General features: G+C 42.1%; 1 protein-coding gene across 1 annotated transcript; it reads right to left on the minus strand.

Annotated features, from left to right (window-relative positions):
* Window positions 1-3,219: 3,219 nt before the first annotated feature.
* Window positions 3,220-37,734, minus strand: LOC139664883 (uncharacterized). The gene is made up of 17 exons (XM_071543866.1): window positions 37,604-37,734; window positions 35,019-35,254; window positions 33,131-34,928; window positions 31,539-31,712; window positions 31,294-31,340; window positions 30,496-31,058; window positions 26,927-27,178; window positions 25,887-26,147; window positions 25,172-25,333; window positions 13,136-13,282; window positions 12,468-12,551; window positions 11,175-11,271; window positions 11,027-11,091; window positions 8,458-8,658; window positions 8,275-8,337; window positions 6,651-6,833; window positions 3,220-3,435 (listed from the first exon to the last, which is right to left on the minus strand). Exons 1-17 carry the CDS (start codon window positions 37,732-37,734, stop codon window positions 3,220-3,222), a joined length of 4,680 nt encoding a protein of 1,559 aa, XP_071399967.1.
* Window positions 37,735-72,089: the final 34,355 nt, after the last annotated feature.

Below are 72,089 nucleotides of genomic sequence, written 5' to 3' on the forward strand. Positions count from 1 at the left end.
GGCACCTCCACCACAATGCATCTACTTTAAAGGAAAAGTCCACCCTAAAACACTGTAAACACTCAAAAAACAGCTATTTCTAGGACCATTTTGTTTGTGTCGGTGTCTACCTATGGCACTAATGTAAATACATAATGCGACTGCTGTAGATATTTTTTTACAAGTTGATTTCGCATCGCATGTAGGCTTTATTAATAACGCCTCAGTCAGTGTGTAAAGAGATATTATTCCATCTCCGTCTTTTTTTTCCCTCAGCTATCTCCTGTTGTGCGTTTGTACTTTGTTTGAACGTTCTTAATTTATGTCGTCTCGATTGATTTCAAGTTCCGTTTCATATTTTCCCCACAATAATGCTGCACAGAAATTTTAAGCAACGAATGAAGGGATTTTGCTGTTTTTGTTTTTATATGGTTCTGCATAGCTCAGCGAAAAAAATTGTATGCGTTCATTAACATTATTTAAATAGATCTTGTTGCATATTGTTTCACTCAGGGGACAGCGCTCAACCCCATGACCTTACGCATCCTATGCACTGCTACCAAAACATAGGGCAGGACAGTCAGAACCATGCCGTCAAGTGATGTATACAACAACTTTTGGATAATAAATATGTTAAAATATCAATTACACGACTGATGCACAATTTCATTTTGCTGCTACAGCACAAAGCAACTGCATCACTTGTTTCTAAACAGCCACCAGAAAATGCTATGCTTTGCTATGTGGACAATTTTTTTCCCTCGCTGTGTTTACAATACATGACAAAAAAAAGAGTGCATAAACATAGAAAAACAGCTGTGACAATACAATGCAGAAAAGTTACATTCGACAAAAGCTGTTAGGCCTATTCAAAAAATAAGACCAGACCATTTCATTTCATTAGTATTTAGTCTTTATATTATTAGAATGAAGAATATTAGTTGTGTGGTTTTCAGCAATACTTAGGTGGAGGAATATTTTTAATGTGAAAGGACCTCAAGGCAACAATGCTAACATCGAGTGAACAGTAGACATTAAAGTTATATGGTATTTCCTAATTAAACAGGGCCTTATGAAAGACAGATTTTATACTAAAAAGTAAGATTCGCCAACTCAACCACAAAATATACTGAACAAAAATATAAACGCAACACTTTTGTTGAAAGTTGAAATAAAAGTTGAAATAAAAGATCTAAGACTTTTTCTATGCACACAAAAGGCTTATTTCTTTCAAATTTTGTTCACAAATTTGTTTAAATCCGTGTTAGTGAGCACTTCTCCTTTGCCAAGATAATCCATCCACCTGACAGGTGTGGCATATCAAGATGCTGATTAAACAGCATGATTATTGCACAGGTGTGCCTTGGGCTGCTCACAATAAAAGGCCAAACAAAGTTTGAGAGAAATAAGCCTTTTGTGTGCATAGAAAAAGTCTTAGATCTTTTATTTCAACTCATGAAAAATGGGAGCAAAACCAAAAGTGCTACATTTATATTTTTGTTCAGTATAGTTTTATTATTCCCCAGTTCTAGGGTTAGGGTTAGGTTTCTGGGTGGATGAGTGAGGGACCAGGGGGGTACAACACATTGGCAGAAAAATGGAGAGCAGAGGAGCCTCCAGATCTTCTCGGCTTTGCTGGAATCCTCTCCTCTGGCTCTATGAAATGTGTTAGTTGCTCTATATTTGCTGTGGTTGGAGCCTTTGAGGAGCCTCTCAGGGCCATTTTCCCTTCAAGGCTCACAACAGTGAATGGTCCCAGCATGTCACTTTCCATTTTGCCTCCCTTTGGCTGCTGTTCCCTCATGGTCTTTCAGAGAACAAACCCTAACCCTCACTTAATGTTTTTTGTTGGTGTTCCAGTCCCTCAAAAACCATCTCCTACTTTGCCAATGTCTCAACTTTTTCTGTTGAGATCTACAAAAATACTAATGACCATGACTGGCATCTCTAAACCTCAGAAACAATTAGAGCCTCTTTCTGCATATTCCATTGGCTCCTCAGACTGCCTCCCTGCCAAACATCAGAAAATAGAGGCTGTATTTTGTTGTCAGCTGCTTCTTTGTTGGAAGACCAAACATGGCTGGGGCAAGATGTTGGTCCCACTTCTTGGGCTGATCTCTGGCTAGCTTGTTCAGAGACCTGAAATATTCCATACATACATATTACATATAGGTCATTTGATATTGCAAAATGAACTTTCAATAGCATTCATGATATCCAGGTGTAGATTTAGCTGCATATTTGAACAAAGTTGGATGGAGCCATTGCTCCTCTGGATGCCCAGCATATCACAGAGTTGATGGTTCACCTTCCATTTTTTCATTATTGTAAAAAAAAAAAGTTTGTCAAAAAGTCAGCATGGATATGTCATACCCAGATATGATGAATGTTGCTTATTTAAACTCTACCTTATTTTTAAACTCTGTCCCCTGGTCTGTAAGCAGTCTTTGATGTGCACCAAACACACTTTTCAGGCTCGTTTTGAGGCTAGTCTTGATCATTAATGGTTATTGCCTCCACCTGGGGCTGTGCCTATATAACTGTCTCTGCTCTTCATTTCAGTTGCTGAGTCTTGAGCAGTGCTTTACTCAAGCTGTGGTTCAGTGCTTTTTCTAACTTGTTACCTTAGTGTAGTTTGTTGTTTTTGCCTCTTTAAGCTGTGTGACAGGCTAGTTTAGTTGTAGAGCCTCGTCGGTTCTTTTTCCTGTTTATTTCTGCTTGGTCAATAAACCACCAGTCAACTGCAGTACAGCCTGCCTGCTCATCTTCTAACTATCAGTGTTACATTGCCTCTATGATTTAATTTAATTCCCGTTAACTTACCCATTTGTGGATGTCAGGCCAGTAATGCATTTTTTATGATTTATTTTTTATTAGCTTTTTCAGAACAATAACAACCACAACATTCATATTTGACGCCAGTGGTAAAGAAATGTAAGATAATAACAATAAAAACAAATATACATATATATAGACATACACACATATGTACATATACAGACAAACAAACATACAGTATCTGACTATAAATTCAAAAAAGACAAGTGAAAGTGGTGCAGAACCAGTAGACTGTTACATTACAGTTCCAGACAGCAATGGATAGGAGTCACAGTGTTATTGGGTATTTTGTTCTCATGACAGAATACAAAACAAACCTTTTTACACAGGTAAATACAGGTAGAAATTAAGTCCCAAAACAATAACAATCAAAGTCACAAATAATCATGTTCCTGGAGTTCCTCAGGCTGTCCCACAGGAGCAGATAGCTGTGCACACAGTGCCTGCATCTGCACTGATGCCAACAGCTTGCGGTTGATGTAGTCCTGTCCGTGGGGGGCCTGGAGGTGTTTTGATCTGGATGTGGCTCCCGTCTAGCGCTCCCACACAGTTGGATGGCTCCGCAAAGCCCCGAGCCACAGCAGGAACGTCCTCCTCAGCAGGGTAGTGGATGATCTGCTAATGAAAGACCGTGAGCCAACCAGTACAGTGTGATAAGGAGCTCCAGGTGCTGAGCCCAGCCTCTTGTCTTTCCCCTGCTGAGGAGTTGCAAGAAGGTGTTGTGTACAGGTGGTGGTACAGACGGTAGCCCGCTCTGAGGTCCTGCTGCTGATCAAAATAAATCTGGAGCAGGGGCACCTCCTGATTAATTTATGCGCAAATCACATGTCACAAAGTTTAGGTATAAGGTTGTTCTACAGATCACTTGTTGCATACCTTGTACTTTATTTTAAGGTTGTCCCACTTCTTTGCTGCCTGGGCTGGGGTTACTTGCCCACGCAGCCCAATCACATTCAGAATGATACTGCAAAACAAGCAATTTAAAAAAAAAAAACAATTACAATGAATAGCTATTGTAGCCCAATATTGCAATAGCTGGCATCAAACATAAGACACTCACCCCAAGCACCTCTGGCAGCATTTCTCTTCCCCGTGAAGAGATGGTCTCTCTCTGTGCACTGGAGGATCAGCTGGCTCCCCTCTTCTATCCCTATAATCACATCCAGAAGCCTTCATCTTATTTACTGATTTCTGTTTGGATGAAGTCTGACATCCTACAACAGATCTGTCAGAACATGAACATTTAACGTGACACTTCATTAACAAATGTTCAGCTAACGTTTAAAACCTAGGCTATTTATGTTTGGCAAATATACTGTGTGTGTGTGTGTGTATATGTAACAAGTTTGAGCTACTTACAACTGAGTATCCTCTGACCACGCCTTATTGGAGGACGCATTTTGGCCATTGGTCATTATCTACTCATTCTCATGCCAGTATAAACTCGGGTGAGTGTTTTTTCTTCATACAGCTTACCTGGAGTTCTCCAGGCTCGCTGCTGGAGGAGCTTCTTCCAGTGAATGGGGAGCTGGACGTTCTGCTTCAAAAAGGGCAACAAATGTCCATAAAATGAACTCCATAAAGCTTGTTCTCCACTAACAAAGACCACGCCACTATGAGATGTATTTAGATGGTTTATTGAGGGAAAGAGGGGTCGAGAATGGAGGATGGAGGAGGAAGAGGGGGCCAAAGGAGCCAAGGAAGCTGTACTGGCACTGGCTGAAGGAAGGGAAGATGAAAGGAGGCTGGGTTGAAGGGATGCATGTGCAAGGGTGTTTTGCGCCTCTGTCAGCAGATTCACCACAACTCCAGAAACTGGAAACTGACGCTACCACATCTCTTACAGCTTTAGTGTCTCTTTTCACGGTGACTGGCACACATACATATCGTTTTGTTTTTTATCATTGTCAACATAATGCTAACTACCCTACAACAGAAAAACAAAAACCTACTTTGTGTCCAATGGGATTCGAACCCGCTAAGCTCTGTTTGATAAAACAAACTTCTTGTAAGAGTCAAGTCATACTAGGCACACCACACACCAACAACAACATTTTATGTCCTATGTAAGATTTGAATGGTGTTGTAGCATCGGTGTGATGAAGTCAAATTAACTTGTTACCTGTCGACATGTAGCACATTTTCTTCAAGGTACCCGCTATCTGCCTATTGTTTGTGGATATTGCAATTATCATCAATAATGTAATGAAGTAGGCTGTATAGGTCTATGTTGAATGAGGTCATATGAGAAAACGCTATTTTGTAGCCTACTGCCATTCAGCTGATTTCACAGTTTATAGTCGTGGGTTTTCACGTTCTATATTAGTATCATATTTACACAACAGTTGCGTGTGACAACCATTTGTTTTGTGTAAACGTTATAACTTGTCCCAGGTGTCCAGATCGACTAAATTTAACAGATCCCATTAATGATTTTCAAATAAATGAACAGTGTATTGGAGAAGCAAAGAAGAAGCTAAGAATTTATTTTTGGCTGGACTGTCATTTGCAAGAATCAAGTTGCCCAACCAACAGAGAGGCCCCTCTTGGTTAATCATTTTACAATTTTGGGGCATTTGGCAGAAACTCTTGGCCAGAGCAACTTACAAGCAGTGCTACATCAGGGCCAAAAAAACAATGCAATGCATCAACAGTAAAAACATCACATCTTGCAAAAATAATACATCAACCAAAAGGCAGGTGAAAACACAACAGTGTCAGTAAATAGTAAGTGTCATACTATTGTGTGTGTGTGTGTGTGTGTGTGTGTGGAGAGAAGGGGGGGATGAGATGCAAACCCTGGTTAGGGTAAGGGGTTATGGCCGGGGCCTACCTTGCAAACAAGAGCACCACAAGCTGTTGAATCTTGCTGTTGTGGATGTTTTTGTGTCTCATGAAAGCTCTTTAGAATGGAGAAAAAAAGGTTTATCATTTAGCATAAATTCCCCAAGAACTCTTTTGTAATATTGTACTCATTATTTAATATTGTTAAAATTGTTTCCCCATTCTGGAACTTGCCTTGTCACATCCCTGCAGTATAACACCCTTTTCTCCTTTGGATAGATAGCCTTCACAATACATGCAAATAATTTGTCATTTCTCAAATTTAGGTCAAGATTAACCATCGCATACATAGATTATCATGTCACAGACCGGCCCAATCAGGGTGTCGAAATCCATTGGATCAAGCTGAAATAATATTTTAGATTATACAGTGGAACTCATAGCAATCATAATGACATGGTATTGGAATATTATAGCAATTTCACAGTGGTTACCTTTTTCAAGCCCTTAAATGATCCTTTCCATATGGCTGTCATCTGGAAGGAGTCCATGAGAAAGACCCTTTTGTTGGTGGTCTCTCTCAACCTGATTATGCAAGCAATGAATGCATTCAGAACCTAAAATGACAATTTATTTATTAGGTGTCTCATTTCACATTGACACATCTTTTTTGCATTTTAAAAAATACATACTTTAGAGTGTCAATACTACAACACATTAAAGAGAGTATTTTCCTCCCTCTCTACCTCCCTCTCAGGTGCCAAATTCCTCAGGTCCATGGCAAATATTTTATATGGCCCCACCTTGCTCCACAACACACCTTTTTTTCTATCTGCCCAGATGTCAGTTATTACTGAAAAAAACAATACAGATGATTTTTGCTGTGAACAAAATGCACTCAATATGTAAACAGCATGCTACTTACAATTTTCTACTGGGTTGACTGGGCCTTCATTTGAACAGGTGGGGAGTGGACTGCTTGCCTGAGCAGGGCTTGGTGGAGATGGGCGGGCAGGAAGAGGACTTGAGGTTGTATTTGGAAGGGATACTAGCCAGGAGGAGGACTGAGGGTTATGGTTGGTGGAGATGGGAAGCCAGGAGGAGGACTGAGAGTTATGGTTGATGGAGATGGGAAGCCAGGAGGAGGACTGAGAGTTATGGTTGATGGAGATGGGAAGCCAGGAGGAGGACTGAGGGTTATGGTTGGTGGAGATGGGAAGCCAGGAGGAGGACTGAGAGTTATGGTTGATGGAGATAGAGATGGGCAGGCAGGAGGAGTGGAAGGGATCTTTGGTGGTTCTTTGTGGTTGGTTGCTATTTTTTTTCCACCTTGCTGGGATGCACTCTTCTGGGTTTATATACCTTATAAGGTGGTCAATGTTAATTTTCCTCATAGTTTTCCCTTTTTCAGATTGAAGGTCTGCACTTTTCCCCTCAATGTTCAAAATGGTGAATGGACCCAATAAATCTGGCTCCATTTTGCCACCTTTTCTTTGTTCCTGTCGGATATTTTTATAGTATTTTTATAGTGCCCTTGTGACATTGCCTTCTGCCTTGTTGAAGATATCACCCAGGGTTTTGAGGCCCTCCGATATTTCTTCCTTTTTTTTTACCAGATTCTCCACTCTCTCATCACTTATCTATAACGAAGGTTTAGATAAGTGAGCTGATTTATCGGAACTCATACATATCTCCCATCTCAACAAAAACAATTCTGCATGTCTTACCTGACATTCCTTTGGAATCTCTGATGGGTATCGTGCTTCCCTTCCATACATCAGGTAGTATGGGGAGTACTTGGTGGTGATATGTTTTTTGGTTCTTAGTCCAAATACTGTGGACTTAATATATGTATCCCACTCATTTGGGTGTTGAATTACCATCTTGTTCAGAGCTCTGAAATGTTAAAGAAATTATATTGATTTCACACTTGGTTTTGTTATGATCATTGATTTAAAGTAGAGCTGCAATACCAATAACGGTGCCATTAAGCCTCTCCACCAAGCCATTAGTCTGGGGGTGGTAAGGTGCATACAGACTCCTGGTGATACCCAGTTTCTCACACAGGAGAAAGTTGACCTAGGAATTGCAATAGGAGATGTTATAGGAAAAGCATGGAACCAAGTATACTTTTTCTTTATGGCACTATTATGCAGCTATGAACTGATTAAGACTCACTGGTGCACTTCATACCAGATCAAGAGAACAATGAGTTCCAGTTTAATTTGAGGCTAAGATTATTAGACTCTGCAAAGGACCTTTTTAAAAATCATTTGTACAGGATTGTGCTGTAGGTTATTAAGTTGCCATGTTTAAAAAATAACACTATAATTAGGCCTTCTCTGAATTCAACCTACCTTGTTCACAAATTCTTTGCCTCTGTCAGTGAGCAGCCTTTTTAGGGCCCCGTACTTGAAAAAGAAGTCTAAAATGCACTCCGACACCTCTTTAGCTGTTTTTGTTTTCAAGGGATAGACCTCGGGTCATTTGGTGAAATAGTCCACCATGACACACAGGTATCTGTGGCCACTGTTGGTTTCATTTAATTTGCCCACAAGGTCCATCCCCACTAGCTCAAGAGGCTCGGAGACCTGAAATATAAACCAAAGGCTGAATAATAAACACTGACCACTGTGTTAAATTCTGATTAAGTTTTTTTGTGATACAACTTACCACTATGGGGTAGTACTCCTTTTTCTCTTTGATAGAGGCCCCTTTTGTCTGGCACTCTGGGCACTGAGCAATCAAATATGTATAAATCAGATAAGACACACAGTTATCAATATTAAGTAAGCCCAATATACATTTTGGTGTGCTATCAAAAATGTTGGCCTTTAATTTATGTACAGTACTCACCCATTTGCTGATGTCATCTTTCTTTCCAGGCCAGTAGTACCTCTTCATGACTTCATCATGAGTCTTGTCAACCCCACAATGGGCCCCGATCTCACTGGCATGGAACTCGGTGAAGAGAGTACTGGCCTCTTCAGGAGTAAGCACCACCTTTGCCAGATGATGCTGCTGTTCATCCCGCCTTCTTTTACAAAAGTAGTGAAGCTCCTCATCTTGAGTGATTATGTTAAACAGAATAAAATTATAAACCAAGCTTTGGAGGTTACAAACTGACCATGTGCCATTGATTTTGTTACCTTTTATCTTGGAAGTTCTCTGCCCTTCTTTTCAACACATATCTTTCACTTTTAGTGAAGTGGGCAGGGTATACATTATTCATTTTTCAGATGAAGGATTTCTTCCACCTTTTGGGGATCCATAATCGCTCTCGCTCTCGCTCTCGCTCTCTCTCTCTCGCTCTCTCTCTCTCGGATAGTAACAGTGGATAGACACAGGCAGGATTTGAACCTGTGCCACTGCAATTAGGACTTAGCCTAAATGTTACGTGCTGTACTGATTGAGCCTCCCCATATTTTAAATCTTTATTTAAAAGTGTACAGTCCTTAAAAAAAAATATATATATATATATGGAAATCAGCCAAACAATGGTTGGAGAACCATGTCCTTTTATTCATTCATTAGGTATCTAAGGCAGAGACAGGAGAGCCTGGTTCATACATCAAGTGACTCTCTAAAATAAGGCAATATCTATCAAGGTAACTGATATGGCCAAGTAGGCTTTGCTAAACAAACAAACAAACAGGAGTGACATGCTTTAAGACCATGATAAACAAAATAAGATCAGACGGACTGGCATGTAATCACATCACAATACACACATCCAATAGTTGAGCTCTGGCCAGAGAGCAGATGTTAAAGCAGAGGAAGCTGAATGTTTTGAATTTCTAAAGTTGCAGAATTACAGTCACATGACATGGATGTCAATTGATTGGGGCAGGCAAGTTGGCAGTAGCAGCTGTAGATCGTTACAACTTTTCCTGCATGCCACTAAGGCACGAGGAGATGACAATCCGTGTGTCCATCTTGTTGTGACATCATTAAGAAACGCTGTACAATAATAAAACCTTAATGCTTCTAAAACCCTTAAGAACAGAGCTTGTGGTGTTTGTACTTTTATTCCAGGTGTTGGCAAACTAGCGTGTATTGTGGATTATAGATTGACATACAGTGTAGCCTAATGCAAGATAGCTTTAGAGCATATTGTAGCTATACTTGCATCATTCAAACCCACCAAAATCAAACAGTTCAACACAACAGAATAGTCAAGTCAAATTTATTTATACAGCACATTTCATACACAGGGCAACACAATGTGCTTTACATAAAAAGACAATACAGTATGCATATGCAATATGCATCAACAAGTGTTAGTGCAGTTACACAAGAATCAGTGCAGAATATGCCAATGTCAAAATATACAAAACACACACACACAGACTCACACACACACACACACACACACACACACATTAAGAACTTAGCCATAGATTGTTGTGAAAAGAAAGGTTTTTAACCTGGTTTTAAAGGTGGTCAGTGTGGGGGCCTCTCTCAGGTCCTCAGGCAGGGCGTTCCATCTACTTGGGGCATAAATACAAAAGGCAGCATCCCCTGCTTTGGAGTTAGTACGAGGGACGGTTAAAAGACCGCTGCCTGTGGACCTGAGAGTTCTTGCTGGTTTGTATCTAATTAGCATGTCTGTTATATACTGAGGTGCAAGGCCATTTAGAGCTTTGTAAACAAGTAGTAGAATTTTAAAATCGATTCTAGTTTTGACAGGGAGCCAATGCAGGGATCTAAGAACCGGTGTAATGTGTTCAGACTTTTTAGTTCCGGTGAGAACGCGTGCAGCTGCATTTTGAATTAACTGTAGTCGCCGCACAGCTGATTTTGGGAGGCCGGTGAAAAGACCATTACAGTAGTCTAGTCTACTTGTTATAAATGTATGAATTAATTTCTCAGAGAATAGGCAAAACCGCAGCTCTGGTTTAAAGAAAAATAAGTTAAAATGTAAGCTTTGTGTCTTGTTATAATAGCAACTGGGCTTACCCAATAATGTGACATGTTATAAGGAAGGACAACAATAATGATCAGTAAAATATATATTTTTTTATTCAACATGCAGTGCATAAATAGTCTCCCTCTGTGGAGGGACGTCCAACACAGGAGAGGTGATACCACAGTTTGCATGTGGTGCACTCAATCTGAAAGGGAAAAGAAAAAAAACGTAAACTTTCTGAAACCTGTATGCCAATGTGTGTCAGATTCTGAGTTCAAATCCTAGTTGTGGGTCTTTGGAGTCAGGATGTTCTCCTTTATATTCACTGAGTTTCCTTCAGGTGCTCCCGTGTCCTCCAGAAGTGTAAAAACATGCAGGTTAGGTGTGTGAGAATATACTTTTCAATGAAATTTCTGCGTAACTGTGACTTCACCCAGTGATATTGATGTAATCCATCCAAGGTTCTTCCCAGTGTTTCGGACGAAAGTTGGTCTGAAGTGAAATTAATATTCTTACCCGGTCATCAGTGTCAGCCCCTGAGCTGTCCTCCCCACAGGCCCCACACAGCTGGGACAGGTCATCTGTACAGGTAAGATACAGGCATGTAACGAAGTCTGCAGACGTTTTGATTATAGATATATTTTGTTTACCTTGTATAGTATACCTGAGTCTTTTAACGAAGATATTGCTATGGCCAGCCTCAACCTGGCTTCCCCCTCCTGGTGCACAGGGAACTGGACATTTTTCCCCAGCAGGATTTGCTGGGGAAACATGCAAACATTAAAGCTGTTATTTCGCTCACCTTGTTACATCCTTGCACCGATTTATTTGTTCTTGGGCGGCTCCAAATGGGTCCAAGAACAAGGCCCTCCTCTCCTTCAGATACATGATCTTAAAATATGAAATTAAACATTAAAGCCAATACTCTCCTTTACCCGACGGTCTCATGGTTGTCTGAATATGTTAAGATGACTTACAATTAGTGTCCAGTGTCCTTTGTCACACACTGCTCCAGCCGCCACATCATATTTCAATAGGTCCAACTAAAAACAAAAAAACTGAAATTAACACACATACACATCTGAAGGGGAATTTATATGATAGTGTAAAGGTTGAAATCCTACCCACCCTTCTTAGACCTTTGTCAGATCCCTGCCAGACTGACGTCATCAAGTAGGAGTCCAAAATGAGCGCACCCACTTTCCTTCCCACCACCATTAAGTAGGCATTCACAGTCTGTAAGTGCAAGAGTAACTTGTGATCCATTTTTTCCTAACAATCCTAAAGATAAACATCAGGAGAAGTATTTTAGAAAAATGTACCTCACTCCCCAACTCTTTCCCTGGGGCCAAATCCACAATATTCTCCGAATATATTTTATATGGCCCAATCCAGAGTCGTCCGTTTTCTCCCAGCCCATATGTTTCTGATCACTGTAAACATATCAATGTCAGTCATTTGTGAAATGCATCGTTTGAGGTGTAACTTGTGTCAGTTTACTCACAGGTTTCTGCATCGTCACAGGGCTCCGAGGAATGGGAAGGTGTTGGGTGTAATGAGGTGCCTGTCTGTGGAGTCTGTATGTGTTGTGTCAAGGTTTGTGTATGTGGTGGAACTGTCTGTGATGGACCAGCCAGAGGAGAGGGATCCAACATTTTTCTCGATTTAGCAGGGATCCTCTCCTCTGGCTTGATGTGATGTTTGAGGTGATCAATGTTCATCTTGAATGTCTTTTTCCCCTTTTCAGACACCAGGTCAGCACTCTTGCCATCAACAGATATCATTTTGAGGGGTCCCAGCATGTCCGCTTCCATCTTCCCCCCTTTTCTCTGTTCTTGTCTGATGTTCTTATATAGAACAAGATCTCCCACCTGGAAATTGTCCTCGTGGCCTGTCTCCTCTTTTCTCTTGCATACTTTCTCCTGACTTTTTTTTTTTTTTTTATGTTGTCCTTCACTTCCTTGAAGACAGATTGTTGCTCCTCGAGGCCTTCGCAAACCTCCTCCTTGAGCAATAGGTTTGTGACTTTGTCTTCTGTAACCTGCCAAAAAACACAGATTAAAGTGAGGACATTGATGGAATAACTGGAGGTTGATCTGAACATTTTTTATGGTGAGAACATTAGAGCATCTTACTTGGTACTCCTTTGGTGCCTCCCTCCCAAACATCAGGACATTGGGGCTGTGTTTAGTGGTCAGTTGTTTTTTGGTGCGGAGACCAAACATTGTTGATTGTAGAAATCTGTCCCACTTTTTGGGGTGATCAGCCACCAGTTTATTTAGGGACCTTAAATTGCAGAATTCAAGAACAGGCATGAGGAAGCAGATTAAAATTTGACAGTGAAACCTATTTTGAGATTTATTCTATGAGAGCTACAGAATAATTTCATCATGCAAACCTTTGTATTGTCCCGTTCATTTTCTCCACAAGACCATTTGTTTGGGGATTGACCTTTTAAATGTTTTATTGGGCAAGCAAGAAATTGGTTCGCACTGCCACTGTCACATATTGGGGATTCATAATGCATCATTACTGGACCTTATTCCGAAATTCAGAGCCCTGGTCTGTTAGCAGTCTTTTAGGTGCACCAAATTTGTAAAAGAAATCAAGGATACAATTTGTCACCTCATTTGCTGTTTTGCTCTTTAGTGGGTAGGCCTCTGCCCATTTGGTGAAATAATCAACCATGACACATATGTACTGGTTGCCACCATCTGTTAGTGTGAGTTTACCCACCAGGTCCATCCCTACCAGTTCAAGAGGCTCTGTTACCTTGGAGAAAAAACAACACAAAGGACATGACTATTACATCACTGTTGATGTGTTAAAAAAACTGACAGAATATATCATTGTGTTCTTTACCTCAATCGGGTTATATGTCTTCTTTTCTTTAATATTGGCCCTCTTGGATTGGCACTGAGGACACTGAGCAATCTAAATGGAAAAATATTTTCCATTTAATATAATAAGTACAAACATAGTGCAAATTAATCCCGATACTGAAAAATAGTTTGAGCATACAGTATCAGCAAGTATTATTGGCAAATTAATTCACAACAGCTGCAGGAAAACAGTGTTAGAACCACAGACAGGCTTTCTACATATACACCCTAATAATGAACGCATGTGTATTCCAGCTCATTATTTTCAGGATATCAACTCACCTATTTGGGAACGTCATCCTCCATACCAGGCTAGTAATACCGGCTGAGGATTGCACTGTGGGTTTTCTCCACTCCACAGTGTCAGGTGCCAGCTCTCCTCTTGATGATGAACCTTTCCCCGCTGGTCGACCCCACAGGATACTGGTTGTGGAGTTTCAAATCCAGCACTTCTTTCACAATTTTGGGATCCATGGCACCAGTGTGAAACCACCCAACTGTCCCTTTTCTTAGCCTACCTCCACCTGTCAATCTCTATCTCCTGCTATAGGCTATCCTCTACTACTCCTGCACCTCTACCTACCTTCACCAGTTCACAACTCCACAAATACACGCACAAAACAAATGAATAAACACAACTAAGACACACAAGCAAAAATAACAAATACACACAAGACACACTGCTAGAGACACGCAGATACAAGAAATTAGAAATCACAAAATGAGAACACACAATACCAACCTCACAAAGAAATTCACACAAGCACACCTCAGTTACTCACTTTTAAGGCCAATAACTCTATCACAATCAACACTCCATCACGCTATTACTCCATCACTCTATCACTCTATCATGCTATCACTATCACACGCTATCTCTATCTCTCACTATCGCTGTCTAATCGCTGTCCGATCTCCTCACAAACCCAAAAAGCTGTGACAAATTGACCGAACTTTTATAGACCGCTCCACGCCCATATGATCGTTTTCTCCACCTGTACCCGATACAGTCTAATTACTGTCCTCACTGTCCCTACGTAACATTTGACTTTCATGTCTAATATCGATCATTGGGTTTGCTTGATAGTACAGAAAATCGTTGTGATGACAGAGGTACAGTACATAGATTTATACAAATACTGTAAACAAAATTTGATCCATTATTTCACGAAAATCTGAGTCGATCTGCATTAAATTTACTTCCGCATTACCATACAGCCTTTGGTTCAATTTTTTCCCCTCTTCTTTAGTGTGAATAACTGATAGAAAAAATACTGCCACACAGGCTTTTCCTGGGCAGAACCTCCAGTGTGAGTCTAGTCTAGTTTTGCTCACTTCAGGACAAGCGGCAGGTTTGGGGAATTTATTACGTTAGCAGGATTATCACACTAGTAAGTGCATATTGATATGTTAGCAACTAAAAGTTCCCCAGAGAATGTAATAAATTCCCTGACTTCCCCTCTCTGGAATACTCATCTCTAAATTCCATGATATTCCAGGACTCTCAGCAGCTTTTCTCTGTTTGTTCCCTTTTTCCAGTGCATCATGTGACTGTGGGAACTCAGGGCTTGAAGTTCCATTTGTGTGAACTCGTATTTCTCTGACAAGGCTCGATACTCCTCAGCTGAATGCCATTAGCAGATATCACTGTCTTATGCTCACCATGTCTGGATAATCAGTTCAGTGAATTTGATCACCTGCTTTGTTCTCATGTCTGATAAGATGGTGAACTCTGTAGTTTGAATGCTAGTCCAATATCAGTAGATAGTGTTTTCCATTCAGGTGGAATATATTTTGTCCCTTCTGGCTTGCTGTGTGGACAGTGGGCCTCTCCTCTGTTGTATCTATGAAGCTGATGTGTTTCACATCTCTATGTCTCAGACTGCAGGCCTTAGTTCCTTTCAGCAAGACCCAGGGGTTAAAGTGGGCTGGAACGATCCGGAACGGCGTTCTGGCACCTTCGATTAATAAGTAAATAAATCTGATTGGCAGTTTCATACATAATAATGTCAAGCAAGTTCACAGGGCTGCCAACTCTCACGCACTGACCGTGAGACTCACACAATTGACATTTATCACATGCTCTCATGCCACAAGTCGATTTTCTCATGCAGTGAAAAACAAATTCATAAACATCGCGGCACAAAGACAGAGCAGCAGTGAGATTCAGACCATCTGAATAGTGAGAAATATACACAAATGTATTATATTGTAATTTATTCCCATGCATGCTGCTCAGAGTAATCTCAGTCAGCGGCTCTTCTGCATCTCTCCCTCTCCTCTCAGGCAGGAGTGAGAGTGAGTTGCTATGGTTACGGGGACGCTCTGTGTCTGTCTTTCTGAAACTCTCGCGATTCCCAATAATAGGTTTTTTAGGTTAGTATGCCTATGCAAAATCATGACTGTAAGCACCTCAATGCTGAAATCTAGTAATATAACATAATTTTACATTTTTGCTTAACATTATAGAGGGTTGCTGTTTCTTGACTTAATCCAAGAGGTTAGGTGGTGTAGTAAATGCAGGAAATTTGTTTTAAATTACTATTTTTTTCTTCCCCCCTCCCCCCAATTATGTATCTACCCCCCCGTAGAAATGCAGGAAATTTGTTTTAAATTAGTATTTTTTTCTGATTTTTTTTTAATTTTTAATTTTTTTTTATGTTAATAATGGAAAACAGTGGAAATTTAGAAAACATTGGAAATGGCTCAACATGATGGGCTTCTCAAGGTGCCACATGGGAGGAAAAGGTCAAATGTAAAGGTCAAAGTGTTTCCCAATGTTGTCTTCCCTTCACCTGAGTGAGAGTTTGATCAAACTCTGTCACAAACCTGTTAACACCAAGAACAGTATTTTTTTTTCACCACTTCTATTTGAAAATAGATGTATCCTAAATGTGGGTGTGCTTGTTAGTATTATGTACGTTTCATGGGTTGGGTTGGTGACCATTTTGTTACATTTTAACACGCTTTATAATCGATTTTGGATCACTGCAAAAATGTAGAGTCTGGCATGTTGGGTCAGTTGTGTTATTTAAAAGGTAGGCCTACAAGCAAAATAATCCACACAATTCTGTTTAACATCTGTCATCTTCTTGACAGGCACATTGACAGTAATCACAAGCTTGTGAGATGGAGAATGGTGTTCCATGGCTGCGTGGATGGCTACAGTCGCAGCATTGTGTATCTGGAATGTCTTGATAACAAAAGAGCCTCCAGTGTAGTGTGCCTTTTCCAGCAAGGAGTGCAGAACTTTGGCTGAACAGAAGGAGCATCATCACTGGTCGCAGTGTACACAACCAGAGAATTGAAAGGTTGTGGGCAGAACTAAATAGGGTCGTGGCATACTACTACAGTGATTTGTTCAGCTTCATGGAAGAAGAAGGCATACTCAACTCCCTTTGTGAACTTCATTTAGTTTGTTTACATTTACTTACCACGTGTTCAAAGATCAGTCCAAGAATTCAGAAACAGAGGTCATTGAGGGTATACCCTCATTTACAATGATGCCGAGAGTACAGAGTAAAATACACATCAAAAAATAACCAATAAGAAAACAAACAAACAAACGACAGAACACAACCAGTTAAAAACAGTTACATTCACGAGTGGTGAAGTTTGCAATTATGGTTTTAAATTGACCCAAATGTACAATTGTGTCCAGTTTCAATGTGTGTTGCAAAGTGTTCCAGGTGTGTGCAGCACAGAAACTAAAGGCAGTCTTTCCAAATTCAGTGTTTGTACACGGTACTTCGAGCATTAGCCAATCACTTGAACGAGTTGAATAGTGACTATAGGACCAATTTAATAAAGAAGTAATATATGATGGCAAGTTGCCATTAAGGGCTTTATAAATAAAGAGAAACCAATGCCTGTCACGTCTTACTGTTAGGGATGCCCACCCAAGCTTTTCATACGAGAAGCAATGATGTGTGTAATAACTGTCACCGGTAATAAATCTTAGGGCGGAGTGATAAACTGAATCTAGGGGTTTAAGAGTGGAGGGCAGAGGCGTGTCCATAGATAACATCACCATAATCCAAAACAGACAAGAAGACAGCCTCAATTATCTGCTTCCTACTGAACAAAGGAAAATTAGCTTTGTTTCTGTACAAATATCCAATTTTTTGTCGTAGCTTGCTGACAAGTGTGTCAATGTGAAATTCAAAAGTAACTTTTTGATCCAGCCAGATACCGAGACCCTCTCAATATTGTGTCCATTCAGAGTGGTAATATGCAAACTATTGTCCATAATGTTTCTGGCTCTAGAGAATAGTATATATTTTGTCTTGTTTGAATTCAGGACTAATTTCAAATTAAAAAGTGAGTCTTTGTCAAAGGCTTGTTGTAGGATTTCAGTGGCTGAGTGCGCAGTATCAGCAAAGCAATACAGAACTGTATCATCTGCATAAAGATGGGCATTGCAGTTTGTTAGAAAGGATGTAATTTTATTGAACCTTGTGGAACCCCTTTTGACAGTGGTAAAAATACAGAACGATCATTTCCCAAAATCACTCATTGCTGTCTATGAGACAGGTAGTCCTGAAACCATTTACAGGACTTATAATCAAAGCCAATATCACACAGCCTCAGTAGGAGCATAGCATGATCAACTGTGTCAAATGCTTTTGTTAGATCGACAAAGAGGGCAGCACAATATTTCCCTTTGTCAACAGCAGAAACAAAATCAGTAGTAGCAGTGACAGTACTATGCTTAGCTCTGAAACCAGATTGGCGTGGACTTAATGTGACAGGTAGAGAGCACAGGTACCCTTTACATAAAGGGTAATCAGGGAAGTCAATGGGCTAAGTATCAGCCAATGGGTAGCATCAGACACACCTGAGTTTCATGTCCTCCTCATCATAGGGAGTATATAAGGCTGGAGATCAGTGTAGAGCATGCTGGTCTGTGGTTGTGCCCTTGTGCTGGGTTCTCCTGTGCTTGTAGCTGAAGGTATGCCTAGTATTTTAGATGAGTGATATTAATGATAGCAGGTTCCAAACTATCTCACTGACTGGTTCACCTTATTATAGGTTTGATTAGCCTGGACCCTTATGGCTCTCCATTAGATTGGGACTGAATGGGGACCAAGGTAACATGTGTTTTCTTCTTGGTTATTAATGGTTTTATGTTGGTTGACTAATAGCTATCCTCCAATAGGGATGATGCAGCAAAGTCTTCCCCTGTCAGCGGTCTCCTCCCTCAATTGCCACTTCCTTTGGGTATGCAAATCCTCATTATATAAGAAATTCTCTATTTTTGTACTGTACCCATTTTAATATAACAATCTTAAGATATTTTTATATTGTTACATATAAAGTTGTTAAACTTTTTTTTCCAGCGTCCCTCATTCCCAGGCTAACTTTAATAAACCATGTCTCTGAAACCATGCTTGAAACCATGTCTCTGTTTCATTACAAGTTTACCTGTGTGCATTTCATAGAAAAGGAGTATTGTATAGAACATTATTTCCTGGGGTGCAATTCCCTAGGTGGCGTAGTCAAGGTATCAAAGCCCCTAGTAAGCCTGGTCACATTCGCACACCTCCATTTTTAGGAAAGCAACTGACCGAAACACCATACTGCATGCGGACAGTTTTCACCCCCCATGGCTTATTAAGAATATCCCTTATGGACAAATCCAGAGACTAAGATGCATATGTGACTCTGATCAGGATTTCCACACTCAATCTATGGATATGCAGCGTTTCAGACAGAAGGTATCAACCCCAGATTCTCACTCAGGCTCACAACAGAGCTCTGTCACTTGAGAGGAGGACATTGCTCAGCTCTAAACCAAAACAAGAGCAAAGCTACAAACCTTACTTTGTTACACGCTATAGCAAAGAAGCTGTCCAGATCGAACATATTACAAAAATTGGGACATTGAGAGCGATAGTTCTTTACGGGAGGTGTTCACTGAACCCCCGGGGATCAGCTTCAGAAGAGCCTACACCCTGAAGAAGGCGCAAGCCGACATGCGTTGGTGTATTTTTAATGATTCTAGCCCATTGAATTAAAGGCCCTTTTCAAACCATGAGTGCCTGGACCTGGATTTCTTATGCCATTTTGTTTTTGGTCATCAGTCTTCCTCTCTCTCTGAAGTATTCCCTTCCATGAGCACCGGTGGTTTGAGGGACACCAGAAGCGCTTCTGCTACACCTCTCTCTGAATAATAAAAATGTAATGAGTTGCTCTGAATATTGACATGCAGGACAATTCAACATATGGCATAATCTACATTATTATTTTTGAGAAATCCAAACTCATAGTGGTCATGGACCAAAATACCATCATCATGTACATTTAAATCAACATTTTCAAGCTCAACTTACTTGGATATCTGATTCCTTCTTGTACTTGTATTTTAGGCCTCCAACATCCTCATAACTGGACCAAGAAAAAAGATCCAGCCATTTGAGAAACAATGTGGTTTGTGCAAGATCCAGTTTCTGCTGGCTCCAAAGTCTGCGATATACAGTTTATTGCTGATATCTGTAGAAAAGTAAAAATGCTCCTTATCATATACCAATTAAAACAACATTCACAAAATTACAACATAACATTATCAAAATCTATGCATCAAAATGCATATTACAGGATGGTTCATCCATAAAGTTTCTTTTACCAAACAAAATATTTTCAGGCTTCAGGTCTCTGTGCAAAATTCCATATGAGTGGAGTTCCTGAAGTCCCAGCAATAATTCAATTCAATTCAAGGTGCTTTATTGGCATGACAGTTCACAAACAAACAATATTGCCAAAGCATGTAACAAGAGATAATAAGCAATATGCAATAACGCCTGGCAGATCCCCCAGTCTGCGATGCTCGGTCAGGCTTTGTCTCTCAGGAAAATCTTTGTTTTCAGTCAGTTCGATCAGACTGTTTTCACAGAGAGGGGAGACAAAATAGGCAAAGTAAGTGTCTTCCAACACGGCAACGGGTTGCAAAAGATGTTCCGCTTGTAAACTTTCTGAACACAGGAAATAAGCCGTTTCCAATTTGTTTTTGGAAATATGTTTGGCAACTCGTTTCACTGTGAAAGAGTCCTGGGAAAATCTCAGCAGCATTGCATCCTTTGCAATCTTCATTTTTGTGTTGAAAACAAGGTCATCAATTTTCATCACACCGGGCTTGGAGTCAAGATTTTCAAGTGAATTCTTCCATCGAGATTCCTTGGAAATGGAAAAAAAAACTCAATGAGATTATGCAAACACAAAATAAAACATACAAAACATAATACAGTGTATACAAAACATAACTGGAAGAATGACTATAGTGAGATCCCAGAGTTTCTTCAGTGAATACAGATGAAGAAAGAAACCTCCATATATCTTTACCCTCTTTTCCGTGTGCTCATCGCAGGAGGAAGCAATGGTTTTCCAAAACAAATGACATTTACAGCATGAAATCAATCATTTTAAGTATGCAAGTTTTTTTTATCATTGACAGTATTTGAAAATAAAGTTCCCTTGACATGTAATATATTAATCCTAACTACAGCAAGTGTAAACCTTGACTGATAAGATTGGTTAGATTAGTCATCTCACAACATACCTAACATACCCTCGCTCTGTTTTTTTTATTGCTCACAACTACCATGCCTTCCAATTCTTCTTCTTCAAGGATGGAGTTTAGTCACCAACATTCTCTCTGCCTACTTTCCTCCACACCCTTATTTTATGCTGCACCATATAAGGGCCACTCTACATTTTGGGTTTCAACAATACGCTTAAAAGGAATTTATGCCAGTTTGCAAAGCGTATTTACAATATTGGTAAGGATGAGAGAAGTCCTCACCACTTAGTTAAATGATGAAATCCCTGAGATAAGTGGCGTGTAACAAAACCTGTAAATACAAATATAAATATAAATACATGTCACCATTGACAGTTAGGGTCTCCGTAGTCATACACAATTTCTTCTCCTGCGTTTATTTTTGTGATTTGCAAATGCACACAGATGTGCTTTTCTGTTCATCCAGTATCTGTTGGTCACATAAGCACAGACAGACAGAATGACAGAATTTTCATTTTTGGGTGAACTATTCCTTAAGGGTTTGGATTAAGAAAAGGCTTGCTTTGAAAACAATCTACATCTATATTACACATCGTAACTCTGTACACTGTGTATAATGGCAGTGAGTATTCATCATTTAAAATTTCCCCTGCTTAACATGACTTTCTTGCTGAGAGTTATATGAAAAGATAAATATCATTCTCATATCTATACACAAATCTTAAATTAGAGACAGCAGCCAGTAAACTTAGCTTAACATAAAGACTGGAAGCAGGGGGAAACAGCTAATCTGGCTCTGCTGGAGCTACAGGATATCAAACTGAATGAAAATTCCCTTGATGTTTAGCCACACAAGCTCTACTGATTGACACAAGTGTTCTGCATTAAGGCTAATCAAGTGATGTTTTCTCAGCCCTTTATACTGCTGCATTCACTTGCTATCTGGTCATGCCTTGAAGAAGGTCTCTGACCGAAAGCTTGCATATTATAAAGATTCTTGCACAGATTTGAGTGTGCGGATGCTTTTTTCAACATATAATAGTTCTACATATAATACTATGTACAGACTGTAACAATACACCATTTCCTGCCTTATAAGACATTAGCAACTCGACTGAGTTTCTTTAATTAAATTTTGTACCTACATACAGTATTGAACAGAGAATCTTATATTCTAATCTAATAACATACCTTTCTCCTCGTTGATGAATTTTTTCTGAAATGTGTCTTTATCTTTCCCAGAAGCAATGAAGTGCAAGGCTTCCTTTTCAGGACAAACCCTTCTGGGTCCCATGTTTTTTTTTTTTTTTTTTTCTGGGTCTCAGGTCGGTTTTCATCCTCCAAAAAATTGCAAACTGGTCAACACTTCCAAAAGGATCAAAGACTGCCATGAACCTTCTGTGAGGAGCCCAGAATATATACACAATCCTGCCCAGCTATCTGGACAGTGATTGGTTCTTAGGATAAGACATCAATTGCTAACTATTGCTGGCACAGTAATGCAAATGTTCACTGGCAATGAAATCGAAAAGCTTCCTCCATAATGTGGGGAAATGGGATTGATTTACTTATTTGTTTACAGTGGTAAGGACTACAGTTGTATTGGGTGCTATTGAGACACAAATGTGCAGTTCATTTCAACAGCCAAGGTAAATCTGGCTTTACATATGCTTTCATCTGTCTTCTTCAACATGAATGGTGAATCAGTGCAGGAAGACCACACTTAGATGCTGCAGATGTTTCAATTCTCTGAGAAGGTTTACAAGCAGTGGAAAAGTCACAGAGACATAATTTAAATACTTAATCAGGTGAATAAAGTGTCTTAGTTTAAGATATTGTCTGGCCACTGTGGACAAAGAATTGGAATGAAAATTAATGATTTAAGATGTTAGGCTTGCAGGAAATGTCATCCAAGCCTGCATGGCCATGCAAATTCAAGTAGACCACAAGCATCTCACTAATGTCCAAATATTAATCTGAAAAACGTATGTCACTCTCTTTGATGAAATGAAACTCTTATGATAGAAATGACACTGACTTACTGCAATTACTTCTGAAATGTTCTTTTTGTCTTACAATGTATCTAATACAATGGATGGGAAAATATTGTTGTAATATTGTTTGATCAGTTTTGTAAAGATGTTTCCTGCTCTGTGTCTCTGCAGAGGGAAATAAATATTTTGTCACAGAGCCTTTAGAGGATCTTCCATTGTCTGCAAGTAGAAATGCTGCCTGGTAAAAACAATTTAACATGGTATGAGAAATTAAGATTCATCAGATTGTCAGGGATACAAGGGATAAATCAGCTAGAGGATGGATTAACCCGAAAAAGCCCACTGTTAAACTACTGCAACACAACTGTCTACAGTCCATAAGGTATTGGTTATACTGAAGTTTTTTACTCCCTGTCTCCATTTTTGTCATGGCCACAAACACATCTTTACAAATACTTGACACAAAAAGGAACAACCTAATATTAGCTGATTCACAGTATTTTTTTGTGGATTATGAACTAATTTGACTGTTTGTGTTCAGAATATGGCACAAGATGTTAATTAACTTATTTTGAAAATGATCAGCAGGATAGCAATCTGATTTAATAATTGATTTGTTACAGTTTGGTTGCTTCCTGATGATGATTTTTGATGTTTTGGTACCCAGCTATACACAATACATCTAAGCATGTAGATTCTTTATTATCTATGTACATTTCATACAATAACCTTGTGCATGCTGTAGTAAGCAATGTGGCTTTTTAACATTCACACACAGCTTTTTAGGAAGAGTTCCACATTTTTTAATGGGTCTTCAGTTCATGATGTGGACATAAAAACTGGCCTCTACATTGAAGTAGTGAAGTGAGCAGCACCCATGTGCTTCACAGATCCTAACTTTTAAGGTTGAATTGCCTCTGAGAAGTGAGTGACTTGGAGCGGGTGAGGGGTGTGAATCTGTCCCAGTCAATCTGTGACGATCTGTCAGTCCCGGATTGTCTGCAGTGTGGGGGATGGGTTCCTGTAGCTGACGATGGTCATTAGGCCTTTCCACACTGGACTTCAGGGTAACTTCTCACAGCCAAGATGTTACATGTGCCACACACCGCTGGCCTCTGGTGACGCAACTTCTCTGAGTTGCCCCCACCGTTGACCCCCTCCAGGTCAACAAGAAAATCCACCATCTGGCCTTTAAGAAGCAGCTCTGCCACCTTGAATAAAGGTTGGTGTCATTTCATTACTCCTTGAACAGAGAGATGATTGACTGACAAACTTTACAGACCAGCACCCCACATGATGTGGTGTCCTGCTGGTGGGGATTAGCCAAGGTGGCACATGTCCATCTGGACACATTCATATTTTTCCTCCTCATGAAGACCTTACACCGTGAACACAGAGGAAACAATTAGAGCCTCTTTCTGCATACTGCATTGGCTCCTCAGACTGCCTCCCTGCCAAACATCAGAAAATAGAGGCTGTATTTTTTTTGTCAGCTGCTTCTTTGTTGGAAGACCAAACATGGTTGGGGCAAGATGTTGGTCCCACTTCTTGGGCTGATCTCTGGCTAGCTTGTTCAGACACCTGAAATATTCCATACAGAAATATTACATATAGGTCATTTGATATTGCAAAATGAACTGTCATTAGCATTCATGATATCCATGTGTAGATTTAGCTGCATATTTGAACAACGTTGGATGGAGCCATTGCTCCTCTGGGTGCCCAGCCAGCATATCACAGAGTTGATGGTTCACCTTCCATTTTTTCATTATTGTAAAAAAAAAAAAAAAAAAAGTCAGCATGGATATGTCATACCCAGATATGATGAATGTTGTTTATTTAAACTCTACCTTATTTTTAAACTCTGTCCCCTGGTCTGTCAGCAGTCACTTTTCATGCTGGTTTTGAGGCTAGTCTTGATCATTAATGGTTATTGCCTCCACCTGGGGCTGTGCCTATATAACTGTCTCTGCTCTTCATTTCAGTGGCTGAGTCTTGAGCAGTGCTTTACTCAAGCTGTGGTTCAGTTCTTTTTCTAACTTGTTACCTTAGTGTAGTTTGTTGTTTTTGCCTCTTTAAGCTGTGTGACAGGCTAGTTTAGTTGCAGAGCCTTGTTGCTTCTTTTTCCTCTGTTTATTTCTGCTTGGTCAATAAACGACCAGTCAACTGCAGTTCAGCCTGCCTGCTCATCTTCTCTGCAATTGAGTCCTAACTTAGAATGTAATAACATTGCCTCTATTATGATTTAATTTAATTCCTGTTAAATTACCGGCTGCCGGTCCTCCACACATGGGTCTATTAAGATAGGAGACACCACTGGTGGCCTGCCACTGATAGCTTCATGCATGAGGGAGAACCAGAACCAGGGCCAGGTCTCAGCTGTTTGCTCCCCATCCTCAGTCCCAGTCCCCGTCTCTGGTGACTTGAGCTCCTAGAAGAAAGAGACACAATAACCACATGTCACAGAGTTTAGGTATCAGGTTGTTCTACAGATCACTTGTTGCATACCTTGTACACACACAGCTGCTCTTGGGTGTATCCAGTGTATCCATCAGCTGGGACAACACCTCCTCTCCCTTTTCTCCTCTCCCAGCTTTCCATCACCCTGTGCCCCCCCCTTTTTTCTCCTCCCCACTACTGCCGCTGTCCCCTTCTCCTCCTTCTCACTTTACTCATCCATTATGTCCCCCCATGTCTTTTTCACTTTGTCCTTTTCTTTGTCTTTATCCTTTTCTTCCTCCTGTCTAGGCTCCGCTCTCCCCTCCCTACTCTTCTGCTTTGCCCTCCTCCCTCGCTCCACTGCCACCACTGCTGCTCCCACAGCCGCTGATGCTCCCTCTCTCTCTCCCCCCAGGCTCGTGTGGCCCCCCTGCCCTCTCCCCACCCCTCTCCAGTCTTCCCCCTCTCCTGTCCCTCCCTACTCTTACCCTCTTGCCCCATCCTCACACCTCCTCTCCTCCACATCTGCTCCCTGCCCTCTCTACCCCCACCGCTGCCCTCCATCCTCCCCTGCCCCCTGCCTCCATGATTGACTCCACATCTCCCATGGCACTCTTGATCGCCACCTTCTTGATCCTATATTTCCTCCTCAGCCACAGGAGCGCCACCGCCCAGGCCTCCCTCCACCTCTCCACCTGCAGCTGCTTAATAATGCCACAGATCCTCTCTATCTGGGTCACATAGTGCTCCTCCAGTCCACAATTCAGCGGTCTGGACCGGTCTGCCCCGGACGGTCTGGTTGGGCTCTGCCGGCCAGACCGTCGATCTCAGGAACCCCTGGATCTTGACGAATCCAGGTGATGGCTGGCAAACCTTGGGGGAAGGAGTGCTTATAAGCAGGCTGGAGCAGGTGTGGCATATTGGCAATCAGTCCAGTGGCATCGGCATAAGTTTCCTCCAACCGGATTTCGGTATTACACTTCTCTTTCTTTATGTTTATTAAACTGAAAGGTTTAATAAACATAAAGAAAGAGATTCATGTAAAAACAATTCAGCAACATGACTAGTTTTTTTGTATCTATATATTGTCAGAATCTACTTTGTTGGTGTTCATTTATGTGCTAGAAGTGTGATTTTGAGACCTGTTCCTCCATACAATGGCAGTGAATGTAGAAAGGAAAAAAAACACAATTGTCCAGTCTCCTCCACTGGAGCAACAGATAACAGAGAATGAAGTTGAACATCACTTTAAAGTCTCAAAGGGCTTCACAAGGCCACATTAAACAGCCATCATCCTCAATCAGGCAAAAGCTTCATGAAGCAAACATGAAGCCAAAAAAAATAATTGACAAATATATATATTCCATCGAGGCTTCTGTTAAAGATATGTCAGTTGAATTTACAGTCCAGTCAGTTGTTAAATTAAGCTAATAAATCATCTCATACCTACCTGAATCATTAATTCATGTATGTTAACTCTAACCCTCACTTAATGTTTTTTGTTGGTGTTCCAGTCCATCTGTCTTTCTTTTTTGAGTTGTTTCTCTTGTTTTCTGTAAAGCACTTTGTAAACCCGGCAACCCACAAACACGCTGACAAACTTGCCATGGCTGTCACACAGTGCCTGCATCTGCACTGATGAAAACAGCTTGTGGTTGATATAGTCCTGTCCGTGGGGGGCCTGGAGGAGATTTGATCTGGATGTGGCTCCCAGATAGCTCCACGAAGCCCCGAGCCACAGCAGGAACGTCCTCCTCAGCAGGGTAGTGGATGATCTGTCCACGAATGGCCACCCGTGCCCCAAAAACCTGGTGGACCCCTCAGTGGTCTTTGGCACCTGGAAGGCCCTGCACCCCACACTGTATGAAAGACCGTGAGCCAACCAGTAGTCTGCCGTGTGATAAGAAGCTCCAGGTGCTGAGCCCAGACTCTTGCTTGATTGCTCTTTCTTTAATGCCACTTTGTATTTTGCTTTCTTACATTGTTGCATGTTGTTTGTAACCTGTATGTTTGTCATGATGCTGCTTTCTTGACCAGGTCTCCCTCAAAAAAGACATTCTTCATCTCACTGGGAATCAACTGGAAAATAAACACATGAACCATATACATAGAAATGCATTACCCGAGTTTATAGAAAGTCATGTTCTTGCACCAAAATCAATCATTTTGTGTGTTTTATTTTTTCATAATTCTAGATTCTTACCATGAATTGGTAAATCAGAGTGTCAGTGACAACTTCAACCAAATTGGCAATGTAAATCAATAGGTTACATTTTCATGAGTCACAACTTATTTAACAACAGAGGTTTATTTAAAAGGCAACAATAATTACATATTAAAGTCAACAATTTCTGTTTAAAACTATGCAAATTTATATAGATATATACCTTTATTCCTGTAGAAAACAAGATGGATGTTTAGCTTGGAGGAGTGAGATTGATCAAATAAAACAAAGATTCAAAGGAAAAATATTTTAACCTGTCAATCACCAGAAACTGATGAAAAACAATAATTTGATTCTGTCTAGTTAAATTTCTCATTCATTTCATTTTCAAAATAAAATGTCTGTTCTTGTACATGTGATGTTAAAACTCTGATCAGTTACCGTTCACATACAATTGTAGTAACTGCACCCACACCGTCATTGTCATTATACATCTGGAAGGGCCTTGCTGCCTGTGTGAGCCTCTTCCCTGATAACGGATCAGGAAAGTGGTTGGATCGTAAAGGAGGCCACTGACCTCTTGGTAAATCGCTCTATTTTCACTCTTCATGGATGGTACCAAGAATCAGACTCGGTAAACAACCATAAAACACCAACACACAGCCTGTCTCTGATGAGCCCCTAGGCGCCAGAGAGTCTGAAGTGACACCCATTGGAATGTTGCCAAAATCAGAAGAAATCTTTGATGAAACCTTTGATGAGACTCATGAAACCTTGGGTATGACATTGTGATGGACTCTAATGTATATGTCTAATTTTATGTGTAACTAATGTTTTATATAATAGTTATTTGCATTATTCAATTTCTTTATCCTTACATGGGGCTTAGCTAGCCATGTTTGATGTTAAAGTGTTCAGGAATTTGTGCTGAGTTTAATAATGTTAATGTTACGACGGTCAATTATACTGGATAGATCTGGGAACCAAAATGAGGGTTTCATGCAAATGTAATGAGCCGTAACACTTGACATACCAGCCTACACACACACCCCTCAACTGATCACAACAAAACCAAACACACACATTTCCAAGGCGAATTTCATGCACTTTATGTGGCCACGACACGTGTGCTAACGGAGTCTGACAACAATTTTGTTCCAAAGTTTGTCTCCAAAGACAGACTCAACTGCATCATCATCACAAGCCAAGTTTATTACGGCTGCTTATAGTTATAGTAACCAGTCAGTTATTCAAGGATTCATTTAAGTCAGTTTTCCAGATAGTTATACTGTCGCCCCTGTTATAGTTATACTGTGCTGTCATTGCTGACTCATGTCTTCCACTGCTCATCTTCCATGATTGTGTCTGCTGAAATGTTGGTCTAATTATCAGTATTGCATATTCACATGGTCATCTATTCCTATTGCCATTGATTCATCACAATTCATAGGTATACCTCTTGTATATACTGTACCATATTCACTTGTATTTACCTGATTATTGAGTGTGCTTTAGTTTAGTAATAAATATATTATTTTGTTATAAAGTCACCTCATGTGCTCATTGTGTGGGTTTAAATTCAAACATGCCAAGAATTCACTCCTTCAGATGAGACTGTTGATTCTGTCTGTTATCTGGTGCCCCGTTCTTAATTCTCATTGAAGCTTATATTGATATCAGACACCACCTACCACCACTACACAATCCACTCTGTTCACACTGACTGATGGATCCTGTTTGTTCATAATGACATGAGCAGTAAACCTAATAATAATAATAATAATAAACTTTATTTGTATAGAACCTTTCATACAAGAAATGCAGCTTAAAGTGTTTTACAACAAAGAAATTACATGCACCAAGTGCTTCACATAAAACTTGATAATAATAGTGAAAATAAGAAAGATGAGAATGGAATACATAGAATGTATCTTCACATGAAAATAGACATAGAGTGAGCATAAAAACAGGGATAGAATGCCATAATTCAGGGGTGTCAAACTCAATCCATGAATGGGCCATATTGAAAACTCATGACAAATTCGCGGGCCAGACAGGAGCCATATCTATTTAACACTTCTTAAACTACATGAATAATTGCATCAAAATATGCCTGGCCATTTCAAATCTCAAGCAATAACCACATATGGGATGGCTGCACTTGAAGCTTAACACACAATACAGTTTCAGTTATTGTTTTTTTGTAAAGCCTCGTTTTTATTTTTATTTCAGTTAACGAAAATGTTTTTTCGCACCTAGTTTTTGTTATTTCGTTAGTTTTTGTTAACGATAATAACCTTGAACCGGGAGTTGCCATGCTGCATTTGATTAAAAAAAAGAAAAGAAAAAAAGGTGTCAGTAGGAGGAGGGGGCATGTAACTGTATTGCAACACGCTGCAGTGCATGTTGGGGATTGGAATGTAGCGTTTGAATTACAGAAACGGGCCAATATTAATAGAAAATCAAAATCATCTCCCGGGCCGAATAGCATTGTGCCACGGGCCTGATCTGGCCTGCGGGCCTTGAGTTTGACATATGTGCCATAATTAATGTAAAATAAGATGGAGAATAGAACCCACTTGATAATAATAGTAAAAATAAAGTTAAAAAATTGTGTACATAGAATGCATAAAATCAAGTAAAATACAACATTTTAAAAGAAGTACAGCAGTGCATAAGTGTGAAGCAAAGTGCAAAAAAGAGTTTCAGGCCTGTATCAGGAAAGTCATAGCTAGCTAAAGGCTAAAGTGAAGAGATAAGTTTTTAGCTTTCTTTTAAAAATATTTAGCGAGCTGGCTTCACTAATATCTATAGGCAGTGTGTTCCAGAGCTTTGGGGTGTAATCGACAAAGGCTGCATCCCCGATTTTCTTTCGGCTGTTGCTGGGAACCTCCAATAAACCAGCGGCTGATGATCGCAGTGGTCTTGCAGGCAAGTAGTGAAAAGGGGAGTTAGCAATGTATATGAAGATGCAAACGTTATATTCTCACTTGCTGTCTTTGGTCAGTGTGAGTGTTTCTCTCTCCCTCCTCTATCTGACACAGAGACACTGAGGAACCAGACCTGAACCTAAACCCAGGGTAGAGGGGTTCAGTGAATGTGGAGTGGAAGGTGTGGATGTGGATCAGAGTGTCAGAGGAAACTGTGTAGAAGGACAGAGAGCCAGCAGGCCAGTCCAGATACACTGCTACTCTGTTAGAGTCAGAGGAGGAAAGTATGACTGTGAATCTGTCCTTGTGCCAGGCAGAGTAACTTTTATCAGAGCAGGACAGACTCCAGGACTTGTTATTCCATCCAAGCCTGCACTCACCCCATCCTTTCCTTTTGATTCCTCTGTAAGTCACTCCTATATCAACCTCTCCTTTCCTCTCCACCTCCCAGTAACAGCGACCAGTCAGACCGTTACTACACAGCAGCTGTTCAAAGTAGTCAAATCTCTCTGGGTGATCAGGATATGGCTGCTCCTCTGTCACCTTTGTCACCTTTCTGTTGTCTTCAGACAGGAGGAGCTGTCTGTGTACTGTGTCTGGGTCCAGTGTGAGTTCACAGGCATCTGATGGAGAGAACAAGACTCAATACAGCAGCAGCTTCTCATCTAATAAACCTGTTGTGGTTGTTTGTTGATTTATTGACAGTTCATTTCTTAGCAGTTTCATGATGGCACATGATGTCAGCCATCATCCTGATTCACAGTAGGATCTGAATGAATGGAGTTAGATGGACTTCCCATCTCAATAGTTGAATGTGTGTTGCTTTGTTTTCATGAATCAAACTAAATATACACTTACACTTCCTCAGACCTGGTTTCAGCCACTGCACTCCACCATGTTCCACACTGGACGAATAAACAGGGAATAAGTCAGATCAGCAGATTCTCTTTGATGATGGAAACATGGACATTTAATAACCTTCAATATGAAGGACTTCCGCTCATATCCACCATTAAACATGAAACAGTATTCCTCATCTTCTCAGTGTGACAGAGAAAATGTGTGTGACTCTCAGCCTTCTAGCAGACGTTGCCTTTCCATACCTGAGAGTGTGCAGTCTCCAGTGTGGATCCTCCAGTCCAGCAGAGAGCAGCTTCACTCCTGAGGCTCCTGGATGATTGTAGCTCAGGTCCAGCTCTCTCAGATGGGAGGGGTTGGAGCTCAGAGCTGAGGCCAGAGAACCACAGCCTTCCTCTGTGAGCAGACAGCCTGACAGCCTGCACACACACACACACACACACACAAGCAGCAAACAGCTACATATTGTTGCATTTTCTTGCAATGATGTAATGTGAAAAAACGACACTGATTATTATATTGGTTAAATTTTCCTCAACTTCAAAATAAAAGTAGCTTGATGGCTTTCAATAATGACCAGCAGAGTTCCTCTCTTAAAGCATAATTCTGGTTATGTTCAACCTGGGCTTTATTTTCCTAGTTTTTCCATCATGATGATTGATTGTTCACTTCCTTCACTGTAGAACTTGACATAACTTCAGTTATACAGCAGCGCTGCTGTCCAACACACACACATACACTGAGATTGAGAATGAATGCAAATATAGATACAGAGTTCAGTATGGCATCTAGGCTCTGATCTTGTCACTATCTGCAGCAGACACCTAGCTAGCCAAAGAGAGCAGGGAGTGACGACAGACACCAGGTAGTAAGTTCCACCATGTGGCCTCGCTGATATCCCAAATACAAGCTAGTATCTTAGGATCAAGCAAGGTCATTCTAACATTATGTGGAACCTCAATGTCTGGTAAAACAACACAGGATCAACATGACACTCCTGTAGATTAAAACAACAACATTACATATCATGTAATACTAACTGTAATGTAGACACTATCCACTGGAAAATACTGCTGTCTGTTGTGATAAAATGTAAGTTGTCAAGACTTTTTCACCACAGCCTCATTGCCTGGTTTGTATTAAGCCTTCAGCCCAAAGAAGATAACTATAAAAACAACACTTAACTGTAAAGTCATAGCAATCATTACAGCTAAACAGAATAACTGTGTTCACTAGAGCTAACATGATAGCTATAAACAGCAAGAACAAATTTCTGACTTTACTTACTTGCCTTACTTTACTACATTACAGGAAAAAGTAATGATTACAGTAACACATCACTATGTAATGTGTTACGCCCAACACTGTGTACCACTGCTATGTAGAACAACTCTTTTATAGTGTGTATGTTTGAGGAACTATATATCTTTATTGTAATTGTTATGGCGTCAGGTGTGAAGGTCGCTCTACACTGTAGTTCAATGGTTCTCAACGTGGGGTCCAGGGACCACCAGGGCTCCTTGAGGGGTTTCCAGGGGGTCCCCAGCAAATTGATGAATTGTTAAACTTCACCATTATTTAATTTTAAAGAAGTTAAGACAATTAGAGAATGAAGAATATTTATTTTGATCATAGCTTCACTGTTATGTCTCTACCTAAAGTACAGATAGTCATGGGATTCTGGAAAAACAAAAACATACAAATATTCTCAGATTTGGGTCAAATCTCATCAAATGGGGGTTTGTGGCTCTAATGTGGACTAAATTAGGGGTCCTTGATATGAAAAAGGTTGAGAATCACTGCTGTAGATAATGTTAATATTCAGATCACTACTAACCGAACCTCCCTGCAGTTCCTCATAGCAGGGAGCAGTCTCCTTCGTCCCTCATCTGATGTGTTGTACGCCATCAGGTCGAACACATCCAGAACCTCCTCTGACATCTGCAGCATGTAGGCCAGAGCTGAGCAGTGGATCACCGAGAGTTTCTTATTTGATCTGTTCTTTGACTTCAGGAACTTTTGGATCTGCTGATGTACTGAGTAGTCGTTCATCTCCGTCAAACAGTGGAAGACGTTGATGCTTCTGTCAGGAGAAGCATTGGAAGTGTTCATCTTCTTCAGGTTGCTGATGGCTTTCTGGATGCTGTCTGGACTGCTCTCTGTCTGACCCAGCAGGCCTCCTAAGAGACTCTGGCTGGAATTCAGTGAGAGACCATGAAGGAAACGGACAAAGAGGTCCAGGTGGCCATTTTTACTGTTCAGGGCTTTGAGCATGGCTTTCTTCAGGAAGACATCCAGGGATTGAGCACATCTACTTAAGTCTTTTCCCAGGAATGTCTTCAGTACCTTCCTATCCTTGTTTGTGTAACAGTGGAACATGTAGACAGCAGCGAGAAACTCCTGAATGCTCAGAAGAACAAAACAGTAGACCGTCTTCTGGAAGAGCACACACTCCCGTTTGAAGATCTCTGTGCACACTCCTGAGAACACCAAGGCCTCTCTGACATCAAGACCACACTCCTCCAGGTCTTCTTGGTAGAACATGAGGTTGCCTTTCTCCAGATGTTCAAACGCCAGCCTCCCCAGCTTCAGAAGAACTTCCCTGTCAGTCTCCATCAGCTGCTGTGGACTCATCTCATGTCTCTCGTCATACTTCTGCTTCTTCCTCTTTGTCTGAACCAGCAGGAAGTGTGAGTACATCTCAGCCAGGGTCTTGGGCAGCTCTCCTCTCTGGTCTGTAGTCAACATGTGCTCCAGAACTGTAGCAGTGATCCGACAGAAGACTGGGATGCAGCACATGATGTGGAGGCTCCTTGATGCCTTGATGTGTGAGATGATTCTTCTGGACAGCTCCTCATCACTGGATCTCCTCCTGAAGTACTCCTCCTTCTGGGGGTCAGTGAACCCTCGTAGTTCTGTTACCCTGTCAACACATGTAGGAGGGATCTGATTGGCTGCTGCAGGTCGGGAAGTAATCCAGAGGAGAGCCGAGGGAAGCAGATTCCCCTTGATGAGGTTTGTCAACAGCACATCTACTGATGATACCTGCGTGACATCAGACACAACCTCACTGTTGTGGAAATCCAATAAAAGTCTGCTTTCATCCAGGCCGTCAAAGATGAAAACAACTTTACAGAGAGTGAGCTTCTCTGCTGTGACCGTCTGTAATGTTGGATGGAAAACACGGGGCAGCATGAGAAGACTGTGCCGCTCATCTTTGATCAAGTTCAGCTCCCGGAACGAAAGCAGAATCACAAGACTGACATCTTGATTTTCCAAGCCCTCTGCCCAGTCCAGAGTGAACTTCTGCACTGAGAAGGTTTTTCCAATGCCAGCAACGCCCCTCGTCAAAACTACTCTGATGTGTGTCTCTTGGCCAGGTAAGGGTTCAAAGATGTCGTGGCACTTGATTGGAGTCTCATGGAGGGTCTCCATCTTGGATGCTGCCTCAAGCTGCCACACCTCATGTTGGGTATAAACCTCATCACTCTGTCCCTCTGTGATGTAGAGTTCAGTGTAGATCCTATTGGGGGGTGTTCCAGTTCCTGCTTCAGCAGTTCCTTCTATCACAAATTCACATCTGTTTCTCAGACTGATCTTATGCTCGTCTAAAACCTCCTGCAAACCGCTGTCCACTGGAAGAGAAGAAAGAATAAGCGTTTAACAAATATGCTATTGTTTCCTGGTTTTAGAAATGGTGACAAGTTACTGACCCCCAGTCTTACATTGTGTAATGCTGGTTTGACTAGGTGTCTGCAGTCCAGGTCTTGTTCTGGACCTTTTTCCACACTGGGGACAGGTGGAGTCTTCTGATGAACCGGACTGGTCCCAGTATGAGGTGATGCACTGTGTGCAGAACCAGTGTCCACAGCTGGTAGAGACTGGATCCCTCAGGACCTCCTGACACAATGCACAGCAGGACAGCTGCTGCTTCACAACACCATGACTCCTCTTCCTCTCTCTGTAGGGATGAAGGCAAATTATTATGACTGATCAGAAAACATGAAGATTTAACTGAAAAAAGAATTTAAACAAAAGTTTGAACTATCTTTTGTTGAAATTGTAAGATTCAAGATTGCCCATACTATCTACATAGATGCTCAGATAGCATCATGCTACCACAACATGTAAAGTTTATTTTCACATTTTCATCTCTCATCATAGCTGTAGTTTAATCAGGCAACACTGCACACCCATCCGGCCACCCATCATGGATAAATGGGCAGCGGTGGCCTAAAGGTTAGAGAAGCGAGCTTGTGAGCAGAAGGTCGTCGGTTCAATCCCCCCGGAGTAACGTGATTCCTCTACTGACTCGGTTTACATGGATTCAGTGAATAATCTGCCTATCGCTCTTCACTCCACTGCACTGCTCCATGTTGTTTGCTTTGTAAATACAACATCCAGGTTACTGTGTCTGGTGACCTTTGACCTGTTCTGTTTGAAAAGCCCAAAGAAATCTAAGGTGTTTACTTGCCTCAATAGATGGAAAGATTGAGCAAAAATCTAGCTGTGTTAACCAGGTTCTGCTTACTCTGATGATGAACTTAGTCTTATTAAGAGAATCAGATGAAGGAACGAAAAACAATAAATTGAGGGAACAAAATATTTTCTGTGCGCATGAATTCAGCCAAACAGGCAGGTATGAACCAAACCCAGGGAATGAAATGTATCTCATGCACACGTTGTTCTATATCTTCGCCTCTGTAAAAGTTTTTTTCTCTCCCTATGGCCACTCCTGGGCTCCGTAGTTTTCAGTACAATAGTGTAGGTCACCGGTTCCCAACCTGGGGGTCCCGACCCCCACTAGGGGTCGCCAAAGCTTCACAGGGGGGTTGCAAGGCCTTCTTGGTTTTAAGGGGTGTAAGAAAACTTAAAGAAATATATATACAGTATATCTCAGCATTTCATTAATTACTGTGAAGAAAAGAACTAATTGTAGTTGTTATTTTTAGTTAGTAGTTTAGATGTTTTTAAAGATATAAACGAGGATAAGGGCGAGGTGAAGACATGAACACAAGCTATAGTCACTCTCTGCTAAACAGCCTCGTCCTGCATTAGCATTCTGCACTGAATTTGTCCGAAATAAGCATAATAAGTGGGTATGATAGTTAAAAATAAATAATACAGAGAATTGTATAAAACCTTTCTAAAAATATCAGGAAAACTAATCTCTGATGCAATATTCACATAATCGGCTCAATATTCATCCAAATTGCTCGTTTTACACAAACTTCCTGCAGTTATTGCGTTCACTATTTGGGTTAATTGTACAGTTATCAATTGTTTTGTGCTGTTATTGTTATGCATTGAATATAATATGAAATATCCATAAAATACATGACTTGGTCAGAGGTCGTCTGTTTACTCAGTGATAGAATAGGGGTCCCGTAAGGAAAAAGGTTGGGAATCAAATAACATTTCCTCAGTCACATTCTAAAGGTGTTCTCAGACTGCATTGAAGCACTTGAGGCCAAATCATTTAGCGTAACCTTTGTGTTTAAGATAATGACTGAACTGAAAAGGAAACTTGATAGAAGGCTAAAGGACACATTTTTTGGCTTTGCTGTGAACAATGTGAGGCTGGTTTTATTGTTTTTATGAAAGAGGCGAGAAATACGTGAGTGAAAGGTATGACTTCTAAGAGAACAGCTTTGATCGCAAAGTGTCAAAGCCTGGCCTCTTATGAAGAATACAGTGATGCAGTCCAGGCCTGCAGTCTGAAAGACATTGATATGGATGGACTCTATGAGGAATATGGCATGGTGGAAGCTATTCTCAGCTCTTCAGAAGTGGAAAGTTGCAGTGAGGAGCGGTGTCTGAAACGGTTTCCCAAAGCAGATGTCCCACTTGTGAATCTGAGGAAGGTCAGCGCCTACATCTTCTCCATCCCATGCTAGCAATGCACATACAGAACTTTTCAGCATTGACCTCAGCATGGAGAAAATGAGAGAAATCGTCTGGATGTGGACAGTGTCCAGGCAGAGCTGCAAATTTGTGTCAATTTCACATTTGAGTGCACAGGCATGTACTGGAAATTCCTTGCAAACAAAAAACTCGCAAATATCTATCACAAATAGACATTCAACTATGTGGTGAGTACACTAGAGTCTTATTATGTGTTATAGCTTTGGGATTATTTTTCAGTTTTTGTCCTCCTTTATGGTGTTATGGAAATGCCCCCCCCCCTATCTTGGCCTCCATAAAACTTTTTTTCTCCCCCTATGGCCACTCCTGGGCTCCGTAGTTTTCAGCACAATAGTGTAGGTTATCAAATAACATTTCCACATTACAGTATAACCAGTCCTCTTACTTTGTGTCTGAGGGTCCAGGTTCATTACTGAAGTCTGGAGGTCTGTCTTTAGACCGGTCTCTCTTCATAGACAGACAACTGGGTACTGGAGACTCTGCTCTGCCCTCCTCTTCCTCCACACAAACACTCATCTTCTGGACTTCAGTCAGTCTGCGACACACACACACACACACACACACAGTTAGTATCGCCTTGTCCACAGGGTGACAACTGACTCCGACACAATCTTTCAAAACTTAAAAACACATTCTTTTGCGTCTATGATTAGCACAAGTGCTTTCAATGCATATTATTATATCATTTAAAATTATATAGTTATGTTTACAATGATATATTGAGGGGAAAAACAAACAGTCTTCTCATGTACTTGGATCAGCTGATCAGTGTTGCTCCTCCCCGCTGCATTTCCCGCAAATGTGTTGTGATCAGGCTGAAGTCACATGTGCACATCTGTGTGTGTGTGTGTGTGTGTGTGTGTGTGGAAGATTTGTGGAAAATGCGGAGGAGGAGGCCGGGCCACAGGACTGGCTGTTGGGAAATTTTTACTAGATACTTAATTTCTGAGATGAAGTATGTTGTTTTCAATACAAGAGTATGTTTTTCAAGTTATTATAGTGGTAGTATAGTGGCCCTTTTTATGACCCTGTGCTATGCTTTGTGATACTTTGGGACACTTTGGTGTTCATTTTATGATAATTTGGTGCTTTGGTGTATTCTGGGGTACTTTAGGGCATTTAGCAATAGTTTTTAATCTGCTTTGTGGTACAGTGTGGTACATTATGATACTTTGTGGTACGTTGGAGTACTTTTGGGGTACATTATTTTTTGGGCCTTTACAAAGCACCATACATAATTTAAGATGGAGCAAGGAGACAATTCATTCATCGTTCATAATTGATTGATTGATCGATCCATTCATATTCATTCATTCTAAATTCATTCATCTTTACAAGATTTTATGATTCTACAATTAAACTTAAAGGGGGTGAATATTTTTCCTTTATATATTTTTTACGCAAATTTACCGTAGTTACAGTTGCAGTTACAACTTCATTCAATTCCTCTATGTCAGATAATGACAGACCTCAAAGGTGAATTACCTCAGGCATTATTACCTCAAAGGTAATTACATTTACTTTTCTGAGTATTTTTCAAGTCAGTCAATTTACTCAAGTAGGTATTTTACTTTCTTTTGTTTTGTTTTATGTATTGTTGTCCTTGTTTTAAAGTATATTATATGTTCTTATGAAGTGTGCTCTGCTATATGTACAGTATTGCTGTTCCTGATTTAATGTATTTGGTTTAAAAAGTGCAGAACAACAATCAACTGCAATTAAAATCAAATAACTTAGATAAACAATACCTCCTTCAGTAAAGTTTTCTTCTTATATAAAAAATAAATGCAAATGTAAAAAATAGACAATATTAAATAAATTAAATAAATACTTATGATATAAAATGAGCAGAGGAACCTGTAACAAGATAACGTGATCCTGCCTGAAACAAATCATGATATTTTTGCCATTTCGCCCAAACATACCTGTTTTTTCTCATCTTCTGTTTTCTTCTTATTTCAAAAGCAACACAGTTGCAGCAATTGTGTGAATGCGTAAGTTAAAAGCCTTATAATATCACTGCCCCATCAATAGGGCACGAGTAGATCTGACTATAATTACATCTGTGTATTCCATTAAATTAATGTGTTGCTTAGATGTATTCTTCTGGCGTGTATGACATATCAGCGTTATTCTTTCAGCTGCAACCCCGGCGGGGTCAAACGTACTTGGGAGCAAATAAAAAACAAATATAAAAACATAATCCAAAGTGGTAAGTAGGCTTACTTTAATATCTTATAAGTACAACAAGTACAAAGCTTCAGTGCTCCAATCAGTCTCTGTCTCAGGATGATATCAGTATAGAAAAGCACAATGAAATGGCTTTGACATTGCTTGCAGCCAACAGGAAAAAAAATGAGATGAAGAAGACAGGAGGTTGATGGGGAGACATCGGTTTTGCTGCCACCACCCACTTACACACTGTCCCAGACAGAGGTAACAGCGAAAGCAACCTGTCATATACACTGGCATGTCATCTGTGGTTGCTGATCATGGATCAAACAGACCATTTACATGTCTTTCCCAGGTGGAGGTCCTAGATGACGAGACAGTGTCCGTATGCTCAGAGAGAGCTTTAGAGCTACACTAGTCCTTTGTTACCAGGAGGTTAGGAGCAAGTGTTCAACTTGCCCATCTCAACACAGATGATGAGAGTGTGGACACTTGGCTGTAATTAATTTATCTCCAATTGCTTGCTATTGGTGGTGGTCTGCACATGGGACTAATAACTGCTTCAAGTGCTCTCTGTCCTAAAATGAATCAATTGCTTCCATTGCTATGATGTTAATCTTGCAGGAAGAGAGAAATCTTCCTCCCCCTCAGCCTGTGGCCTCCACTTCTAGGCCAAGAGGATCACAAGTGGTAATGAATGAACCTTCATTTAAACAGGGTAGTCAATGTGACATTTGCACCTTTAAATGTTAAAGCAACTGTATTGTGTGCTGTACATGTGTCAGGTTGGAGCAGACAATAATGTGAGGTCCCTGTACAAGAGGACCTTGGAACTAGATATCGAGAACAAAAAACTAGATATAGAGTACAAGAAACAAAGTGGAACTCGAGGTGGAGAAACTGGAGTATGAAAAGAAGGCACTTGAGCAACGGAAGTTAGTTCCAGTCATGGGAAACAATTGAACTAAAATTTATTTCCATCTGTTCCCAGGAACCTTCCGGATGGTGGCTATGTTGCCATAGGGAATATTGCCATGATCAGTATCACAAATTGCAGTTTAAGGAACATAACACAAAATGATATGCAATGTACAGTTGTCCTACCCTGCTCAAATCTGTGGCGCAGTGCGGACTCCCTGAAGATCCGGGAGTCATGGACTGACCCAGGCCACTTTGCCTCAATGCTGGTGACCGTGCATTGATGGTCACAGGTCATCTGCAAAAGCATTTGGGGTTAACAATACTTCCACATGATAACAGCATTAAGGTCAATGTGCATTTGAAAGGACCCCATGGTGGAGTGAAAGATAGTCCAACTGTGACACCTGTGCTGTGTGAATATTTCCATATGTGCTAAGAGGGAATGACCTTAATTATCCAGGCTACTGCGTTACTTACTAAAACACACACAATGAGGTGTGTGTGTGAATCACCAAACATATATATATCATAATCATAATCACTTTATTGCCAAGTAGGTAATCAGATTACATATGAGGAATTTGAATATACAACATGCAAATACGTGGGCAGGATATTGCTAATGATGTGCAAATTGAATGTAAAATGTGCATCGTAAATTATCATTGCAAGATTTACCTGAACGTTGAGGCTGTGGAATGACTTGCGATGGGGGAACCCTATGACAGGAGTAGGCTGCATTTAATATGAAACAGTATACGTCATAGGGCCTACATTATGTATAGATAAAGTAGTCAAATAGGTTAATGTGTACCTGCTGTGTCATGGAAGCCCTCTTTTCATATAAGAAATCATCAGGGAAAGCTAAGGGTTTTGCCTGTCTCTAAACACTCTTTCTCTCCTGAGAACCCCTCTCACGATCCGCGCACCGAGGTCCACGGGATCTTCGATGAACGGTGACGCCGTTTGGAGAAAAATGATTGGTCAGTGGGCGGTGCTTTCATGCCTGTTGATCTGTTATCTAGAACATAACCTGCTCCGGTTAGCCGTGCAGCATAAGTTGCCATGGTGATCTACCCCGGTAAGAAGTGAACCACCTTCGTGAGACTGAAACCCCAGGGTTAAACCTGAAGTTACTTTTCGGACTGAAATACCGTATTACCATAGCAACTACTAAACTACGTTAGCGGACACATCTCTCCAGACAAGGCAGCTGATTTAACAACAAAGCACCATAGACTGTATTAAAACATAAGCAAATGGAACATAACTTTATACACATTAGCAAACCTTGACATGTTGTCAAGCCCAGCTGTCTGTACCCAACTGTAAATATCATCACAAAGTGGCGACACTTACCGATTGCACATTTGCTATTGGGCCACAGCCAATTGGGATAAATCCATCTTCCATCTTCCAGGAGCAGTGTTGATGTAAATCCTGCTTTGTATTGACACTGGACTAAGTTTACTGTAGTCAGAACGTTATTGTAAAAAAAAATCTTGCGATGCTGGGAGGCAGTGTAGAGCTTTGTGTTCAGCCTTGAAGCCAACAACGCAACATTTAGCATGTTTTGCTCTTGCTTTTGACATCTTCTAAGCTGTAGTAGTGAAGTAAAACAATGGCGGCCGACAGCCACAGAGAGCAGAGAGGAGTGGGAGTGGTTATCCACCTTGGAGGTCGGCGTATGCAAATCACTCCCCTTGGGACGTTACAAGGGGAGCCAAATGAAAACGGCTTGTAGAAGCACATGTGTTCCCAGGGAGGAGGCTAGGGCAACAATGCAGAGGCATTCACTTCTCACATTCTGGGGGTTGTTAGGTTGAGGGATGACTAAAGTATATGTGTATGGGCAAGGAAAAACGTGTTTTTCATAATATGGGAACTTTAATTGTTTTTAAATTGTATTTCACACATTCTGGAAATCATCTCGCGATCCCCCATCGGTGTCTCAACCCCCACTTTGGGAACCGCTGCTCTACACAAACGACTGCACCTCAGGAGAGCCATCTGTCAAACTCCTGAAGTTCGCAGACGACACAGGTCATCGGCCTCATCCGAGACGGTGACGAGTCTGCTTACAGACGGGAGGTTGATCAGCTGGCCCTCTGGTGTGGTCTTAACAACCTGGAGCTGAACAAGCTCCAGGTTGTATAAAAACAGCACACCAAATTTGAATGAAAGACTTCATCTATCATCTGTGGTTGAAGCATTTAGAATTGCATGACTGTATTTAGATGCTATGCCTAGTGCTTATTATTTAAATATAGAGGCTCTATATGGTTATGTTATGTTCTCAATTGTCAAATAATGAACAATGTTACAACAATATCTTCTACATCTTTGCATTAACAGTAGATTGGACATGTACCATGTTGTACATGTGTTGTGTTTTAGAAAAGTAAACCAAACAATGAAATATGAAAACATACTTTAATAATAATATTTTGATTTGTTTAATCATAATTTAAATATGTCTGTACTAATCTGTAATTGAGCAATAATAACAATTATATGTAAACTCTGCTTGAAGTATTAGACAGTATACGGTAAACCAGTTAATACTTCCTGCTTAATTTAGCTCAAAGTGGTCAGCAGGCTCAGGCAGTGTGACTGTGCGTCTCCCCATCCCAGCTAGTATGAGTGTCAACTCCTCAGATGCTTTAGGTGTCCTTTCCATATTTTTGTTGAGGAGGTAGAACTGCGGGGATAAAGTCGTCCCGCTGGTGTTGACCACCTTAGGGGAGGGGGAGTAAAACCTTCTTCTTCCCCTTGGAGGGGCTTTTGTAAATAAGCCTGGAAATGACCTGTGGAGACGGCTTTATTTTAATTTGATCTATTCAGTTAAGATTGCACTCCTACACTACCTAATCGCTTAATTGAAATGTTTGAATGGTCTGGACCATAAGAGGTGGCATAAATCCAACTAAAACCGTTGTATAAGCTTTGGCTTGTATATATTGTATAGATTCATCCGCATATATTGCAGACATTAACATTAGATGTTAACTGTGAACTTCAAAGTAAGTAAGTAGTAAGTGTGTCTCTCCCTTATGTAGAAGCAGCAGTGTTTATGCCAGCTCTCTAAATCTATGCCCTTGAAGAGCAAAGGATGTCGTTGTCTTTTCAAAGGCAACTGTGCAATCATGAAATGACAATGGTAGAATACCTAAAATAAAGTTAATATAAAGAAAGATATATACTATGCCAACATAAAGAAAGATATACATTATTCCAATATTTTTTCAAAATGTAGGGAACCTGGTCATTTCTTGTTGGACTCTGGCCTGTGGTACTATCTGCTGCTGTGTTGCTGTCTGCTGCTGTGTTGCTGTTGCTGTCTGCTGCTGTATTGCTGTCTGCTGTGTTGCTGTTGCTGTCTGCTGTGTTGCTCTCTGTAGCTGACCGTTTGTTGCTTCTATGTGACTTGTCAACAAAGAAATGAGATTTCTTGTTGCCTCGTTGATGGAGCCTGCCTGTAGGTGGAGGAATGTGATTTGTTAATATGTCTCTCAAACGTATAGTTATCAAAATTGAAAGAATAAGAGTAACTGGCCTAGTAGTCTATATAGCGCATCTGCTTTTAGTGCTGGTTAACAGTTTGAGCCCCAGCGAGGGAGAGGGAAAGATAGCACTTGCTAGCAACTGCAATTTAGTTAACTTAGGCTAAGAGCTATAGACACAACGCAGATCGCCACCCGCACATGTACATCGTGTCCCAATGTAACTAACTTAAGCTAAATTGTTTTACGCTAACGTTGGCTAAATTATTTCATTAACGTTAGTTAACGTTTTTCAATTCAATAAAATAGCTAGCAAGCCCACCTACCTTGGTATAAAGTAGATTCACTTTGCATTCTTGGATTAATTTAAATAATCAATGATCTGGCCTATAAAGCTGTATAGCAATTTTTGGAGATATGTTACAGGTACCGGCTGGTTCCAAATAGACAGATAATAATTTCTGCAAACAGGAGAAATAAATGAGACAGGGCTAATGCACTTCTGTTCGTTAAGCCTCGCTCAGCAGAAAGAGATTTATTCACCATATCATATAAAGCTTTTTCCTTTACTACATTGTTTCAATATGTTCATTTATGCATTGTCATACTGTATCTCCCATATGAAAAAGACATATTCTCCAAAATAAAATACAGCCACACACGTTGTGTCTTTACACATTTCAACATTCAGTCTATTTACTGAGTTATAAGTTCTGTTGGTTTAGCCAACCAAAATAAAATAATAACAATAACTGTTACACTTCTAGGTTGTCTTATGTAACCTTAAAATAAAACCTAGCATACTGCTACTATTTGTATATGGCCATTAGTATATGAGCTTACAGCTTTTTACTTTACTTTCAACCTTTTCAAACTTACCTAAACATTTTACCATTTTAACAATCTTACACATTAGAAAAATATAATGACGTCAACCCAAATGTTCGTGGAGCCAAAAATAAAACTCTGATTGGCGTGACTCGAATATCAAGAACAAAGCTACCGTAGCGCCATCTTATAATGAACACGGCACACCGGAAAATCCAACTACTCAATTACTCACAATCAACTCAATGCATCCTTACAAGAATCAATTTCCTGGTTACCCAGTTATAAAGCAACATGTTTATATAGCAACACTTAGTTAGTTAACTTGGATTACTACACCACAAACCTGCAAACAGGAGAAATAAATGAGACAGGGCTAATGCACTTCTGTTCGTTAAGCCTCGCTCAGCAGAAAGAGGGAGACCGCAAAGCGCCAATCCCGTCGTAAAGACCGCCCTGGAGCGAAGTAAAGCGCCACTCCCGTCGTAAAGACCGTCATGGAGCGAAGTAAAGCGCCACACTGCCCTCTGCCGGCTACAAACTAGAGTGTACATAACGTACATAGTAGAAGCATGTTAATTATTCATGATATAAAGGCTAGAACGTATATAATGTACATACTGTGAAAACGTTGGCTACATATGGAAACAAAATACATTAACACAAATGTGACACATTGGTGGGTGTCACACACTCCCTGACAAAATAAAAAATGGCTCCTGACATTTACCAAAACCCTAAACTCTTAAAGTCTTAACACTCTCAACTAGTACACCGGTGTAATGTATGGAATGTATGCTGGTGGTACGTGTGATGCGGGACATGTTTGCGGCATGTATGTGGGTGATGTGAAAGGTGCAGCGTGTGTATATGGCAGGTACGGGAGTGGTGTATAACGTACAGCTGGGTATAGTGGCTGGATGGGTATACCGTAACCAGTCAGGTGTGGTGTAGTGTATGCCCCAACCGTATTAACTGTGTTTTGTAGCTGTCTTGATGGCTGGCCAAGCGTCTCATAAGTGAACATTTGTCGCGGCCTTCTGTCACGAGTGGACCTCCTAACCTCAGTGTGAGTATGAACTACCGGGGGGGTCAACGGTCTCTTCTCTTGTTCAGGTTCTGAAGGCTCGTGCTCACTCTCCAGTCCAGTTGAAACAGGTAAGTGTTCCTGTCTGACTTGTCTCTCCCTTTGTTTCCTCCTTGGAGATGCCTGGATGGGACTGGATACGAATTCCCTTACAGCTTCACCTTCATTACCCACACTCATTCCAACTGGACAGTACTCCGGTACACCTTGTTGCTCTTCCCTTTCAGGTACATGAACTGGTTCCCTCTGGGTTAAAGTTGGTTGTCCACGGTAGGTATTTTGTTCTGTTTTGTCTACTGGTATTCTTAACCAGTAACTTCCTCTGCTGAATTCCTCCTCAGAGTCGTCTCCAAAATTGTCACTGTCCTCAGTCTGTCTTTGTGTGTTAGACACTCTTCGTTGTCTGTTACCTTGTCTTGATCTTTCCTTAGGTGTTGGCTCGGTGGGTTGGGGAGGGGCCTCAAGAGGTAGGTCATTAACCAGAAGTAGCAGATTACGGTGCAGTGTTCTGGTCTTCTGCTTGTCTCCAGATTCAGGATAGACTACGTACACTGGATTCTCAGCTACCTGCTTTTTCACCATGTAAATGGCCTTTTCCCAGTATGACCTCAACTTACCAGGCCCTCCTCGCTCACCAAGGTTCCTCACCAGAACCCTATCGCCAGGCTGCAACACCACTCCTTTCACTTTCTGGTCGTAGTATGACTTCCCTCTTGCACTGGACTGTTTGCTGTTCTCATTGGCTATTCGATATGCTTCAGCCATTCTCCCAGCCCACTTGTCAGCATACCCTTTAGTCGAAACTGGTTCTGGTTCTGTGTCTTCGGTTAACCCAAACAGCAGGTCGACAGGCAGGCGAGGGTGACGGCCATAAAGAAGATAGAAAGGCGAGTACCCAGTTGATTCATGTCGTGTGCAATTGTATGCATGTACAACATGGGGGAGATGGTCTTTCCAGCGCTCTTTCTCTTTGTTAGTCAGTGTTCTCAGCATCTGGAGTAACGTGCGGTTAAACCTTTCAGCTGGGTTCCCTTGCGGGTGGTATGGCGATGTTCTTGAATGGCCAACCCCTGACAGCTGCTGGAGAGTCTGGAAGAGTCTGTTCTCAAATTCACGACCCTGGTCATGATGCAACTTGGAGGGGTACCCAAAGCGGGGTATGAAATCATTAAAGATACGCTCTGCAGCTGTCCGCCCGCTCTTGTTCTTAGTAGAGTACGCTTGCGCATATCTTGTAAAATGATCAACCACCACCAGGATATACTCATACCCTCCTCGACTGCTCTCTAGGTGTAGGTAGTCAATACAGACGAGCTCAAGGGGAGAACTAGATGTGATACTGCCCATGGGAGCTCGGACATGTATTACTGGCTTCTTTGATTTGATGCAAGGACATTTCCGGGTCACATATTCATCTATTTCTTTTGCCATATAGGGCCAGTAGAATCTCTCCCTAGCGAGGTGTAGTACCCTCTCTCTCCCAACATGTCCCATCTCATTGTGAAGATGTCTCAGGGCTAGGCTCCTATACTTTGTAGGAAGGACTAGCTGTTTCCTCTCACTTGTCCGCCTGTAAAGGAGTCCCCCGTCCAAATGCAGCTTGCTCCACTCGTGTAATATCTTCTGGGTGACACCACCAACTGCCTTTCGTATGTCATCTGTCAGCGTTGTATTTGACTCTTTCAATTTTATCACCTCACTGATAGCTTGGTCCTCTTGCTGTGCTTTCACAAGCTCATCATGACTGATAGTGGGTAAGCTTGTGCAAGGTTGTGGGTGGGCATTTTGAGAGGAAATCTGCAGTGCGGCAATCCAAGCCACATCTTTCCGGTTAGCTGCTCGACATCCATCCCATGTGGCATTTACCACATCTTGCGATAGCTCCTCCGTACACGCTTCCACGTATCTGTCTATGTCCAACGGGATCCGGGACAGAGTGTCCGCGTCGATGTTCAACTTCCCAGGTCTGTACTTTATGTCAAACTGGAAATCTGACAGTTCTCCAACCCATCGATGACCCGTTGCGTTGAGTTTTGCCGTACTCATGACATAAGTCAGTGGGTTGTTGTCAGTGAAGATGGTAAAGTGTGGGGCGTAGTAAAGGTAGTCCCTAAACTTTTCACACACGGCCCATTTTAACGCAAGAAACTCCAGTTTTCCACTGTGCAGATGATAGTTTCGTTCGGCTGGCGTCAACGTCCTCGAACCGTACCCAATGACCCTTAACTTGCCATCCTGATGTTGATAAAGAACAGCCCCGAGACCCTGGTCTGATGCGTCTGTGTGCAGCGTTAGAGGTAGGTTGAAGTCAGGATATGCCAACACCGGTGGATTAGTGAGGAGGTTGACAAGCTTCTCAAGTGCTTTCTGCTGTTCGTTTGTCCAGTCCACTGGCATCCTGGAAGGCAGCTGTGGGCCCCTGCCCTTTCCTGCATGTGTCTGGGCTTGTGGCATGCCCGGTTTAGTTTGAAGGAGTTCATAGATGGGTCTGGCTATCCTTGAGAAATCCTGGACATAGGAGCGATAATAGCCAAGGAAGCCAGTGAGTCTCCTGACATCACCAACTGTTTGTGGTGTTTTCCTGGTAAGGGAGTGTACCGCTTCCAGGTCCTTCGGATCAATTTTGACTCCTTCAGCGGAGACGAGGCGTCCCACATATCTGACTTCTTGCTGGAAGAGTTCACATTTCTCTGGCCTCAGCTTGACTCCATGGCGTTGGAGGGCCTTGAGGACATTGCGGACTCCTTCCAGGTGCTCGTCGAATGACCTTGCATAGCAGAGAACATCGTCAAGGTAAGGGATACAGCATTCGTCCCTGAGGGAGCCAAGCATCTCCTCCATGCTCCTTTGAAATGCTGCGGGAGCGTTAGAAAGGCCAAATGGGATTCTAACCCACTCATAGAGTCCCCACGGAGTTATGAAGGCAGTGACATGTCTGGAACCCTCTGCGATGAAACCCTGATGGTACGCTTTGCCCTGGTCCAAGATACTGAACCAGGAGTATCCACCGAGGGTGTCTATCAGGTCCTGTATCCTGGGTAAGGGGTGCCGATCCGGGACAGTTTTCTGGTTCAAGAGGCGATAGTCAACACACAAGCGAAGTGTCCCATCTTTCTTTCGAACGCATACCACTGGGGCAGCGTATGGAGATTTTGACTTCACTATCCAGCCTTTTACCATAAGTTCTTGAATGTACTCCTTTACTTCTTTGAACAATGGTCTTGGTACTGATGAATATGTTCTCTGTACTGGAACATTGTCTTTGAGGCTGATCGACATCTGCAAACTTGGGATACATCCAATGTCGTTGTTGTCTTGAGCAAAGGCTGCTGATTCCTCAGATAGCATTCTCTTAACTTTTTCTTGTTGCATCTCATCTAGGTGGCTGACATCGACGGGAGGCTGCCACAGTGTCTGCTTGGTGTCCTTGGGAGGGGGAGCAACACTGTTGACTTTGACCGTGGTCTTATTTTTGTCAGTTGAGTCTGTCTCTATCACTCTTTCGATGGGATGTATGCTGCCAAGGGCGGTTTTTCTTGGCAGAGTGATAGCGTGTTTTGTATTATTTCCCACAGGCACGGCTACATACGGTTTCCTCTGGTTCTGAACTTCCAACAGGCCCTCTCCTACATCCAGTTGCGCTAGTCGTGAATCGTCCCCCTTTGGCTCAAACAACACCCGAGGATCAGACAGGTCCATGTTCGGTGGGACTTTGCACTTCAACCAAGCTACTTGGCCTGCTGGGATGACCATGTCTTGTCTGCCAGTCCGTAAATGTCCCTGTTGCACTTTGGGCCTGCCCGTCTGAATGAGGTTCACAAGAGTCTTTGCTTTTTCAGCAGGTATTGAGATTGCTCCACAGAGAAGAGTGATGAGGAGTGGGATCAGTTTCTCTGGTTGCCCCTGTATCACTTCCTCAAGCACGTTGAACCCTAGCAGTGGGCGTTCAAGGGTGAAGTTACTCACAAGGAAAGGAACACTGATAGACAGGTTGGGGTCCTCGTTTCCAGGTAAGTTTACGGTGATAGTGACCCAGCCATCAAATGGAAGGGGGTCTCCGTTTACAGCATACACTGCAAGCTCTTCCTCTTCTTCAATGATTTCAGCGAGTGGTCTAATATCAGTCTCAGGTAAGTACTTATCTTTCCACTCCCTGTCTATCATGCTGACTTGAGCTCCAGTATCCAGCAGAGCACTCACGGCTAGACCATTTAGATAACACTGGGTGAGCGCTTTTTTTCCTACAAGCCTTGCAACCTGCTCATTTTTAGTCACTGGTAGGTCAGGAGAGGATGGGAGTGACATTTTTCCCGGCCCATGTTTATTTTTCCCTCCAGCTGTTTTGTTGTCCGTTGACCCAGTGTTTCTAGCGTTAGGGCCCTCTAGACTGGGATTGTTTCTGTTGGTACTGTCAGGTTGGGACAGCGGTTGGAGCCCGGTCACTGGGTGTCCCTTGGCAGAGACCGGCTCCCGTTTCCCTGACGCGTTGGTTTCTTGAGACAGCCAACCGCTCTGTGGCCTTCTTCACCACAGTAGAAACAATGGTGGCAGTTCGGAATGTTTTTTTCAATACAATTTGGACAGCCATGGAGTCTGTCTTTTCTGGGTGGCATTCTACCTGGATACCCCTGAAACATATGTTCTTGCCGTCGTGTCTGGAATGGCTCTGTCATTGATTCAATTATGCTGGAAAGCTTCTCTACTTTTTCTGTGAGCTGTTGGATTATGTCTGACGCGGGCTTCTGCTCAGACCTATCTCTCCTGGTACCTGAGCCATGTGTAGCGTTGACCTCAAGCTCAGCGTTGTGTACATTTGCCTGTCTTTGACGCGGGCCCTGGCCTAGCCTACGCAGCCTCTCATTCTCGTCACTTGTTATCTTCATCACATGCCTCAGTATTATCTCATCAGATACTTTGCAGTCTGAGAGTAGTGGTTTGAGTTCTCGACGGATGTCATCATGTTTGTGCCCTAGGCCTTGGTAAACGGTGTGAAGGAAGACATCTTGAATTGTGTCTGCATTGTACTTCACGTCGGTACCAGCATGTTTTGAGGTGAGTAGGATCTTTTGTTTTAGTCCTATCACACGGTACAGGAACTGTTGCGGGGTCTCCCTATCATTTTGTTTGGTGCACATTAGTTCTTGGAAAAGTTCCATGCTACTTTGGCCCCCTAAGTGGGACTGGAGAAACCCCTTGAGCTCCTCTACTGTCAAGTCATCTTTGTTCATTAGCATCTCCTTGAAATTTCCTGGCTTAACTGCCTTCAACACACTTCTGATTATTTCTGCTTCGCTGAACTGTTCTTTTAAACCCTCATCAATTTGTCTGCAGGCACTGTTATAGCTTATGTCTGACCCTTGGTCACCAATCTGACCCCCTTGAATCTTAAATTCTCTGCGGTGGAGGTATGAAAGATCTCTTAGGGAGACTACCTTCTCGTGTTTTTCATGTGTGGCCTGTACAGACTGACTGCTGGTGTGTGGTGTGCTGCTGTGATTGAGTGACGTTGTCAGTGGAGATGTTGGTAGCACAGGCTGTGGGGTCGGAATAGCCATGTACTGACTGAGTTTGTTACTAAGCTCCTCGTAGCTTGCAAGCATACTCTTCAACTCAGTGTCTGGTATAGGCTGGGCGACATTAGTTATGGCTGGAGAAATCAAATCAACAGTTGGGGTGGGGCTAGATTTACTAACCATGACCATTGGGGAGGTGTTAGCAGTGGAAGCAATATTAGATGTACCCTTAAAAACTGTGCTCTCTGTGATGTCTTCATCAATAGGTTGAGGGTTATGAAATGTGTGTTGTGACTCAACATTATCAACTGCACCGACATGTGAGGTGTTAGCATGACTCTGTATCACAAAATCAATATTATCTTTCAACATTAACAACTCAACCATCCCCATATCTTCCGACTCAAGTAAAGACTTACTGTACATGAAACCCTGAATATACTCAAAGCAGCCTTCTTCATCTCCCACTTCCAGTGTCGACCGGTCCTTGTCTGGCACTGGACCCACACTCTTGGCAATCTGGAAAAGTTCATCAGATGAAAGAGAGAGAAGGCTCTTCCTGATGGTCCACACCAGGCTTTTCCTCTCACCGTCTGACATGACTACTTCTTCCCTATTCCTCACGTATGGTCACACAGTCCAAAACCCACAGTCACAGTCTCTGTTCTCAATGGATGGCTCGTATCATGTATTACAGTTCAGTCTCTGTCTTTAGTCATTAGTAGGTGGTGGATACAACCCTCGCTCGGTTCTTCATCAGTCGTGCAAGTTGTTGCAACAGTAGCTGCTCCTGTTGCATGTGTCACTGACTGAAGCATCAGCTCCTTATCGGTCCAAGGTTTCAGCAATCACTGGATCAGCTCCCATGCAGCAGGTGGTGCCGATCCCGGACGAGCCCCCAAAAATCTGTTACAGGTACCGGCTGGTTCCAAATAGACAGATAATAATTTCTGCAAACAGGAGAAATAAATGAGACAGGGCTAATGCACTTCTGTTCGTTAAGCCTCGCTCAGCAGAAAGAGATTTATTCACCATATCATATAAAGCTTTTTCCTTTACTACATTGTTTCAATATGTTCATTTATGCATTGTCATACTGTATCTCCCATATGAAAAAGACATATTCTCCAAAATAAAATACAGCCACACACGTTGTGTCTTTACACATTTCAACATTCAGTCTATTTACTGAGTTATAAGTTCTGTTGGTTTAGCCAACCAAAATAAAATAATAACAATAACTGTTACACTTCTAGGTTGTCTTATGTAACCTTAAAATAAAACCTAGCATACTGCTACTATTTGTATATGGCCATTAGTATATGAGCTTACAGCTTTTTACTTTACTTTCAACCTTTTCAAACTTACCTAAACATTTTACCATTTTAACAATCTTACACATTAGAAAAATATAATGACGTCAACCCAAATGTTCGTGGAGCCAAAAATAAAACTCTGATTGGCGTGACTCGAATATCAAGAACAAAGCTACCGTAGCGCCATCTTATAATGAACACGGCACACCGGAAAATCCAACTACTCAATTACTCACAATCAACTCAATGCATCCTTACAAGAATCAATTTCCTGGTTACCCAGTTATAAAGCAACATGTTTATATAGCAACACTTAGTTAGTTAACTTGGATTACTACACCACAAACCTGCAAACAGGAGAAATAAATGAGACAGGGCTAATGCACTTCTGTTCGTTAAGCCTCGCTCAGCAGAAAGAGGGAGACCGCAAAGCGCCAATCCCGTCGTAAAGACCGCCCTGGAGCGAAGTAAAGCGCCACTCCCGTCGTAAAGACCGTCATGGAGCGAAGTAAAGCGCCACACTGCCCTCTGCCGGCTACAAACTAGAGTGTACATAACGTACATAGTAGAAGCATGTTAATTATTCATGATATAAAGGCTAGAACGTATATAATGTACATACTGTGAAAACGTTGGCTACATATGGAAACAAAATACATTAACACAAATGTGACACATTGGTGGGTGTCACAGATATATAGCCGTAACAACATTACAAATTACTTACCTGAGGACGGTGACTTTGACGATCCATCACGCTTCTGCTGCTCCCGCTTCGCTGGGTCTTGTTATCTCCCCCAACCAATGAGAATGAGAATGGGGAAGCTGTGATAATTCCATTGGTCAAACCATAACCCATTCTTACTGGTGGGGTTCCAGGCAGGTGCTGTATGTTACACAGAAAATCCAAGCACGAGAACAGAAATCTGAGAAACTGGATAAAAAAAAAATAGTGAGCGAACAAGATTAATTTGAATGCAAGAATGGGAGGTTTCGCTGCCGCAAAGGACATTTTGTGTGCGATCAAGAGTATGTTTGAGTGCGAGCGCAGGATTTTGAGTGCTCTCGAATTAAAAGACCGTGCTCTCGATATATGGCAGGATAATAACCCCATAAATTCTAAAAAGACGTCCCTCTACGTCTAAATTTGGTTGCAAAGTGAAAGGCTTTTTCGACGACTTCAATTCAACCCTGAATTAATGATTATATATTATATTCATTATATTATTATATCATCCTATTACATTCATAATTACTCTCAAAATAAGACAGTTGACAAAAAAAGTACGAATAAAACATTTATAGACATGTCAGATACATCCGCCAGACCGTCCGGGGGCATGTTATATTGTATGTACAATTAAAAAAACACTTTAAAAAAAAAACCCACAATTTTCTCTGAGCACATCTTGAGAAGTAAAAGCCAGATAACGTCAACAGACTGACACGCCACTACCAGAATGTATCTCTCCGCCTCAGATCCACGAGGAACTTCAGTCTGTGGAAACAAAAAGAGGGAATTTCATACTAAACTTTGGAATATAACAACTCCATTTAACTAACTGAGACTGCTGAAGCATCAGATTAGCATCTTATAAGACAACATAATAAATTTCAAATAGACAAAAAAACTGTTAATTGTATAAATATTGTATGGTGTTCCACACCGGGCGTGCCCGGTCTGAACGGTCACACCGAAAGGAAACTGGCTGCGCTTTGCGGCGCTTACGCTTGCGGTCTGAACCCGGCGTAAGACTGTTAACGCTAGGAAAAGGCCCGGAGTGGGGAGCAGAGAGATCAAATATGAGTCTTTTCTTTCTGGAGTATTTTCTTATTGCTATTCCTATAGGACTAGTGTGAAACACGGGGAATGGCGAAGAATTGTACGGCCCAATTAAATAACCCTTATCGAGCTCCTTTTGAAGAAGCTGAGAGCGGACTGGAGGTTTTTTGACACGAAAGAAGAGGCTAGGGACGAGACAACCCCTACCCGAAACCCTTGGGAAAGACCAGTGAGCAAATGATCAACAAATATACAGTCAGGATGAGAAGACAATTCTGATGCAAGAGCTGGGACATTTATTGGAGTAGAAGGGTGGATTTTCAAGTCTTTGCACCACGCCGATTCTGCAGAGGGCGAAACCTGCGTGGGCACACTGATCTCGGATGAGCGTCTTTGCAGTTGCTGCAGTTGTTAAGGAAAACGCAATTGTGGCATGCATGAGAGATGTGAATGGCAGTATGGAATGAGAAGTAAGACTACAGCATAAGCATGCAAAAGATAGTCTTCCTGACAGAACCTTTGCTAAAGCTCCATATCAGTATATACCGGTCAAGATGGTGTAGAGCGCCGCTGGCTGAAATGCCCTTTTAGAGCCATGGCCCTTAATGTTGAACTATGACATGAGGCTGTTGGTCATCAGCCTGAAAGATGAGCACATGAGGTTATCTTACAAGGTGTTTACAGTTTCTGGTGTCTACGCAACGTAGTGCGCTGCATAAAACGCCCGTTGAACCTGTCTGTCAGCCTTATGCAGCAGCCTCAGATGAGCCTTCGACATATTTTCGAACAATCTTTCAACATGAATGTCTTTCTGCTCATACAAGGCAAAGTTCCTCCTTATCCAAGCTGCATGCCTGGAGAAAGCCAACACAGCATTAATCAACAAATTGTTTGTCTTCTGACCCTCCTGAGCCCAAACAGAAAAGTCCAGTCCCACTCAGGCCCCGCAAGTCCGTCCAGTCCATAGTGCCTCATCATGAGGGCCTTGACCCTTCCTCTGAGGCTCGCCAGCGACGCACACCTGAGGAACAGGTGCTCCAAGTCTTCGGCCTCCGTCCCACACACAGCACAATCTCTGCGGTACAAATCTTTTGTGTATCGCACTCTTGCGCGCTCTTCCAACCGAAAACTCTCTCGCTCTCTGGCGTCCATCCAATACTGCGCACCGGTCAGAGTGCTGTGGAGAAACTCTATGGAAGGAGTCTCCCTGAAAGAGAATGGTGGGATGGCGGACGCCCCGGAAGCAAACACCAGCACATCCTCCAAGGACACAGACAAATTCTCCCCACCCTCTTCCTCGCCCTCAATTGCAGCATTTCCACCTGTAACATACAACCAAAATAACAATGTAATTCAAATATAATTAACACTTGTCAGTTAATTCAAATATATGCACACACAAAGACAGATGTTTACTGTTTTTGTTGTTGTTGTAGTAAATACAAGCAAATAGGTCAATTTCTATCACTTGAATATTGTATTTCCCTCCTATTTTTAAAGGCTGAAAGTCAGTGGGTGCAGGTTTGTTACTAGTAGGTTCCCAAATGACAAATTAGAACAAGGTTTTAACAGGCCTGAGTTTCAATTTTCAAGTTTCATAATCCCTGCTCTAAACCAGATTACCTTCTTTGTGCATTTTATAAGAGTTGCTGTCTTGGGGCACCCCGGTGGCTCACCAAGTAGAGCGCGTACCACAAGGCTCAGTCCTTCCCGCAGCGACGCGGGTTCGAATCCAGCCCACGGTCCTTTGCAGCATGTCCTCTCCTCGCTCTATCTCCCATACCTTCCTGTCTCTCTCACTATAAAACAATTCCATTACGATTTCCATGGCAAAGTTTTCATTGTCCGAATATCAATATGTTGCACTATTTCTGTTATTGTGTAAATAACTTGCAGTGGAAATGAAGAAGCAGATTTTGAAGAGGCTATTTCACAGCTTGTTCCAGCTAGCTAGAACTCTTGTTATCGGGTTTATCAAGCTTTCAAGTTAACTCGATCTATTACTGAACTTGACTGGAATAAAGAGAAGTTGAAACATAAATTCTAAACATCTTCAAAAGGAAACATCTTTTTTTTTTTTATAACCTAACATAAACTCACCTTCCACATCAATGAGCGAGTCGGGCCACTGGCCAACTGCCGCCTCCTCCAAAGCCCTCCTGCTGCTTCCTCTTGTTGAGGACCGGACCCTGAAGAGTTCCAGTAAGGAAGCAGCAGACAAGGTGGGGGGCTCCAGCGCAAAACAGGTCCTCCAGCAGACCAAAGAGAGCCTCTAGGGCATTTTTTACTCCCAATGCCTCCAATCCGTCCTTCAGCCTTTCAATAACTTCTATTTCTAATATATGTTATCATCAGTAGGATAACATACATTTTTGACATGCAAAAGAAATGTAGATATGCAGTTTAATATGCTTTGGAGTGGAGTGGATGATCAAGTTGTCATATTGAAAGGTCTTACTGTTTGAGCACTGCCTCCAACCGTCCTTCCACATAAAATTGCAATGCTGACTGGACAAGTTCATCTCTGCCCTCTAGGCTTGATGCTGCAGGGCACCAAGCATGTTCAGGCTGTCGCACGCCTCCAAAACTGCTGTGCGGGCCTCGGTCAATGACTCTGCCTTTAGAATCTAAAAGTTGATGTTGACAAAAGAAAAGAGTTTCTGTTGAAGTTTAAGCTCAATTGTGCTCCATTCTATCCTAAATAACAACATGTCAGAGATTGGTACCAATCTGTACCAATCTCTGTCCAAGAGACCCCAAACTGCTAAACATTTTCAAATTGATTAAGTCACAAGTCTGCTTTAAATGGTTCACAAATTTTAAGTTGTCACATACGGGGCATATGGTTTACAAAAAAGGGATTTTCAATCTTTTTTTTTTTTGAGTTGGACATCTGTTTGGCTTGGGCCAGGTAATTTAAATATTACCTACACATATTACATACATATCTTTTATTATATATGTCAAACTGAAATAATGTTCTAAAATAGGTCCATATTTGTGGAGATATAAAGACAGTGGAGTAGTGCACTCCACTCCATTGAACTCCCACAACCCACAACTCATTAATCCAAACCTGGTCATTTATGTTTATGACTTTGTTATATCGTCCCTTATATTTTATGTCTACAGTTCTATTGTATTTAGTTAGAAGTCATGTATGGATATATAGGTGGTTTGTAATCTGTAAATTGGTCATTCATTTGGTCTTTGACTGCAACATGCCAACAAAGTACTGCTATTACTCTTACGAACGCTACAAACTGTAATGTTATGGTTATGCTAATGCTGCTGTTAGTTATTATATTTAAAAAGAAGACAACAATGTGTCTTCTTAGCTATTGTGATGTTACATGTAGGTAAAGTGCATTTTTGCATCTCCTAGTGCAGAGGTTCTCAATTTTTCAGCCAAGGACCCCTTACAAGATAGAAAATATACCGTGGACCCCCTCATTCTGATTTGTGATTTTGGGCTATATAAATAAAAATTTACTTGACTCGACATGTATGTCCCTCGGAATAATCTGACATAGCCTATTTTTTACACTTCTATAGTCTTAGTTATGTGAAAGAACAACACAAGAGAAATGTATTAGAAAGATATTAGATATGTATTAAAAATATTTGCACCATCTCAACACAGAATACAGAATCAATCAGAAAGAAAACAATCAATCAATTAGCTGCAAGTAACACTGTACCTAAACAAAATATGGGGAAATCAAGAGAAAAGTGCTAATTTGAAGTGCATTTCAGAACACACACACACACACACACACATCAAAGTGTTTCACTCTTAGTTCAAATGAAATGATTTATAAAAGTCTAATCACAAAATAAATGCAGGCTATAACAAATTGAACACATGCCTGCATTGCAACATATGTATCAAGTAAATTGCAAAACAACTGCAACATTGCTACAATCCCAAACCAGCACTGGACACTATTGGAGTGATGCAAGGCAGTCCATGAAGCTGATTGCTTCTCTCTGCAAGTGAAGACACACATATCAAACTAAATCAATAAATGCAACATATCTGACATCTCTGTTGCTCACACACATAGCCACACACACACACACACACACACACACACACACACACACACACAGGGGTTAAAGAGGGCCGGAACGATCCGGAACGGCGTTCCGGCACCTTCGATTAATAAGTAAATAAATCTGATTGGCAGTTTCATACATAATAATGTCAAGCGAGTTCACAGGGCTGCCAACTCTCACGCAATTGACATTTTTCACACACTCTCAGGCCACAAGTCCATTTTCTCGCGTAGTGAAAAACAAATTCATAACTGATAATGTCGCGGCACGAAAAGAGGACACTGCTGCACATTGCACAACAGCAGCACTGTGCAGCAGTGAGTTATTCAGACCATCTGAATAGCTAGAAATATACACAAATCTATTATATTGTAATTTATTCCCATGCATGCTGCTCAGAGTAATCTCAGTCAGCGGCTCTTCTGTCTCTCCCTCTCCTCTCGCGCATGCAGGCAGGAGTGAGTGAGTTACTATGGTTACGGGGACGCTCTGTGCCTCTGTGCTCTGAAACTTCTCGCGATTCCCAATAATACGTTTTTAGTAACATAACATAATTTTACAGTTTTGGTCAACATTATACAGGGTTGCTGTTTCTTGACTAAATCCAAAGAGGTTAGGCTAGGTGGTGTAGAAATGTAGGAAATTACTAAATTACTATTTTTTTCACACACACACACAGAGAGAGAGAGAGCGAGAGAGAGAAAGAGAGACAGACAGAGAGAAAGACAGACAGACAGAGAGAAAGAGACAGAGAGAGAGATAGCGCGCTCTTACCATTAATGTGAGATATGGGCCCGTCTCTCGCTGCACAACTTCTCCATCCTTGGAGAAGTAGATGAGAGGCAGACACGTAGGTCGTTCTCCACTTCCATCCGAGCCCTGTACTTGGTCTTCATGGAGGTCAGCGCTGAGAATGATGACTCGCACAGGTATGTGGTTGGAAAGGGGAGCAACACCTGCATGGCAACAGCAGCGAGTTCCGGATACTCCTGTTCAACTGAAAAGTCCACATGCCCTCCTTGGCCGAACCGGATTCTCAGCGTCCCGTCGCATGCCAGGTCCAGCAGCTCCTCCTCTGCTTTTCCACTGAGACCCCGCGCCGATGTATGGGCAACGAAGGGGTCGCGCACCCAGTCCCAGGCATCGGTGTCAACGTCAGTGAAATAGTCATTGAAATAGTCACCAAGGGAGGCAAGGTGCGAACCGATTGTATTTTTCACAATCCCAGCTGGTATTTGGTTTGTGTCCAAAAACTCTGTGAGTTGGGGGAACATGTCTGTAATGCCATTTTGCACCCGCCTTCTCCAGATCGCCGTTTTGGCACGGAATGCCTTGATTTTGTCGCTTACCTCCAGGATAGAGGCATATCTGCCTTGAACGGACAAACTGAGATCGTTCAATAAGTTGAACACATCTGCGAGGTAGGCGAGCTGTGCGATCCATTCGGGGTCCGAGAAGAGCGCTGCAGTGGTTGGCTTGTCATTCTGGATGAATTCACACAGCTCTGAGCGCAGTTCGTACACCCGCTGTAGCACTTTTCCACGGGAGAGCCAACGCACCTCTGAATGGAACAGCAGGGTGTCCTGTCCTGCGCCCATCTCCCTGCAGAGCTGGCCGAATAAACGGGACTGCAGTGGCTTACATTTGATGTGGTTGACCACAGATACCAGACGCCAGAGCCTGCCTGTGCAGCATGCAGTGGGTAGCTATCATCATTGGATTGCGCTCCTTGGCACGAGCAACCACCCCACTCTTGCGTCCAGTCATGGCAGCTGCCCCATCCGTGCAAATTGCAATGCAATTCTCCCAACTCACATTGCCAGTCTCCATGAACATATCTATAACACTGAAAATCTCCTCACCTGTTGCTCGCCCCGTCAACTCTTGACAAAATAAAAAATCTTCCTGAATCCTTTGTAGCGATACCAGTGAGACCTTTGGAGAAAGCCCCAACCTCTCTGTTGCTTTCTCGAATCAACACAACATGGCCTATCACAACAAATGGCCATAAAGGTGTCTGGTTGATACAAACCACAACTTCAAAAGTGGTATCTGCCAGCAGGAGATGTCACCCTAAAAGCTTTTGGGGAATTAACGACAGGATACTGCGAGGAGGTTTGCAACTTTCTCACACATTCCAGAGTTAACGACCTTTATCTTCCAGCCATCGGGAGAAGAAGGACCCAAGGACTCAGGAGCCCTAATGAACAATACATTCACACATTCATACCTTCCACACCTATGAATATAGGGGATCATCCTCCCTTTCTTTATTGGAGCACCAGACGGTCTGATTAATCGAAAGGGACAGTCACCATTGGGTGAGAACGGGTATACATACCAATGTGTCAATACGAAGGAACAATAGACTGTTGTTGACACGTACCAGAGTCTCATCACTTCCCTCTCTCTAGAACAGGACTGTCATAAATCTTTTTCCTCTCTCTGCTCTCTCCTCTGAACTTACTCTCAACCCTATACTTCTTAAAATGTTTTTCTATAAGTGTATCATGTATCTTGAAGTATAGGCTAAATGTGCCAACTATATATGTTGAAGCTGTTTAATTCGTGGTGAATTGTATGCACCCACAATGTTAACTATTGTAGTTAAGGAAATGATTACAATTATTTTACTCTCCCTTTCTTTTTGCATGGTACCACACTGCCACCTTGTGGTCATTTATAACTAGGACAGGTCAATATAATGTTGAACAAGCTTAATGGTATTAAATGGTTAAATTGTTTTTCACATTAGTTACATAGTTAGAAACACAAGTTACATATATGAGTTAACTTGGTAAAGACTGTCTAGTTATAGATTAGGCCATGAAGGTTTATTTGAGGTCCTTATATTCATATGCTAGCCATATAAATTTGAATGTAAGTTCCCAGGTTTTTATTATTTTGATCAATTGACAACAGTAATTGGTGGAGATGTAAAATACCTGCGTATTACTTTAGGAGGAAATCTTAATTAAGATCACTTTGTAAGGGATCTCAAAATAAAATAGACTAGAGGAAAAATTCCTCTTACATCCATTTCCCCCCTCTCCCTATTCGGGGTGGAACCTTCTCAAACAAAGAAATTAATTAGTAAACAAGGCGTAACAGAAAAAGAGCGCGAAGCGTGATTTGCATGGCGAACCATGCCTGGAAATTCAAAGATCTATAAAACTCTCTTATCTGGCCTTGTTCGCAGTTCAACGTTCGTTCAAGATTCCGCCCTCACCAAGAAACCTGCTGAAACCAAGATCAACAATTTTAGCTGCAATTCGCCTTTAGTGAAACTTAGAGTTTGAGCCTGGAGTTAGAGACGTCTTCTCCAGATGAACTTAAGAATCGCTTGCAAGAAGTTTGAACCTCGCGCCTAATAGTCAAGAAGTTATCAACGCCCGGCCAAGCGAAGATTGCTTTCGAAGCTATTTAGGAACGAGATTATTTAGACTTTACAACAGTTAGAAGAGTTAGAAACTTCAACTCCATCCAGCAGCCAACACTGGTGCAACATCGCCACAGTGTTCTACATCCACGGGCCTGACGACTACAGCTTTGACGAGCCGGTAGCGCTGCTTGCCCTGACGTGACGATAGTACCAGAGACCAGCTGTTCCATCCAGCGTCTGCCGTTGCCAGGTAACAGGCCTCGCCGAGTCCGTCTCTCCGAGCTCAGCGGGACCAGACAACCCCGCCCGGCAAGACCTCCCAACTGAACAAAGTAGGCTCTGACTATCCACGTCTTTACTGCTGAGAGTTGATGCAAAGTTTAGATTCAAATTAAATAGATCAAGAAAGTTAGGCTTTATAGTTTAGGTGCCCCGTAGCTTTCCGCCTCGTTCCTCTGCTTAATTGATCCATACATATCTCCATTTACTGCTGCCAATTCTTATTCCTACATTTCATTATCATTTTCCTTTCATCCTTATTTTGTTTCATTACATTCCATGCCTATTTTAGTCTATAGTTTCCGTATTTCTTTCTGGTGATCAATATCAGTGACTTATATCACTTATTTCATTGAATATGGTTATACTTGGATCGTTAAATAAATATTCCCATCTATTGCAGAGAAGTTGTCATGTGTTTCCTTACCTGCAGAGAAAAGCAATCCCTGAACTGGAAAGATCTCGTGATTTTTAGATTGATGACTGATTAGTATGAGTAAAGGTCCTTCATTTACGAAGGTGGTGCCCCTACGAGTGTAATTTGATCTCTTGATCAGAATATTAATATTTATATGCCTTTACCAAATTATAAGTTCGATATTTTCGACTCAACACGCTACACCTTCCTTCCCACGGGTAGCGAACCAGCGCGATGAGCTGCGCCGAGCCGGACACATCAGTGGACTCATCCAATTGAACCGCAAATTTAGACACTCTCAGTCTTTCCAGCAGTTGTGACTTGATATCATTAGACATGTCCTCAATTCGTCGTCTGATGGTGTCATTTGACAGAGGTACACTTCTCAATTTGGCAGCCGCATCTTTCCCCACCATCACCTCACACAGGTCCACCGCTGCAGGGGAGCAGCAGTTCCTCCCCTATCGTGTGGGGCTTTCGAGCCTTAGCAATCCTCTGCGCTACCAGGTAGGAGGCCCGCTGCGCTTTAGCAGAAACAGACGTAACACTAACCATCCGTTGTTGTTGCTGGCAGTAGTCCTCGCCCTTCCTCTCAAAAAAAGCCCGGTCTTTTTTAACATAATATGGATGCTTGGTCTCGAGGTGCCTCTTCAATTTGGCAGGCTTCATCGCCTCATTGGCAAGACACTGCAGGCATATAAGACATTTCGGTCTCCCTTCCACTTCAATAAATCCATATTGGAGATACTCCTCATTGTATTTCCTTACTTTTGTTTTTTGTTTTTCATTTACTTCATTTGTAGTAACCGGTCGTTTTAAAAATCTGTCCATCTTGTAGCATGCTAGCGGAGCTCTCTGACTGACGTACCAGTTATTGTTGTTTCCACGGTAACGGGTGACGCGCTTGACTTTTAAATTTATAGATTTGTTAGATTAGAACGTAATCTATGAACTATTTTAGATTTAAAAAATAAAATATTATTTGTTGAACTATGAAGCCTTTTGTAAAAAAAAAAAAGTTAAAAAAAATTATATCATGATAATTTAAATGAATGAATCTGAAAACTTTTCACGGACCCCCTGACAGAGTGCCACGGACCCCCGGGGGTCCGCGGACCCCACTTTGACAACCACTGTCCTAGTGGTTGCTTGAAGACCGTACATCGGTCTTCAGACCGCTGAAGACCGATGTACTTGTTCTCTATTGGTCATTCGTGATCACATGGGTCGGATCATAGTTTGAGACCAGCCATTTAATCTTGAAATCTGCGCAGTAAGGTGCTCCAGAACTTTCTCTGTTTAATCCTTTGCATCTGCCTGTGTTGAGCCTTGGAGAAGCTTTGTTTGTAAGTTTATATTACATGTTTCATCTTTATGAATAAGGATTGATGCATATTTTGTTTTATTTTATATTTGGAGAGATTTATAGATAATTAGGGCCCGAGCACGAGGTCGTGCTCGGGCGAAGGAGAAGACTACAGTGGTGTCCGAGAATGCAGGAAAGAGAATGCAGGAAAGTTTAAAACCCTCAAAAGGTGGGGCGTATTGCTGACCAAACTTGGTCAGCGTGTATAAATGACCTGGACGATGAAAAGTTATCAAGCTTGAGTTTTGGTCACACGGCGTGGGCGTGGCAAGGCGGCAAATTTCCTTGTTTCGCCACGAAACAGGAAGTGGGTTGTAACACCACTGTACATGGTCAAATCTGGCCCAAACTTCACACGTTTGATGAGAGTCCAGGCCTGAAGACATCTACATGCCGATATTCGGTTATAGTCATAGCGCCACCTACTGGCGACAGGAAATACCATGTTTTAAACTTTGCGGTGCTTCTCGTAGCGGGTTGACCAGATCCACCTCAAATGTGGTCAGAAAAGCCGTAGGACGTTGTGCTCAGTGGTGAAGAGCGGGAGCTTTCGTCGAACGACGTTGCCATGGCAGCACGGCGAATTTTGATGTTTCGCCATGAAACAGGAAGCTGCGTTAACTTGAGTTTACACTGTCCGATCTGCACCAGATTTCACATGCTGGTCCAGAGTCCAGGCCTGAGGACATCTACAGGCCAATATTCAGTTATAGTCATAGCGCCACCTACTGGCAACAGGAAGTTGTGTGAACTTGAGTGTACATTGTCCAATCTGCACCAGATTTCACATGCTGGACAAGAGTCCAAGCCTGAGGACATATACAGGCCAATTGGGAGTCACAGTCATAGCGCCACCTACTGGCAACAGGAAGTTGTGTGAACTTGAGTGTACATTGTCCAATCTGCACCAGATTTGACATGCTGGACGACAGTCCAGGCCTGAGGACATCTACAGGCCAATTAGGAGTCATAGGCATTGCGCCACCTACTGGCGACAGGAAGTAAGCCTTGTGTGACAATCGTCATTGGATTTACATGGAATTTTCATGGTGTGGGCCACGTCGACCAATCAATGTCCAGTAACGAGGCCGCAGCTGCTACACACCCCGACTGCAGCACACCCCGACTTGCACACAGAGGCGAGGGCCCGCTCATCACTGCTTGCAGTTTTAATTTTTTTTAATGCCGTTATGTCGAGATCACAAGTTAATTATCTCGTTATCTCGAGATAACAAAGCTCGTTTTCTCGAGATAACGAGATAATTTATCATGAGAAAACGACTTTTGTTTTCTCGAGATCACAGGATACTATGGAGAACTCGAAAGAGTGTCTGGTTCATTTGATCACACCTGATTTCAGCCTTCAAGATCACTGTCATGACTGTCGGGGAGGATTCATAACTGAACAGGAAGCATAAATGTGTAGTTTTGTTTGCTGCAGTTACATTTCCAGCTTAAAAATCAGTTGCTACAGTTGTCAAGACGCCATCTATGCATGCTGGCATGGCACTCCTGATCTCTGATAAACATAAGTAATAGGAGGAAACAACATTTTGTTTTCTTGTGATAACGGGTTGATTATCTCGTTATCTCGAGATAACAAAACTCGTTTTCTCGAGATAACAAGATAATTAACTCGTGATCTCGAGATAACGGCATTAAAAAAATTATTGTAAGCACGGCCGTTCTCGGCTTCCGTACTATTGCACTTGTTTGAATTATTTTATAATGAGATTGAAGAAGTGTGGTTGAAGACCTGACGACATCTGGCCCACCTGAAGGTCATTCTCCCGCATAAATTGGCGAGCCAGCCAGGAGGGGGCACGGAGGCCTGGGGCCTGGACGAAACAGCTGTAACAACGGTGGCCACCCTATAGAGGTAAGCAGAGCCTATTTATCAAAGTCTGCTAAAATTTGTTGAGTCTGAGTGCAGTGTGTATTTGCCTGGGTCACAGACAGTATGTGACCTCTCCTCCAAAGAATCTAAAAAGGGTAAAAGAAAGAGTTCAATGTGAATTTGTGTGTAAATGTGATGTGATTATGTGTTTATGGGAATGTCGGATGTATTGTTAAAATAGTAAAATTGGATGATATTAAAGGCTCATAAAAGAGCTAGGATCCAGTGTCTTGGGAGGCTTTGTTCTCGTCAGAGCGACTCTGTCTTGGCTGGAACCTCTGTGGAAGTTGCTCGGACATTGTCATATAAACTTCCATAGTTTAATATCAGATATCAAAGGCTCGTAAAAGAGCTAGGGTCCAGTGTCTGGAGGCTTTGTTCTCGTCAGAGCGACGCTGCCTTGGCTGGAACCTCTGTGAAAGTTGTTCGGACGGAATATCATAAAAACCTTCATAGTTTGATATCCAATCTGAAGGCATTGGGACTCGGTATCTGGGGGCTTGGTTCTCGTCAGAGCGACCCTGCCTTGGCCGAGACTCTCGTGGTCGTTGTTCGGACGTTATGTCATAAAAACGTCACGACTTGAATGCTGAAAAGATTGATCTAAATTGATAGGGTTGGGGAGATAACCTGCTTTACAACGACATACCTTTATACAGTATGTGCGGGCTTGCCAAGGGGCCATTTTTGGACAGCAGCCCAGGCTGTTAAGGAGCTTTTTTTAAAGACGACAGCTGACAGTCGCTAAGGAGTCCAAGAAGAGTTAGGTGGGAATTGGGCAAGTGAGGTGACATTATTAGGTTGCAGGGGTTTGAAGGTGGTTCAAGAGGTGGCATAAGGTGGCATAAGAGGACAGCCACAGGACAGAGATGGCCATTTGAAGGAACCTTTGACATATCCTGTTGTGATGAGGTGGAGGCCAGTATCAAATATCACAAGGCCACTGATACAAGTGACAGACGAGTGGGGAGAAAGCATAGAGAAAGGGAGGTGCTAGGATGGTTTGTGCAGGAGGGAACTGCATACCGACAGTCAGTGAAAAAGGTGAGAGAGATAATGACTGAAGAGGCAGGGAAAACAGAAAAAAAGGAAAAACTAACTGAGAGAGAAAAACTATTCAGACCACCACCAACGAGAGGATCTTAGACAATATCAATCACTAGAAAAAAACTGGAGAGAGGGACAGAGAGATTGGCAAGAAATAGAAGAACTAAGAGAATATCAGCAACTAGAGAGAGGGACGTGGAAGAGACCAGAGAAGAATAGCACCAAAAGGCCTATAACAAAAACCTATGCCAAGTCCATGCAAGACCTAAGAATGAAGCCATGTGATGAATCCACATCCAAGGGGGGTAAAGCAAAAGAGAAAACAAATAACAGGAAAGTAACATATGAAATGTACAGTGAGGAGGAGGAGGAAGTAGACAGGGAAAAAGAGGAAAACAGTGATGGTGATGCAGATGTCAGTGAGCAAGAGGAAAAGGGTTCTGTGGAAAGATATGTTCAGGGCAAAATATGGATAGAAGCCAGCGGTACCGCTAGAAGAAGAGCAAAAAAGGACAGGGCACGGAGGCAGGAAATCCTGAATATCTCAAGGCAGAGGTGGGGAGAAAGCAACGCTAGAGTAGAAAAGGAGTTAGAAGAGTCACGACTGAGTCAAGAAAAAACAAAACAACTGATAACCCGAATGGGACAAACAGCAGAGTTACTGAGAGAAGCAAACCAAAGAAGACAACATGGAATGGTTACGAGGAGCATATATGACCCGATAAATCCCCAAGTCCAGATGCCAGTTCTCCCAGTAGAAGAAGAGAGTGAAGAATTAGTGCAGACAATGGCCCCGTTATTGGAAAAGCGAGGTGGCACTCAGTATGTACCATCATGGTCATTCATGGACATGGTAGGCCTAGCTGGAAGGCTGCCAGAACTCACAGAGGGTGCCAACAAATGGATTGTAGCTCTGGAAGAAAATACAGCAGGAATAAGACTGGCCCTAGGGGATGTAAAAGCTCTGTTGATGCATTTAGTGGGGAAACATGTCACAGAGGACATTTTTGAAGCAGCAGGCATGAATGCAGTAGTGTCTGGAAATACAGCTGATCATGTAGGTTTTGGGGGTGTTCGTACCAAAGTGTGGGAGCAGGTCCGCAAACAATACCCAGAAAGGATGGACCCAGCTAAACTAGAGGGAGAAATGTTAAAGGATGATGAATGCCCATCCAAATTCCTGCGTGCTTTTCAGCGAAAATGGAAAGAGGAAACTGGGTGTGCCTGGAACGTTAACAAGACAACAGAGAACTTTTTTTAAAATGATGATAAAGAAAAGCATGCCCGCAGAAGTACAGAAACGCCTAGAAAATGTGGTAGGACTGATGAAAATGGAATGGGAAATGGGGACTTAGGCTCTGGCAGTTGAAAACCCAAACACCAGAGAGGGGGAGAGGCGCTGGCAGTGCCTGCGCTGTTCCCCCTCTCTGGTCTTGGGGACTTAGTCTCTGGCAGTTGAACACCCAAAGAAACGCCTAGAAAATATGGTAGGACTGATGAAAATGGAATGGGAAATGTTCACAGAGCATATGGTCCACCATGTAGAACAACATAGAAAAGAAAAGAGGAGTCGGGAAGAGCAGTCTAGGCAACTAGCCAATAAGCTAACTGAACTGCAGTTGGGAGAATTGGCAGGCAAACAGAAGAAAGATAAAGACAGAACGCAGGCAGCAATCCAAGTTCAGGCTCCTGTGGTAACAGCAGGGCCAACACAAGTGGCAAACCCCACTCCCCCACAGCGAGTGGAAGCTCAAGCGTCACAACTCCCACCCATACATGTACATGTCAATCAGCCAGCTGGGAACTATGGAATGCCTCAAGGATATGACAGGCCAGTAGGCAGAGTGGCCTCACAGACAAGAGGCAGAGGTCAGAGAGGGGGTTGGAGAGGAAGACCCCAGTCAGCTCAATATGACCGACCCCTACCTCATCAGCAGGGGGTAGGTCGATCACCAGCTAATCAGCAAGGACAAGCAGCAGGTTCAAGAATGCCAGGTGAAAACATGTGTTGGGGTTGTGATCAGGTGGGACACAGGCGGCGAGACTGTCCTGTAAATCCGTGGCCAGACGCAGTAGACTGGCAGGACTAGGGGTGCCCAGAGAAGCTAGAGGGGGAGGGGATGTTACCTGTTATCTCAATAAATCCCAATGAAGAACCCACCATACCAGTGTTGATTAATGAACGAGAACACATTTTTATGGTTTATACAGGTGCAACATATTCATGCATTGGAAAAGAAGGCTCTAATCTCCCCCTCCACAGTCATCCATTAAGACTGTAGGCTTCTCTGGGAAACGACAAATAACACCTCTTACAGAGCCTGTGCCTATGCTAATTGGAGGAAAAAAAGTAATTGCACCATTACTTTATTCAACACAAACTCCCATCAATTTAATGGGAAGAGACATATTATGTTCACTAAAAGGTAACATAATATGCACACAAGATGGGGTCCATATCAGTTTTCCAGACTCATCTGATAATTCCTCAGCCCTGTTAATGCCAGTACTGACACAAGAAGAAGAAGATGAGCAACAACAATCTCAGCCAATGGCATACTGGATACGTTTGATGCCCCAAGAATCAATGTTGCAGCATTATTGGAGTCAGTGGGAGTCCTGGGTGCATGCACAACTTGATAAACCAGCAAAACCAACATTACCATTTCATTGTACTCTGAACTTTGATGTGAATCACACAGATAAAGACTATGAGGAATGTTGGGATGAGATGATGACCAAAAGACAGTTCCATATGATTGTGGAAGACATTTATGTGGGACCACAGGGAGCAGCAGCCGCTGTTAAACTCCCAGATTGTGTGTCAGAATGGTTTCACGTAAAAAACCTCACGTGACTCTGATGATAGGCAAAGGTTATGAATCACATGATCTAGGACCAATGATGAAACAGGCACTGCAAGTGCAGGCATGGACACAGACAGACAATCATATGATACATCAGAATATCAAACAAAACAGGGGATCAGGGAATAGCAGAGAAAATAGTGTTGGATGATAGGCCAGTGACCCAAATGGTGTGCACCAAAGAGCAGGAATAACTCATAAAACAAGTCCCAGACTGTCTCTGGTCAAAGCACAAGACAGATGTTGGCCTAGTTAAATCAGCACAACCAGTACAGATCACTCTTAGGTCAGAGGTTAAACTGCCACGAGGCAGACAATATCCTCTCACACCACAGGCGATGGCAGGGATAAAACCTACCATAGATGGTTTGTTGCAGGCTGGCGTATTGATAAAAACCCGAAGTCCCTGCAATTCACCAATTTTCCCAATTAAAAAACCTCACTCTAATGACTACAGACTAGTGCATGATTTGCGCATAGTTAATGCTGTAGTGAAAGCCGAAACCCCGGTGGTTCCTGATCCACACACTCTGCTGTCCAACATTCCACCCGAAACTCGCTGGAACACAGTGATTGATTTATGTTCAGCATTTTTCAGTGTTCCACTACATCCTGATTCCCAGTATCTTTTTGCTTTTACCTATCAGGGACAGCAGTACACATATACCAGGCTGCCACAAGGCTACACTGAAAGCCCAACAGTCTTTAGTGTTGTTTGAAGTGTTGTTGTTTGAAGATTTGCAGCATCTGAATATACAAAGGACACTGATTCAGTATGTAGATGATTTGCTCATTTGCAGTTCTTCCAAAAAACAGTGTGAGAGAGACTCTTTAGCTGTACTAACGGCCTTGACTCAGGGAGGTCATAAGGTGAGTAAAGATAAGCTGCAACTGTGCCAGCACGAGGTTGAGTATTTGGGGAGGAAACTGAGTGGTGATAAAAGATTCATAGCGCCCTCGCAGGTGGAGGCTGTAACCAAGGCCCCGAAACCACAGACAGTAAAGCAAATGCTTTCATTTCTGGGCATGGCGGGTTACAGTAGACAGTGGATTTGTGATTATGCGCTAAAAACGGCTCCACTGAGAGCATTAATCAGAGCAGCAGGACAGACTGACAGTTCAGCCCAATTACAATGGACAGAGGATGCTGAAGGAGCGTTTCAGGCCATTAAAGGAGACCTGCAAACAGCGCCAGCCTTGGGCTCTCCAAATTACAGCAAGCCATTTCAGTTATATGTAGCAGAAAAAGCTGGATATGCCTGTGCAGTATTAATGCAGGACACCCCAACGGGCAAACAAGCGTTAGCCTATTATAGTACTAAACTGGATGCTGTGGAACAAGGCCTGCCGCCCTGCTATCAAGGGCTGGCAGCTGCAGCATTTGCTTATCAGAAGGCCTCGACCTTGACCATGGGACATCCAGTAACTCTGCATACGTCTCATCAACTTCACGCTCTCTTGACCAGCCCTAGGTTTGTAATGAATCAGGCCCGGCTATGAAGTAATTCTGGCAGCACCTGAATTAAATATACAAAGGTGCACAACAATCAATCCAGCAACCAAAATGGTATTACCCACCGAAGGTGTTTCCCATGATTGCACAAAACAGACTGAATCTTTTCTAAAATGTCGTCCTGACATGCACAATGAACCAATAGAGGCCCATCTTACTTTGTTTGTTGACGGCTCCTGTTTTAGGGACGAAACAGGGAATCATGCAGGCTATGGTATTGCACAACTTGATGACAATGGTACTACCTTCTCTCAGGTACAGGTACAATCACTCGATCAGCCATGTTCTGCACAGTTGGCAGAAATAAAAGCTCTGACTGCAGCCTGTAACTTGGCAGCAGGACGGCGTGCCAACATTTATACTGACTCATCATATGCCTATGGCGTGTGCCACTTTTATGGCAGTATATGGAAACAAAGAGGATTTCAAAGGGCAGATGGAACTCCCATCACACATGGGCCGGCGATCTCTCAATCATTGGTAGCTATGCAACTAGCGATAATTAAATGTCCAGCCCATTAGAAAACAAATACACTGGTAGCAAAGGGAAATAATTTTGCAGATGAGTTGGCTAAACAGGCTTCTGTAGGCTCTAAGGTCATAGGAGTCATTCTGGCCGAAGAACCGGGTCCCACGGCTGATATTCAGTCACTAATACGGGCCCAAAACGCAGCCAGCGTGTATGAAAAAAGTGTTTGGATAAGGCGTGGTGCCAGAAGACAAGAGGATGGCCCACATAAAGATTTGTGGCGCGGGCCTGCAGGTCATTTTCTTGCTCCCACCTCTGTGCTACACACCTTGATAAGAGATGCACATGGCCAGGACCATTGTGCAAGGGGGGAGGTTATAAAGAGAATTCAAAATGCATGGTGGTCCCCTTATTTAACCATCTCGGTGGACCAGGCATTGCATAATTGTGA

This window comes from Centroberyx affinis, unplaced genomic scaffold, assembly GCF_046629955.1.
Source record: "Centroberyx affinis isolate AG114_WGS23_722 - 3 ecotype Tasmania unplaced genomic scaffold, CSIRO-AGI_Caff_v1 ptg004389l_1, whole genome shotgun sequence".
Classification (NCBI taxonomy): Eukaryota; Metazoa; Chordata; class Actinopteri; order Beryciformes; family Berycidae; genus Centroberyx; species Centroberyx affinis.

Bases quoted from the DNA above. Each gene is read 5' to 3' on its own strand.
- LOC139664883 (XM_071543866.1), bottom strand. From the start codon at position 37,734: ATGAGTGTTTGTGTGGAGGAAGAGGAGGGCAGAGCAGAGTCTCCAGTA. The intron at 11,092-11,174 runs GTATACTATACA...TTACCTGTACAG, and splicing joins ATCTTCGTTAAAAGACTCAG to ATGACCTGTCCCAGCTGTGT. The intron at 8,659-11,026 runs GTAAGAATATTA...CAAGATGAGGAG, and splicing joins GGGCTGACACTGATGACCGG to CTTCACTACTTTTGTAAAAG.